General features: G+C 49.6%; 4 protein-coding genes across 5 annotated transcripts; 1 reads left to right on the top strand and 3 right to left on the bottom strand.

Moving 5' to 3' along the window:
- Positions 1-13479: 13479 nt before the first annotated feature.
- Positions 13480-15466, bottom strand: LOC123125586 (cytochrome P450 94A2-like). Its single transcript, XM_044546062.1, has one exon. It carries the CDS (start codon positions 15396-15398, stop codon positions 13716-13718), a length of 1683 nt encoding a protein of 560 aa, XP_044401997.1. The 5' UTR covers positions 15399-15466; the 3' UTR covers positions 13480-13715.
- A 16354-nt stretch (positions 15467-31820) lies between these two features.
- On the top strand, positions 31821-38415 carry LOC123122925 (casein kinase II subunit alpha-2). Its single transcript, XM_044543307.1, has 10 exons — positions 31821-32138; positions 33445-33574; positions 34519-34713; positions 35236-35393; positions 36188-36278; positions 36382-36447; positions 37363-37445; positions 37542-37605; positions 37689-37757; positions 37974-38415. Exons 1-10 carry the CDS (start codon positions 31909-31911, stop codon positions 38031-38033), a joined length of 1146 nt encoding a protein of 381 aa, XP_044399242.1. The 5' UTR covers positions 31821-31908; the 3' UTR covers positions 38034-38415.
- A 344-nt stretch (positions 38416-38759) lies between these two features.
- LOC123122926 (probable prolyl 4-hydroxylase 9) lies at positions 38760-43245 on the bottom strand. The gene is made up of 8 exons (XM_044543308.1): positions 42929-43245; positions 42709-42831; positions 41756-41913; positions 40533-40635; positions 39954-40049; positions 39530-39595; positions 39340-39459; positions 38760-39195 (listed from the first exon to the last, which is right to left on the bottom strand). The coding sequence occupies exons 1-8, from the start codon at positions 43067-43069 to the stop codon at positions 39115-39117; spliced, it is 888 nt and encodes a 295-aa protein (XP_044399243.1). The 5' UTR covers positions 43070-43245; the 3' UTR covers positions 38760-39114.
- Positions 43246-49056: 5811 nt separating this feature from the next.
- Positions 49057-54151, bottom strand: LOC123122924 (uncharacterized). 2 transcript variants are annotated; one of them, XM_044543306.1, is made up of 7 exons: positions 53768-54151; positions 52657-53505; positions 52487-52572; positions 51857-51991; positions 50902-51247; positions 50098-50271; positions 49057-49383 (listed from the first exon to the last, which is right to left on the bottom strand). In XM_044543306.1, the coding sequence occupies exons 1-5, from the start codon at positions 54041-54043 to the stop codon at positions 51070-51072; spliced, it is 1524 nt and encodes a 507-aa protein (XP_044399241.1). In that variant the 5' UTR covers positions 54044-54151; the 3' UTR covers positions 49057-49383; positions 50098-50271; positions 50902-51069. The 2 variants fall into 2 exon arrangements, with proteins under 2 accessions (XP_044399241.1, XP_044399240.1); XM_044543305.1 differs by lacking the exon at positions 49057-49383 and having other exon boundaries at positions 49732-50271.
- Positions 54152-70261: the final 16110 nt, after the last annotated feature.

The raw sequence follows: 70261 nt of genomic DNA, 5'->3' as shown, positions 1-70261 counted from the left end.
GAGTTACTACTCTTTAGCAACTGAACCAGTATCAAATACTGAGGGGTTGCTATAAACACTAGTAAGTACACATCAATAACATGTATATCCAATATACCTTTGTTCACTTTGCCATCCTTCTTATCCACCAAATACTTGGGGCAGTTCCGCCTCCAGTGACCAGTTCCTTTGCAGTAGAAGCACTTAGTCTCAGGCTTAGGACCAGACTTAGGCTTCTTCACTTGAGCAGCAACTTGCTTGCCGTTCTACTTGAAGTTCCCCTTCTATCCCTTTGCCCTTTTCTTGAAACTAGTGGTCTTGTTAACCATCAACACTTGATGTTTTTCTTGATTTCTACCTTCGTCGATTTCAGCATCACGAAGAGCTTGGGAATTACTTTCGTCATCCCTTGCATACTATAGTTCATCACGAAGTTCTACTAACTTGGTGATGGTGACTAGAGAATTCTGTCAATCACTATTTTATCTGGAAGATTAACTCCCACTTGATTCAAGCGATTGTAGTACCCAGACAATCTGAGCACATGCTCACTAGTTGAGCGATTCTCCTCCATCTTTTAGCTATAGAACTTGTTGGAGACTTCATATCTCTCAACTCGGGTATTTGCTTGAAATATTAACTTCAACTCCTGGAACATCTCATATGGTCCATGACGTTCAAAACGTCTTTGAAGTCCCGATTCTAAGCCGTTAAGCATGGTGCACTAAACTATCAAGTAGTCATCATATTGAGCTAGCCAAACGTTCATAACGTCTGCATCTGCTCCTGCAATAGGTCTGTCACCTAGCGGTGCATCAAGGACATAATTTTTCTGTGCAGCAATGAGGATAATCCTCAGATCACGGATCCAATCCGCATCTTTGCTACTAACATCTTTCAACATAATTTTTCTCTAGGAACATATCAGAAATAAACAGGGAAGCAACAACGCGAGCTATTGATCTACAACATAATTTGCAAAATACTATCAGGACTAAGTTCATGATAAATTTAAGTTCAATTAATCATATTACTTAAGAACTCCCACTTAGATAGACATCCCTCTAATCATCTAAGTGATTACGTGATCCAAAGCAACTAAACCATGTCCGATTAACACGTGAGATGGAGTAGTTTCAATGGTGAACATCATTATGTTGATCATATCTACTATATGATTCATGCTCGAACTTTCGGTCTCTGTGTTCCGAGGCCATATCTGTATATGCTAGGCTCGTCAAGTTTAACCCGAGTATTCCGCGTGTGCAACTGTTTTGCACCCGTTGTATTTGAACGTAGAGCCTATCACACCCGATTAACACGTGGTGTCTCAGCACGAAGAACTTTTGCAACGGTGCATACTCAGGGAGAACACTTTTATCTTGAAATTTTAGTGAGAGATCATCTTATAATGCTACCGTCAATCAAAGCAAGATAAGATGCATAAAGGATTAACATCACATGCAATCATTATAAGTGATATGATATGGCCATCATCATCTTGTGCTTGTGATCTCCATCTCCGAAGCACCATGCTTGTGATCTCTATCTCCGAAGCACCGTGCTTGTGATCTCCATCTCCGAAGCACCGTCATGATCACCATCGTCACCGGCGCGACACCTTGATCTCCATCGTAGCATCGTTGTCGTCTCGCCAACTTATTACTTTTACGACTATCGCTACCGCTTAGTGATAAAGTAAAACTATTACATGGTGATTGCATCTCATACAATAAAGCGACAACCATATGGCTCCTGCCAGTTGCCGATAACTCGGTTACAAAACATGATCATCTCATACAACACATTATATCACATCATGTCTTGACCATATCACATCACAACATGCCCTGCAAAAACAAGTTAGACGTCCTCTACTTTGTTGTTGCAAGTTTTACGTGGCTGCTACGGGCTTAGCAAGAACCGTTCTTACCTACGCATCAAAACCACAACGATAGTTTGTCAAGTTGGTGCTGTTTTAACCTTCGCAAGGACCGGGCGTAGCCACACTCGGTTCAACTAAAGTGAGAGAGACAGACACCCGCCAGTCACCTTTAAGCAACGAGTGCTCCGAACGGTGAAACCAGTCTCGCGTAAGCGTACGCGTAATGTCGGTCCGGGCCGCTTCATCTCACAATACCGCTGAACCAAAGTATGACATGCTGGTAAGCAGTATGACTTATATCGCCCACAACTCACTTGTGTTCTACTCGTGCATAGCATCAACGCATAAAACCAGGCTCGGATGCCACTGTTGGGGAACGTAGTAATTTCAAAAAATTTCCTACGCACACGCAAGATCATGGTGATGCATAGCAACGAGAGGGGAGAGTGTTGTCCACGTACCCTCGTAGACCGACAGCGGAAGCGTTATCACAACGCGGTTGATGTAGTCGTACGTCTTCACGATCCGACCGATCAAGTACCGAACGCACGGCACCTCCGAGTTCTACACACGTTCAGCTCGATGACGTCCCTCGAACTCCGATCCAGCCGAGTGTTGAGGGAGAGTTTCGTCAGCACGACGGCGTGGTGACGATGATGATGTTCCACCGACGCAGGGCTTCGCCTAAGCTCCGCAACGGTATTATCGAGGTGTAATATGGTGGAGGGGGGCACCGCACACGGCTAAGAGATCTCAAGGATCAATTGTTGTGTCTATGGGGTGCCCCCCTGCCCCCGTATATAAAGGAGCAAGGAGGAGGCAGCCGGCCAAGGGAGAGGCGCGCCAAAGGGGGGAGTCCTACTCCCACCGGGAGTAGGACTCCTCCTTTCCTTGTGGGAGTAGGAGAAGGGAAGGGGGAAGGAGAAAGAAGGAAGGGGGCACCCCCCTCCCTAGTCCAATTCGGACTAGCCCATGGGGAGGGGTGCGGCCACCCTTTGGGGTCTTTCTCTCCTTTCCCGTATGGCCCATTAAGGCCCAATACGAATTCCCGTAACTCTCCGGTACTCCGAAAAATACCCGAATCACTCGGAACCTTTCCGAAGTCCGAATATAGTCGTCCAATATATCGATCTTTACGTCTCGGCCATTTCGAGACTCCTCGTCATGTCCCCGATCTCATCCGGGACTCCGAACTCCTTCGGTACATCAAAACTCAATAAAACTGTCATCGTAACGTTAAGCGTGCGGACCCTTCGGGTTCGAGAACTATGTAGACATGACCGAGACACCTCTCCGGTCAATAACCAATAGCGGGACCTGGATGCCCATATTGGCTCCCACATATTCTACGAAGATCTTTATCGGTCAGACCGCATAACAACATACGTTGTTCCCTTTGTCATCGGTATGTTACTTGCCCGAGATTCGATCGTCGGTATCTCGATACCTAGTTCAATCTCGTTACCGGCAAGTCTCTTTACTCGTTCCGTAATACATCATCCCGCAACTAACTCATTAGTCACAATGCTTGCAAGGCTTATAGTGATGTGCATTACCGAGTGGGCCCAGAGATACCTCTCCGACAATCGGAGTGACAAATCCTAATCTCGAAATACGCCAACCCAACAAGTACCTTTGGAGACACCTGTAGAGCACCTTTATAATCACCCAGTTACGTTGTGACGTTTGGTAGCACACAAAGTGTTCCTCCGGTAAACGGGAGTTGCATAATCTCATAGTCATAGGAACATGTATAAGTCATGAAGAAAGCAATAGCAACATACTAAACGATCGGGTGCTAAGCTAACGTAATGGGTCATGTCAATCACGTCATTCTCCTAATGAGGTGATCCCGTTAATCAAATGACAACTCATGTCTATGGCTAGGAAACATAACCATCTTTGATTAACGAGCTAGTCAAGTAGAGGCATACTAGTGACACTTTGTTTGTCTATGTATTCACACATGTATTATGTTTCCGGTTAATACAATTCTAGCATGAATAATAAACATTTATCATGATATAAGGAAATATATAATACTTTATTATTGCCTCTAGGGCATATTTCCTTCAGTCGGTGGAGCAACATGGGGCCCACGAGGGTGGAGGGTGCGCCTGGGGGGGGGGGGGGTAGGCGCGCCCCCTACCTTGTGGCTTCCTGGTTGATGTCTTGACGTAGGGTCCAAGTCCTCTAGATCACGTTCGTTCTGAAAATCACGTTCCCAAAGGTTTCATTCCGTTTGGACTCCGTTTAATATTCTTTTTCTGCGAAACTCTGAAATAGGCAAAAAACAGCAATTCTGAGCTGGGCCTCCGGTTAATAGGTTAGTCCCAAAAATAATATAAAAGTGTATAATAAAGCCCAATAATGTCCAAAACAGAATATAATATAGCATGGAGCAATAAAAAATTATAGATATGTTGGAGATGTATCACGCCTGCTGATACCTTGCCGCCCGCAGTGCAGCTTCGCGGCGGCGTTCCTCCCCCAGCACGAGGTCCATCCCCCGCATGGCGTCCTGCTGCGTTTCATCAAACGCCAGGACCTGTGTGGAGCGATGCTTGACCTCATGAGGGAGGACCGCTTCTGCTCCATAGACGAGGAAGAACTGGGTCTCGCCCGTTGGCTTGGTGGCGGTGGTGTGGATGGACCGCAACACGGACTGGAGCTCATCATACCAGCCCCTGCCGCAGGCCTCGAGCTTCTTCTTGAAGGTCCTGGTCTTGAGGCCCCTCAGGACCTCTGCGTTGGCGCATTCGGCCTGTCCATTGCTCCGGGGGTGCGCCACCGAAGCGTAGCAGATCTGCGTTCCAAGGTTAGCACAATATGTCCTGAAGAGATTACTAGTGAACTGGGAGTCGTTATCAGTGATGATGCGGTTGGGGACCCCGAAACGGCTCACGAGACCCTTGGTGAACTTGACCGCAGAGCCAGCTGGGATGGTGCGGACGGCTTCTACCTCCGCCCACTTGGTGAACTTGTCGATGGCGACGTAGAGGTAGCGGTAGCCCCCGGGCGCTCGAGGGAACGGGCCCAAGATATCCAGCCCCCAGACCGCGAACGGCCATGTGAGTGGGATGGTCTGGAGGCCCTGAGCCGGCTGATGAATCTGCTTGGCGTGGAACTGGCAGGCCTCGCATGACTTCACCAGTTCAGTCACGTCGTTGAGTGTCGTGGGCCAGTAGAATCCACTGCGAAACGCCTTGCCGATGAGGGTTTGTGATGACGAGTGGTGCCCGCAGTCCCGGCCGTGTATGCCGGCCAGCAGCTCTCTTCCTTGCTCCCTGGAGATGCAACATAGGGAAACGTCATTTGGCCGCTTCCTGTATAACTCACCGTCATGGATGCAATATGCCGTGGCTTGTCGGTCCACACACTCCATGTCTTCCTCCTCTTCCGGCAGTGTCCCTTGCGTCAGGTATTCCTTGAATTCCTTGATCCAACATCTCTCCTGAGGTTCGAGCGCCAAGAGCAAGCGCGCTCCCGAGGCCGGGCCGCAGGCCGGGGCTCCTGAGGCAGGTGGTTGAGGGAGCTCCTCGCGAGGCAGCGCTGTTCTTGAGAGCGGTGGCGTTGTTGATGGCTTGAAGAGCCGCTCCTCAAAGACGCCAGGCTCTTGGGGTAGCCGCTTGGATGCTCTTCTCGCGATGTCGTCAGCTTCCTTGTTGGTGCCACGGGGCACATGCTGTAACTCCAGACCCGAGAACTGCTTCTCCATCTTGCGCACCTCCGCGAGGTATGCCTCCATGTGCTCGTCCTTTGGATCATAAACCTTGTTGGAGAAGTTGTCGAGGAGCTGCGAATCGCCCTTGATGGTGAGACGCCTCACCCCCAGGGCCACCGCAGCCCTGAGGCCAGCTATGAGGCCTTCGTACTCTGCTATGTTGTTGGAGACCTTCTCGCCCTGCTGGAAGCAGAGCTGCACGACGTAGTAGAGCTTGTCCTGGGTGGACGAGATGAGCACCGCTCTAGCCCCCGCGCCCTGGCGTGAGAATGCGCCGTTGAAGTACATGACCCAGCCATCCGGTGCTTCGCTTCCCGGAGATAGGGATTGGTCCTCACCTGCTTCGAGTTCTGGTGCGTCGGTCCATTCAGCCACAAAGTCTGCGAGCGTGGCCCCCTTGATGACCCTGGTTGTGCTGAACTCCAAGTCGAACGCTTGCAGCTCGATGTTCCATTCAGCGACTCGCCCGGCAGCATTGGGGCTCCTGAGCACTCTTTCCAGTGGGTAAGCCGAGACGACCTTGATGGGGTGACCCTGGAAGTAGTGGCGTAGCTTGCGCGAGGCCACCAGGAGCGCGAGCAGGATCTTCTGAGGCATGGGGTACCGTGCCCTCGCATCCCGCAGCATTGTGCTGATGAAGTACACCGGGTGCTCGACGAGGGCGGGAGAGCTGACGAAGTCTTCGGCTTTCGGGAGCTGAGGTGTCTCTGCGAGGGCTTTGGCTTCAGGGGCATGGTGGTCCACTGAAGCAGCTGCTGCTTCAGGAGCTTCGCCTTGGTGTCGCGCCGCTTCGCCCGGCCTGGTGGTTCCCCCTGGCGGGTCCTTGATCTGGCGCTCTTCTCTGAGGGCCACCAGCGCTGCGCTGGCGGAGTGGGGTGTGGCAGACAGGTAGAGCATCAAGGGCTAGAGGGGTCGAGGCGCCACCATCACTGGCGGGCTGGTCAGGTATCTCTTGAGGTCTTGAAACGCTTGGTCGGCTTCCGGAGTCCACTCGAATGGGCCCTTTTTCTTCATCAGCTTGAAGAACGGTAGGGCACGCTCTCCCAGCTTGGAGATAAAGCGGCCCAACGCAGTCACATGACCAGTAAGCTTCTGCATCTCCTTGAGGGTCTGTGGCGGGCTCATCTCTTCGATTGCCTTGACCTTCTCTGGGTTCGCCTCGATCCCTCTGTGGGATACGAGGAAACCCAGCAGCTTGCCGGAAGGGACACCAAACACGCACTTCTCCGGGTTGAGCCGTAAGTTCACCTGGCGTAGGCTTGCAAAAGTCTCCTCCAGATCTTGGATCAAGGTTCTCGCCTCCCGAGACTTCACCACGATGTCGTCGACGTAGGCCTCCGCGTTTCTCCCGAGTTGCCACCCTAAGGCAATGTGCATCAGCCGCTGAAAGGTCGCGCCCGCGTTGCGCAGTCCGAAAGGCATGCAAGTATAGCAGTACACCCCACATGGGGTCAGGAAGGCGGTCTTCTCCACATCTTCTACCGCCATCTTGATCTGGTGGTAGCCCGAGAACGCATCTAGGAAGCACAGCAAATCACACTATGCGGTAGTGTCGATGATCTGGTCGATGCGTGGAAGCGGGAACGGATCTTGGGGGCAGGCTTTGTTGAGGTTGGTGAAGTCGACACACATGCGCTCCTTCCCGCCTTTCTTCGGCACAACAACGGGGTTTGCCAGCCACTCAGGGTACCGAACTTCGCGAATGGCACCCGCCGCCTCTAGCTTGCGGGTTTCTTGGACGATGAAGGCCTGCTTCTCCGTGGACTGTCGTCTCGCCCGCTGCTTCATAGGGCGTACATTGGGGCACACCCTTAAGTGATGCTGAATCACCTCTCTCGGGACCCCCACCAGCTGCTTGGGTTCCCATGCGAATATCTCCTTGTTTGCACGCAAGAACTTCACCAACGCTTCCTCTTGGTCAGGGTCGAGGTCGGCACCTATGGTAAAGGTGGCTCCTGAGGACCCGTCCTCATCGATGGGCACCTGCTTGGTTTCTGCCTTGTCTTGGGTGAACATCTGCTTCCTTTTGGTTGGTGCGGCTCCCTTGGCCTCGGAGGCGCCTGCGCAGGCGGGCCGCGCCACCGCGGCGGTCTTCAAAGCAAGCTTGAGCGCCAGCTGAGCCTCCTTGGTGTCCCCCTCGACGGTGAGGACGCCCTTGCTCCCAGGCATCTTCTAAGCCGGATGGGTTGCTGCCATAAACTGGGCCAGAGCTGGGTACCCGAGGATGGCGTTGTACGGGAGGCCGATGCGGGCGATGTCGAAGTCGACCAGCTTGGTGCGGTAATTGTCACGTGTGCCGAAGGTGACAGGAAGGCAGATCTGCCCCAGGGAGTGGGCCGTGTCGCCGCCAACTCCTGAGAAGGGCTTGCTGAGGCGGAGCCGCTCGAGTGGTACGTGAAGGAGGCCGAAGGCTTCCACAGAGAGCACGTTGAGGCCGGCGCCGCCATCGATGAGGGTCTTGGTGACGGCCACTTTGCAAATGGTGGGAGTGCAAAGCATTGGGAGCATACCCGAGCTGGCGGTGGAGACGGGATGATCCCTTGAGTCGAAGGTGAGGTCGGCCTCGGGCGCGGCCCAGCCCGGCGGGGTCCCCGGGCGCTTGGAAGCAGCGCCGATCTGGCGAAGGAACGACTTGATGTGACGGTCTGAGGGCGGCGCTTGCGAGCCGCCGAGGAGGGCCGCGACCGCCTGGGGTGCCGGTGCCGCGAAGCGCGCGACGAAGAGATCGCGCAGCTCCTCCCAAGATGCCACTGTGGATCTGGGGCGGTTGAGCAGCCAGGCGCGCGGCACACCGGTCAGGGCCATGGGAAGCCAATTGGCCATGACCTTGTCGTCGCCTCCGGCCTCGAGGACGGCTTCCTCGTACGCTAGCAGGAAGGCCACCGGATCCGCCACGCCGTCGTAGCGCTGCAGCATCTCCGGCTTGAACTTGGATGGCCATTGCACCCGCCGCAAGGCGGGAGCAAGGGCTCGGAGCCCCCTGGCCCCGTCGCCGGCATCGGTCGCCGGAGCGGGAAGCGCTGCGCTCGCCATGGGGGCGGAGCACGGTGGCAGCATGGAGCAGATCAACAGAAGGAAAACTCCGGCGCACCCCTACCTCGCGCGCCAAATGTTGGATCCCAGGTTCCGGCAAAACCCTTAAGGTTCGAACTCTAGGGTGCGCGCGAAGATCTCCCCCTCGCAGATCACGCCCTCTCATGCTTCGCGATTCCTAGGCTAGCTCGACGAACTCGCAACACAAGGGACACAAGATTTATACTGGTTCGGGCCACCGTTGTGATGTAATACCCTACTCCAGTGTGTGGTGGTGGATTGCCTCTTGGGCTGAGGATGAACAGTACAAGGGGAAGAACAGCCTCCTGAGGAGAGGTGTTCTTGTGCTTGGTGAACTTGTGTGGGTGAGGATGATCTGAATCAGTTGCCTCCTATGGTGGTGGCTAGTCCTATTTATAGAGGCCCCGGTCCTCTTCCCAAATATTGAGAGGGAAGGGATCCCACAATGGCCAATTTGAAAGGGGACAACTAGTACAGCTTATCCTGACAAAAGCAGTCTTCGCCTGCCAAAGGCTCTGGTGGTGACGCCGTCTTGGGCTCCACGGTGACCTCCGTCCTGTTGTCCTGCTGGTCTTGGTCTCGTTGCACCGATAGGGAAACCTTTGCTTGATGCCTCGGTACTCCTCGCCTGCGCTTGCCCCCTTAGCACCAAAGAGGAAACAAGGACACTCTGCATGCTGGCGCCCGCCTGGCCTCGCTCGTCATGGCTCACGTCACTGGAACCTCGCGAGGTTTGCCTTGCCTTGATCTCTCCGCCCCTCACGAGCCAGCCTGGTGAGGCCGCTCCCGAGGAGGTCTTGTGTCGTGCCCCTCGCGAGGCTTGGCCCCTCGCGAGGGTCTTGAAAGCTTGTTGGTGAGATGGGCCGTACGGGCCCGCTCGCAGATCCACGCCGTGGGCCGCAGGCAGGCAAGTCTGGGGACCCCCGTTCCCAGAACGCCGACATGGTTGTATGTTCAAAACATCAAGGCTACCATTCTGATACATCAAATGAGGCACACAAGCCATCGGGGTTCTCTGTTGAAAACATAGTAATAACTTCATAGTTAGCAATGATGTACTAGTTTTAGAAGTATGCAAAAGATGCACGGACGTCGTAATAGTAAAACATCTTACCAGGGCATCTCCATGGAAGTTACCGTAGTTCAACACGTGCACTAGTGGCACGTATTGACCATAATGTTGACGAGTTTGATTGTAGATATTGTAATTCTCAAGATCAGTACAAAATGCGATCAGATGATTTTTCTCCTGATAAGTTAATTCGGAGCCTTCGGTGTAGCAGGTTCTGTCTACCATCTTCCGCACATTCTTTGAAGAATGAAAATAAGCTGTCAATGGAAATAAGCTGTCAACTATTTTGAAATAAACAATATAAATTAGCTAATAACTATGTTTGAGAAACTCACATAGCGGTAGAATTGGAGGCGTATCAACAAGGACCCAAATGTCCATATTGTCTTGCTCGATTTCAGGATCGCCAAGATCCATGGTGACAAGAATGCCCGTCCCTGCATATTATTGAGTCCCCTCCAAGCGTGCCTTTTCCAGTCAGTCTCCCCTCATACCGCGATATAGGGAGACCTATCTTCTTAAGGCCAGGAATGAAGTCAACACAAAACCCAATGACATCCTCTGTTTGATGGCCCATGGAGATGCTTCCTTCTGGCCTAGCACGGTTACGGACATATTTCTTTAGGACTCCCATGAACCTCTCAAAGGGGAACATATTGTGTAGAAATACAGGGCCCAGAATGACAATCTCGTCGACTAGATGAACTAGGACATGCGTCATGATATTGAAGAAGGATGGTGGGAACACCAGCTCGAAACTGGCAAGACATTGCGCCACATCACTCCTTAGCCTTGGTATGATTTCTGGATCGATCACCTTCTGAGAGATTGCATTGAGGAATGCACATAGCTTCACAATGGCTAATCAGACGTTTTCCGGTAGAAGCCCCCTCAATGCAACCGGGAGCAGTTGCGTCATAATCACGTGGCAGTCATGAGACTTTAGGTTCTGGAACTTTTTCTCTGGCATATTTATTATTCCCTTTATATTCGACGAGAAGCCAGTCGGGACCTTCATACCGAGCAGGCATTCAAAGAAGATTTCCTCTCTTCTTTGGTAAGAGCGTAGCTGGCAGGACCTTCATACTGCTTTGGAGGCATGTTGTCTTTTTCGTGCAAACATTGCAGGTCCTCCCGTGCCTCAGGTGTATCTTTTGTCTTCCCATACACGCCCAAGAAGCCTAGCAGGTTCACGCAAAGGTTCTTCGTCACGTGCATCACGTCGATTGAAGAGCGGACCTCTAGGTCTTTCCAGTAGGGTAGGTCCCAAAATATAGATTTCTTCTTCCACATGGGTGCGCGTCCCTCAGCGTCATTCGGAACAGCTAGTCCGCCGGGACCCTTTCCAAAGATTACGTGTAAATCATTGACCATAGCAAGTACGTGATCACCGGTACGCATGGCGGGCTTCTTTCGGTGATCTGCCTCGCCTTTGAAATGCTTGCCTTTCTTTCGACATTGATGGTTGGTCGGAAGAAATCAACGATGGCCTAGGTACACATTCTTCCTACATTTGTCCAGGTATATACTTTCAGTGTCATCTAAACAGTGCGTGCATGCGTGGTATCCCTTGTTTGTCTGTCCTGAAAGGTTACTGAGAGCGGATCAATCATTGATGGTTACAAACAGCAACGCGTGCAGGTTAAATTCCTCCTGTTTGTGTTCATCCCACACAGGTACACCGTTTCCATTCCACGGCTGTAAAAGTTCTTCAACTAATGGCCTTAGGTACACATCAATGTCGTTGCCGGGTTTCTTAGGGCCTTGGATGAGAACTGGCATCACAATGAACTTCCGCTTCATGCACATCCAAGAAGGAAGGTTATACATACATAGAGTCACGGGCCAGGTGCTGTGATTGTTGCTCTGCTCCCCGAAAGGATTAATGCCATCCGCGCTTAAACCAAACCATACGTTCCTTGGGTCACCTGCAAACTCAGCCCAGTACTTTCTCTCGATTTTTCTCCACTGTGACCCGTCAGCGGGTGCTCTCAACTTCCCATCTTTCTTACGGCCCTCTCTGTGCCATCGCATCAACTTGGCATGCTCTTCATTTCTGAACAGACATTTCAACCGTGGTATTATAGGAGCATACCACATCACCTTCGCGGGAACCCTCTTCCTGGGGGGCTCGCCGTCAACATCACCAGGGTCATCTCGTCTGATCTTATACCGCAATGCATCGCATACCGGGCATGCGTTCAAATCCTCGTACGCACCACGGTAGAGGATGCAGTCATCAGGGCATGCATGTATCTTCTGCACCTCCAATCCTAGAGGGCATACGACCTTCTTTGCTACGTACGTACTGTCGGGCAATTCGTTATCCTTTGGAAGCTTCTTCTTCAATATTTTCAGTAGCTTCTCAAATCCTTTGTCAGGCACAGCATTCTCTGCCTTCCACTGCAGCAATTCTAGTACGGTACCAAGCTTTGTGTTGCCATCTTCGCAATTGGGGTATAACCCTTTTTGTGATCCTCTAACATGCGATCGAACTTCAGCTTCTCCTTTTGACTTTCGCATTGTGTCATTGCATCGACAATGACCCGGCGGAGATCATCATCATCGGGCACATCGTCTGGTTCCTCTTGATCTTCAGCAGCTTCCCCCGTTGCAGCATCACGTATTCAGGGGCACATAGTTGTCATCGTCCTCTTCTTCTTCGCTGTCTTCCATCATAACCCCTATTTCTCCGTGCCTCGTCCAAACATTATAGTGTGGCATGAAACCCTTATAAAGCAGGTGGGTGTGAAGGATTTTCCGGTCAGCGTAAGACTTCGTATTCCCACAATTAGGGCATGGACAACACATAAAATCATTCTGCTTGTTTGCCTCAGCCACTTCGAGGAAATTATGCACGCCCTTAATGTACTCAGAGGTGTGTCTGTCACCGTACATCCATTGCCGGTTCATCTGCGTGCATTATATATAATTATGTGTGTCAAAAGTAAGAAAATTAGACAAGTATCTATCTAAAGTAAGAATTTTTTCTTTCAGAAAGAAGATAAGAACAAGAGGCTCACCACGGTGCCGGCGACGAGATCGGCGCGTGCGATCGACGACGCTGAAGACGGGGACGGGGCGTGACGGACCGCTAAACCTAGACAAATCTCGGGAAAAATGGAGCTCGGAGGTCGAGCTCCGAGAGGAGAAAACTTAACTAGTGTGGCTCGGGCATTCCATCAAACACCTCATGTGCATAGGAGGTGAGCTAGAGCACCCAAATGCCCTCCCCTCGCCGGCCAGAAAAAACAAAGCACTGTGGAGTGCTCTGCTGCGGTGATGTGGTATATATAGGCAACTTATTTGTCCCGGTTCGTGGCTGGAACCGGGACTAAAGCTCCCCCTTCTGTCCCGGTTTTAGGCACGAACCGGAACAAATGGCTGTGGGCCAAGAGCGGGGACCATTTGTCCCGGTTCGTGCCCAGAACCGGGACAAATGGGTCCAGACGAACCGGGACCAATGCCCACGAGGCCCCGACCGGCCCCCTGGGCTCACGAACCGGGACTAATGCCCCCCATGGGTTCCGGTTCGTGTAGAACCGGGACTAATGGGCTGGGTAGGCCCGAACCAAAGCCCTGTTTTCTACTAGTGGATCATACTCATTTACATCATATTCATGTTAGTGGCACTCACAACCAAAAATCACTTTGTTGTCATCTACCTACTTGAGAGTGAGCAGGGATTAAACTTGGGGATGTTTATACTCCCCAAACATATTTATAACTTTTGCTTGTTCCATGTCATATTTTTGCTCAAATATCTGTCCAAATACAACAAACAAAAAAAACCATTTTAATCTAGTATATTTTTTGTGTACATCACATATGAACATATATATTCATGAAATTTTGTACATGTATATATATACACTACAAATATATGCTTATGTGTGTGTATTTATTTATTTATTTGACTTTTTAGTATGGAAATAGTACTTTTGCTGAAAAATAAATGAAGGGATCCCGGAAGCTCGGCCTCCATACGGACTTTTCGGTGATCATGCTGCACGCGCTCGGTTCTTGAAACGCACGCGGAGCCCGCCCTTCATCTTCAGTGTCACCGCCATCTCGTGCTCCGGTGCCATGTCCATGCTCCCGGCAGGCACCAGTACTTCAACGGTGAACCTCCTAACCACGGCTGCCGCGACGACTTTCATCTGCAGGTACGACATCTCCTTTCCGAGACACGCGCGCGGCCCCGCGTTGAACACCGGGTACCGTGCCGCCTCCGCCGACACGAACCGGCCGCGTCCGTCGAGCCACCGTTCCGGGCGGAACACGCGGCAGTCGTCGCCCCACACCCTCGCCGACCTGCCCATCGCGTACGCTGAGTAGTCGGCGAACCACCCGGCGCGCACGACCGTGCCATCCGGCAGCACGTCATCGTGGACGGCCACGCGGGAGACCATGGGCACCGGGGGGTACAGCCGCATAGTCTCCGTGATCGCCGCGTGCAGGTAGTGCATTCCTTTTAGCTCGTCGTACCCGTCTTCGCTCTCGACGTCGCCATCGGCGAGGCGGCCCACGTCGGCGTCGGCTTCTCTTGACGGCGCCAGCGCCAGCGACGTGACCTCCTCGTAGACGCGGCGCTCGCAACGCGGGTTGGCGGCAAGGAACCAGAAGAACCACGTGAGAGCGGAGGACGTGGTGTCCTTCCCGGCGAGGACGAAGGTCACGACGGTGTCCCGCAGGAACCGGCGCTTCGCTTCCGGCGAGGCAAAGATTCGGCCGAGCTCACTGGCTTCGTCTTCCTCCATCGCTGCCTTGAAGCGCGATAGCAAGTCCGGTTCGTCCTCACTATTTCCACTCTGACGCTGCTGCTTCGACTGCAGTATCGCCGTCACGTACTCGTCCACGACGGCGATTGCCAGGCGGAGCCGCCGCTCGCTGCCGACATCGAGCAGCTTCTTGACCCTCCACCCGAGGGTCGTGGGGTGTAATATACGGCCGAAGGAGATATCGACGGCATCATCGAACGCGGCGAAGAAGGCCCCGTGCCGGTGATCATCCAGCAGCGCCGACGACCTATCGTCGTCCACGCCGAACGCGACGCTGCAGATGTTATCGAACGTGAAGCGTCTGAGCACGTCCTGCAGGTCAACAGCCTCGCCGGAGTCGGCAGCGGCAGCGAGAAACGGGACAAGGCGGCGGTGGATGTGGTCCCTGAGGACGCGACTAGAGAATCGGCGGAGCAGACGGGAGGAGAAGGAGTAGGAGGCGAGCTTGCGCTGGAGGGTCCAGAGGCGGCCGTTGGCGAGGAAGAGGCCGTCGCCGAGGAGGTCCGCGAACGCCGCCCGGATGCGCGCGCCCTTGACGTAGCTGGGGAAGTTGGCGCGCACGATGTGGTCGATGACCTCCGGGTTGGCCGTGTCGACGCCGCAGTAGCCGAGGCCGCCGAGTGGGCCGAGCACCTGCATGGTGGAGGCTGGGGCGGCGGCGAGGAGGTCGGCTGTCCAGTCGAGGAAGCGGTGGCCGTTGCGCAGGAAAGCGACGAGGTTGCCAAGAACGGGGTTCGATTGCGGGCGGTGGTTGCCGGGCCCGGTCGCTCCGTTCGCGGCAACCTGGAGGCTTCGCCTTCGCCGGTGATGTTGGAGGAAAAGGACGACGGAGACGAGGAGGAGGAGGAGAAGGTTGTAGGAGTAGAAGTGGAGAAGCGGTGGGTCAACCGCGTCGATGTCCATGCATGCATGCAAGAGAAGGTAAACTTTCTTTTCCTTTTTTGAGATGAGAAAAAAAGAGGTCAGCTTAGTTTATGGTGCACCCGATGTTTTGCCTTGCTTTTATGGTGCTCGCGAGTTAACTATGCATACACGTTGAAAGAATTGAGTAGACTCTTGACGTACGCAGCCGGAAGGAGCTGACAAGTTTTGCATGTTTTGTTTTCAAAAAGAGTTGTACACGTTGCCTCTGAATTGTAAGGGCATCTCTAGCGCGTGATCCGCAAATTTTTCTCCTGCATTCTGTTCGCACAGGGATCGATCCACGGACACGGATGCGGGAGGTCGCCAGCCTACATACATTTTAAACACTTTGGTAACAAATCGAACAAAATTCGTGCAAACACAACGGATTTCATATATACCAGATTACATTCATGCAAACACGGCGGATTTATGTTAGATTTCAAACATTTAGAACAAAAAAATTGTTTTGACCCGACCCTAAACCTATTTTATGGCGGTGGCCGGCGTCCAAGACCTTGTAGTCCACCGTCCGCCATCTTTATGACCACCGGCGATAATACCGATGAAGTGAAGTTGCGGTCTCCGGCGAGGAAGAGTAGAACACGGGCGACGGACCGGCCCACATGGGACATAAGGCCCTACCGCCCCCCGTGCCCTACTCATCATCAGAGGAGTCCACGCCTTGTCCGTCGCCAGTGGACATGAGGTCCAGGATGAAAATGGCGGCGTCCGCGCTGTCATCATCCCACAGGGCCGCCTAATGGTCGTCGGCGACGCGTAGGAGGCGCAGCTCGCGTTGTTCTCGTACGCGATCACCTGTAGATGCGCCTCCGCGGCGGCTGCTTCCTGGCGTGTCGGGGATTGGGTGCGACATATGCCAAAGGATGGCTTATCATGATGGGAGCGAGTAGAACGTCGTCGGTACCTGGAAGCGGGATGAGGCGTAGACACGTACGTCGGCGAACTTTACCCAGGTTCGGGGCTCTCCGTGGAGATAACACCCCTAGTCCTGCTCTGCGGGGTCTCCGCATGATCACTAAGGCACTAGTAGTACAATGGTGCTCCTTGAGCTGTTTGGTAGAGGTGGAAGAAGGCAAGCACGCTCTCTCCTCCTCTAGGTGTGAGTCTAGTTCTAACAGGTTGGAACCCTTTGCATGGGTGCCCTGGGGGGTTTATATAGGCCTACCCCGCAGGGGTACATTGATAATCTGCCGGGTGCAGGACCCGGCTGTCAGTGTCTCTGGCCGCCGGCTTCTCCGCCGGCTGCTGGGGCCCGCCGCCTGGTCTGGTACGGAGCCGACAGGCCGCTCCCGCCGCTCGCGGGTCTTGCCGGCTGCTGATCACTGTAGCTGTGGTGCTAATGACGCAGGCTTGGTCGGGAAGCGTGGCTACAGTCCCGCCGCCTGGCGGGCGATTACTGTAGCCACACCGCGTCTCATCTGGTTGATGGCGCACGGGGCCCGAGGGAGGGATAAGCCGCCTGCTGGAAGCCGGCTTCCCTCAGGTCCGGCTACCCTGGCTTCCTCCGTCTTCAGGGCTCTCACTGCCTGGTAGGGCCCGCCGCCTGCAAGCCGTACCGACAGGCCGTCGTGGGAACAGGGCTCCGCCTGTGAGGGGTGACGTTTTGGGGGAGAGGCAACAGTGCCGCGTCGTGCGGAGATCTCCGCCTGTACGGGGCACTGTGGCCACGCCCGGCCCTGGATTCGGGGGGATGGGCTACGCTGTAGCCATACCCTGTCTTGTCTCCTTGACGAGGGCGCAGACTTTGAGGGCGCCACGGGCCGACTGCTAGGGGCCGGCCTCTCTGGAGGCCGCCCACTAGGAGTCGGCCTGTTGTGATGCCGTCTTCTGGAACTCGGCCGCCTTCTGACAGTCGGCCGTTCGGCCAACCGGCCGCCGGAAGGCGGGATCTATCTTGACGTCTTGAGGGCGCAGCCGGCCCTGATGTCTTGAAAGGTTCGGGGGCTCGGGTTAGGCTACCCGTGGCCCATTACTCCGACAGTAGTCCCCGAAGCTGGTGAGGGGCCACGGTTGAGGAGCCGGGGAGCCTCAACAGTTTCCTCCTCCGGGTGCTCCGAAGGAAGCTCCATCCGACTTCTGGGGAGCCGGTCGGCAGGAGTCGGGTACGTCTAGCCGGATCCTTCTGGAATTTCGAATGCATCGGCAGGAACCAGGTGGCGTGCTTGCTAAGCTTCTCGGCCCGCCGCCCGTCGTGGGCGTGCCACATGGCACCAGCCAGCCGGGTCGGCCTGCCAGCCCACGCGCGTGACGGGACGCGGCCGCGGGCCGGGCCCGCCACCATCGGATCTCGGCCTGCGAGCGGATCCGCTGCGGCCGAGGCGGGCGGTTGGGTTTCCCCGCGGAGTTACTGCGCGCAGTAACCCGCGCGGTAAAGGCGGGAGCGTGGGGTCGTGGGCACAGTTAATCCCACGATCCCACGCCCACCCCCTCGGCTTCGTAGCCCGTAGGCTATAAGTAGGGAGAGGAGAGGGAGCGGCGAAGCACGCGCGCCCCTCCACCCCACCCTCCCTTCTTCTTCTTCCTCTCGCCACAGCGCCCCGAGCCCCGCCGAAGCGCTGCCGCAGTTCGTCTCCGTCGAGTCCGTCCGTCAACCTCTCGCCCCCATGGCACGCTCCGGAGCCTGGGACGGCTCCACAGTCCACGAAGATCACATCGACTTCCTCCGCCAGACACGGCGGCTGCCCGGCAAGGACTACGTGAGGGTTCGCCTCGCGCCGGAGGGGGAGATCTCGCCGGCGCCGGAGGAGGGCGAGCGGGTCGTCTTCCGCTCGCACTGCCTGCGCGGCCTCGGCCTGCCGGCGAGTGGCTTCTTCCGGGCCTTCCTCGAATTCTACAATATCCAGCCGCACCACCTCACCCCGAACACGGTGGTGCTGCTGTCCGCCTTCGTCACTCTGTGCGAAGGCTTCCTCGGTGTCCTCCCCACTATCGAGCTTTGGGGGGAGTTTTTCTACACCAAGCTCGGCACCGTCGTTGCGGGCGTGCCGGCTCAGTGCGGCGCCTTCATCGCGGTGCGGAGGCCGGGAGGCGACAATCCATTTCCTCCCATCACGCTGATCCAGTCGGTGAAGATGTGGCAGCAGTCGTACTTCTACGTGAAGAGCATCTTCGCGGAGGGTGACTGGGTCAACCTGCCGGCTTACGCTGCCGGCCCGCCAGCCGGGAGGCGGCCCAACTGGTCGTACCGGGCCAAGACACTGTCGCCTTCTGGAGCCGCCGCCATCGCGCGGCTCCGGGTGTTGGTACAGTCGGATGGCCTGACCGGGCCCGACTTGCTGTCCGCCTTCGTGGCGCGCCGGGTGCTCCCGCTCCAGGGCTGCCCTCACATGATCTGTCAGATGAGCGGGCATCGGGACCCAAGCCGGCTGTGCACCAAGGAGATGCCTCACGCAGAGGTAGCTCATATGGTGAACTACCTTGCGAACTGCAAGCTCACGGAAGAGTGGCGGTTCGGCAAGGAGCCGTATCTCGCGCCGACCCCCCGCCTATGGTAATTACCTTTCCTTCTCTCTCTCTTCTTTTTGCCGAGTTCCGTTTGTCCAACCTGACCAACCGGCTCTTCGAGCAGAGCTCCCTCCTCCAGCCGGCAGCCGGCGCCGCGGGGCCGAAGCGTCAATTTCTCCCCGACCGGGTGGAGAGTGATGTGGATGACCCCGACTTGGGGGCGGCGGCCTTGGAGGACGACGCCGAGGGAGGGGGTGGCATAGCAGGCGGCTCAGGGCTCGGAGCCGGCCTCGAGGACTGGCCAGACGACGACACGGGGGAAGTCGTCCCGCACCGCCAGCTGGGGTCCGACCAGCTGGACGCGAGCTCGTGTGACGCGCCGGCAGCCCGAGGTGGCGCGAAAAAGCGCAGGGCCGCGCCGAGCCTGTTCAGCAGCCGGCCGAAGAAGCCCAAGGGCTCGGCCGCGGCGACCAAGCGGGATGAAGCGGCCGCGAAAGCCATCCGCTTCCGCAAGGCGGTGAAGGAGCCGCAGCTGGTTTCCGCGTAAATACTGTCTTCCTCTCGTACTTTCTCCTTCCTTGTTGATCTCGTCTGAGTTTCTTCGCTTCGCTTCCCTTGATCTAGGGCCCCGCTCTCTCTTGAGAAGTTGGCCGCCGCCTCCATCGTGGGGTCGGCGGAGACTTCCACCACCACCCGGCGGATCGATCCGGCCGCCGACCTCCGGGAGGCGACGGAGCAGAACGCGCGGGAGGCACGCGAGGAGCAGGAAGCCGCCCGCTTGGAGAAGGCGGAGGCAGACAGGGCGGAGGCCGCCGCTTTGAAGAGGCTGGCAGAGGCCGAGGCCGCCACCGCGGCGAAGAAGCAGGCCGAGGAAGCCGCACGCCGTCAGTCGGCGATGTTTGTCACCCCCTGAACTCTGCGCCGCCACCACCGGAGTTCGTGGCGCAGACTGGGGAAGCCGGCGGCGAGCACCCTATCATGGAGAGGGACAGCGGCGACGTCGCCATGCCGGACTTAATTGTGCCCTCGCCACCACCTTCTGAGGAGGCGCGAGACAAGCAGCCGGCCGACCCGCCGGTGCCACCAGCCGGAAACGAGATGGTGACGGGCCCTACTCCCAGGGTCCGCACACCCTTACGCCGCCGGCTCGCGAAGGCGGCCTCGGCGCCATGCCCGCTGGACACCGGCGCCGCAAGCTCCTCGATCCCGGACACCGAGGCGACCAGCGCCGCACCCACTGGGTGGGTGCAGGGAGGCAGGACGGGCCCTCTGAACAAGGCGATCCTGGACGTTCAAGCCAAACTCCGCGCCGAGGCCGACACTCTCAAGCACTGCAACAAGGCATTCCTGGAATCGCGAGAGGCCATCCGGGTACGCTTCTTGCTTCTTCGTTTTTAATTCTTGTATTGCTTCATGGGGGCGCGCCGGCGCACCCACTGGGTGTAGTCCCCGAGTTTCGGGTCGGCTGCTGAGCAGGCAGCTCGGAACTTTAATTAGCAAGCTCCGAGTACTAATGTCTTTGCTGTAGGATTATCATAACCTCCGTGCGACCGCCTTCAACTCCAAAGTCCAGGAGTTGGATCAACGTGCCGTTCACTTGTCGGAGAGCCGGAGTAAGTCTTCTTCTTTCTCTGCGGGGGCGCGCTGGTGCACCCGCGGCTGTAGTCCCCGAGATTCGGGCCGACTGCTGAGCAGTCGGGCCGGATCTTCCTGGCAACTTCATCTTTCTTCGCTGATTGTTGACGTCCTTTCTTCTCTTCTTTTGCAGAAGCGAACGCCATCCTGCAGCAGCAGCTGGGAGAAGCCAACACTACGTTGCGCGCCAAGGAGGCGGACTGCAACAAGCTGGCCGAGGAGCGTGACCGGCTGGTCACGCAGCTGGCAGAGCAGGCGGAGCTTCTCAAGAAGGCCCAGAAGGAGGCGGAAGACAAAGAGACCGGCCTCCTTGCTGAGTTCGCGGCCGAACGCTCCGCCTGGACCGACAAGGAGGCGATGCTGACTGCTAGCCTCGGCGAGGTTGAAGACATGGTCGACGGTAGGCTGCCTTCTTTACTCTTTCCTCAAACTGCTGGCCTCTGATCAAGCCGACTTCTTGTTTCTGATCTATTCTTAGCTTTTTTGTCCGAGCAGACTTCTTCCCGAGTCACTCTGGCGCTGCTAACCAGGCTATCGAGGCCGACCGTGAACGACGGAGGGCAGAAGGTGAGCAGATCGCTGCCAACGCCCCCCGTACTTTTGGCGAGCAACTTCTCAGCATCCAGGCTCGTCTTCGGCCGGCTCATCGGATGTTGCGCCGCCTTCAGCGTGTCGGCGCCCAGGCGATCGCCGCCCTGTGGCCAGACATGCCGGCTCCACGCACACCCAGCCGAACTGCCGACTGGCTGGAGGTGGCGGCCGGCCGTCTTGAGGCGTGGAAGGGCTCCTCGGCCCGGGCCGGAGCGCGCCGGGCCTTGGAGTTCGTCAAGGCGTGGTACCCTGGGCTAGATCTAGCCCAGTTGACCACATTTCGACTAGAAGCCCAGGAGGAGCTGGTGGCGGTGGAGGATGACCTTGTCAAGCGAGCGGCGGCAATCGCTGAGTACACCAACACCAGCATCTTCGTCCCGGAGCTGACCGAGAACGGTGCCGAGGCGCCACCGGAGTGGTTTGGGCTGAACCCGGAGGATGGCGAGGACTCGGCCGAGGTGATCGACTCCAGCGACGAGGGAGAAGATGAAGAGGAGGAGGAAGGTGAAGAGGAGGCAACAGAGGTCGGAGCGGACGGCCAGCCTCAATTCGACTGCGCTCCAGCAACGAGCCGCGCCCGAGCGAGCCGACTGCTGCTGAGGGCGACCAAGCGGAGACCGACCAGCTGGCCACCCAACCAGCCGGCACCACCGACTCCACCATTCCGCCGACTCCGTCTGCTGCTTCCTAGGCTGCCATTTACCTTTGCTTCTTCCTGCTTATCGGTCTCAACAACTTTGTTAATTTCGCACAATTCCACCCGCGGGGTGTATTTCAAACTCCTGTTGAATATCGGCCAAGGGCCTTTTGATGTGTAAATATCTTATCCGAGTTCTATCTTTCCTTGCTTTCTGCTCTTTTGGCTTTTTTTTCTTTGCCGCCTTCCCTTGGTTGCCGCCTTGCCAGCCGAACAGCCGCTCTGCGGACTGTGGCTGGGTCAAGTACTTAGCCACTTTCGGGAAGGCAAGTACTTAGCCAGCTAGAGTTTTCTGGCAAGTTAGGTAGAAGCCGGCCGGCCGGCTGCTCGGCAGCTGGTCGGTGAGGCGAGAAGCCGGCTTGGACTATGTGTATGCTTTAGGTCCTTAGCCATTTTTATGCAGACACCCTTTTCGCCTTAGCTCCTGCCGACCGAACAGTCGCTCTGCGAGCTGCGGCCTCTGGCAGGAGAAAGCTAAGGTGCCAACACACTACTTGTCCGGCTGCAGGAAGCATTTCATAGTACAAAGCGTCAAGTCCCCGGGTCGACTGGTCGAACCCGGTGCCAGACGGTCTAATGGGATAACACAAATGACACGCGTAATACTTATCATATAGATAAAAGAGGGCAGTCCCTGAGCTCTTCTCGGGGGTCCCGGAGTCTTCGTACTTAATACAAAAGTTGGCGTGGTACATACTGCTTTTAACTGTAAAACCTTCGAAGGAGATTCGCATTCCATGGTCGCTCCGTCTCCTTGCCGGAGTCATCTCTTTTGCGTGCTCGAGGCTTCTGAGCGTCGATGAGGTAGTAGGAGTCGTTGCCCAACACCTTGCTGATGATGAAGGGGCCTTCCCAAGGTGCCGAGAGCTTGTGCTGGCCGGCTGTTCGCTGGATCAGCCGGAGCACAAGGTCTCCTTCTTGGAAGGATCTTGGCTTGACCTTTCGGTTGTAGTATCGGCGCAGACTCTGCTGGTAGATGGTGGACCGGCTGAGTGCCAACAGCCGGCCCTGTTCCAGCAGATCGATGCCGTCTTGTCGTGCTTCTTCTGCCTCCTCTTCGCTGTACATGGTGACTCGAGGGGAGTCGAATTCAAGTCCGTCGGGATGACGGCTTCGGCACCGTAGATGAGGAAGAAAGGAGTGAAGCCGGTTGACTTGTTCGGGGTTGTGCGCAGACTCCGGAGGACGGCCGGCAGCTCGTCGAGCCAGCAGCTGGCCGAACGCTCCAGAGGCTCGACCAGTCGGGGCTTGATGCCGGACAAAATAAGGCCGTTTGCTCGCTCCACTTGGTCGTTTGACTGCGGATGGGCTACAGACGCTAAGTCCAGTCGGATGCCCTGCGTCGCGCAGAAACGGGCCAAGGAGCCTTTGGCGAAGTTTGTGGCAGTTGTCGGTGATGATGCTGTGTGGTATGCCATACCAGATGATGATGTCGGAGATGAAAGTCACAACAGTCGGACCATTCAATTTCTTGATTGGTTTTGCTTCTATCCACTTGGTGAACTTGTCCACCGCGACAAGCAGATGAGTCATGCCACCTCGTGCTGCTTTGAATGGTCCCACCATGTCCAGGCCCCAGACAGCAAAGGGCCAGCAATGGGGATAGTCTTGAGTGCAGAAGCCGGCTGATGAGGCTTGGAGCGGAACTTCTGGCACCCTTTGCACTTCTGGACCAAGTCTTTGGCGTCTTCTAGAGCAGTCGGCCAGAAAAAACCGTGGCGGAAAGCTTTGGCAACAAGTGCTCTTGAAGCCGCGTGGTGACCACACTCGCCTTGATGGATATCTTTGAGGATTGCTTGGCCTTGCTCCGGCTCCACGCAGCGCTGGTAAACACTAGTGACGCTGCGCCTCACAAGTTCTCTGTTAACGATGGTGTATGCTGCTGCCCGGCGTTGCACTTGTCGGGCCGAGATCTCGTCAGTCGGCAACTCTTTTTTCACCAGAAAATTGAGGATGGGCTGAGCCCAGGAAGGTGCTGCAACTTCTTCGACTGCTAGGACTGCTACTTGCACGAGGGCGGTTGGGCTGGGAGGCGGTGGGTTGGAGTCGGCCGCCGCTTGCTGAATTGATGAAGTCCCCGGGCCGACTGCTGCAGTCCCGGGGTCGGGCTCTGAGGTCCCAGGGCCAGGTGCGACTGTTGGAGTCCCCGGGCCGCCTGCCGAAGTTCCCGTGCCGGCTGCTGGGGCTCTCAAGTCGGATCCGACTGCTTCAGGAGGAGCCGGCACAAAGATGGAATCCGACTCTGGCGATGGTTTAACAGACGGCTTGAGGAGGCGTTGTAGGGCAACGCCGGCTGGTATTGCTTGCCGGGTGGAGCCAATTCGTGCCAAGGCGTCGGCCTGCTCATTGTCATTTCTTGGCATGTGGAGGAACTCGCACCCTTCAAAGTATCCACTGAGTTGCTGTACGAGGAAGCGGTAGCTGGCCATATTTGCATCCTTGGCGTCCCAGTCGCCCGATGACTGCTGGACCACCAAGTCGGAGTCTCCATAGCACAGGATCCGGCGAATGCCGAGTTCCTTGGCAAGCCGGAACCTGTGTATGAGCGCTTCTTATTCGGCTACGTTGTTGGAGGCGGCAAAATGAATTTGCAGCACATATCTGAGCTTGTCGCCTTTGGGAGAGGTGAGTACGATGCCAACTCCCAAACCGGTGCGCATTTTTGAACCATCAAAATGCATTTGCCAATGGGTGGAATCTGGCGCTGGCGGCAGGTACTGGGTCTCGGCCCAGTCGACGAGGAATTCGGCCAGTGCTTGTGACTTGATGGCGGTGCGAGGCTGGTAGTAGATGGTGTAGGGGGCCAAATCTATGGCCCATTTGGCCACACGGCCCGAGGCATCTCGGCTTCCAATGATCTCGGCGAGCGGAGCTGTGCAGGCCACAATGATTGGGTGCTCTTGGAAGTATGGCTTCAGCTTCTTGGCAGCAAAGTGCACGCCATAACGCATCTTCTGGTAGTGGGGATAGTTCTGCTTGGAAGCGGATAGTACTTCGCTCAGGTAATACACCGGCCTTTGGACTGGTAGGGCTTTGCCTTCTTCCTTGCATTCCACCACTATGACTGCGCTGACCACCTGGCTGGTAGCGGCGATGTAGAGGAGCACGGGCTCCTTAGGAGTCGGGGCCGCCAGGACAGGCGGAGTGGTCAACATTTTCTTGAGCTGGAGAAAAGCTTCATCCGCCTTGTCGTTCCACTCGAAAAAAGTGGTCTTCTTCATGAGCTGATACAGGGGAAGAGCCTTCTCGCCCAGCCGACTGATGAAACGGCTGATGGATGCCAAGCAGCCGGTGAATTTTTGCACGTCCAGCAGTCGGGTGGGCACCTCCATCCTCTCGATGGCCTTGATCTTCACAGGGTTGCACTCTATGCCGCGTTCTGAGACCAAGAAGCCAAGAAGCTGGCCGGCTGGTACTCCAAAGACGCATTTCTCCGGGTTGAGCTTGATCTGAAATCGGCGCAAATTCTCAAAGGTCTCCTTGAGATCTTCTAGCAGCGTTCCACGCTTCTCCGTCTTCACCACCACATCGTCCACATAGACATGGGCGTTTCTGCCGAGTTGCTTGAGGAGACACTTCTGCATGCATCGTTGAAACGTGGCGCCCGCGTTTCTCAAGCCGAACGTCATGGTCAGGTAACAGAAGGCTCCGAATGGCGTGATGAAGGCGGTCTTCAGCCTGTCGGCCGGGTTCAGCTTGATCTGGTGATACCTGGAGTATGCATCCAAAAAACTCAACAGCTCGCATCCGGCTGTAGAGTCAATCACTTGGTCGATTCTTGGTAGAGCAAATGGGTCTTTGGGGCATGCCTTGTTGAGGCTGGTATAATCAATACACATGCGCCACTGCTTGTTCTTCTTCGGCATTAGGACCGGGTTGGCTAACCACTCTGGAAAGAACACCTCCATGATGAAGCCGGCTGCCAGAAGCCGGGCTATCTCTTCTCCAACAACTCTTCTTTTCTCTTCTGACAGGCGGCGCAAGGGCTGCCGGACTGGCTTGGCATCAGGTCGGACGTGTAGCTTGTGCTCAGCGAAATCCGCCGGAACACCCGACATGTCCTTGGGGGACCATGCGAAGATGTCCCGATTCTCATGGAGGAAATCGACGAGCTCGCCTTCCTATTTGCTGTCAAGGTTCGCACCTATGACAGCGTACCTCTCTGGGTGCTCCGGGTCCAAGGGTACCTTCTTTGTTTCTTTGGCCGGCTTGAACGAGCCCTCGGCTTCCGACTCCTTGGGGTCGGGTGACATTTCCGGCTGCTTGCCTGCCATTGCCACAACCCGGTCAAGGAGCCGCTTCTCCGCTGCGATCGCGAGGGACTCGGCCAACCGGCTGCTCTCTGCGGTGCAGGCAGACGACTTCTTGTAGTCTCCTGCTATGGTCAGGATCCCTTTGGAGCTCGGCATCTTCATCTTTAGGTAAGCATAGTGGGGAACCGCCATGAACTTGGCCAGGGCAGGCCAGCCAAGTAATGCATGATAAGGGCTCTCAAGGTCCACCACTTCAAACCAGACTGGCTCTCGGCGGAAATGATTTTTGTCCCCGAAGAGGACATCTATCTGAGTCTTGCCGATTGGTGAGCAGGAAAGGCTAGGAACTATGCCATGAAAAACAGTCCGGCTGGGCTGAAGATGTCTCTGCTTGATCCCCAACTTCTCCATGGTATCTTTGTACAGAATGTTGATGCTGCTGCCGCCATCTATCAGGACTCGGGAGAAGCGAGCAGCTCGCCTCTCGGTGGCAAACGTGGCATCCAACACCAAGGCATAAGAGCCGGGATTTGGCATCACCTCCGGGTGGTCAGCTCTGCTCCAGCTGATGGGCTTCTCCGACCAATGCATGAACTCGGGGGTCTCTGATGCTACTGCATTCACTTCTAGTTGCTGCTGCCGTCTGCTGCGCCTGTCGTCGGCCACGCTGGTGAACACGACGTAGGCCCCATGCTCCTCGGGATAATCATCTTGTATGGCACCGACTGGCCGGGCCGCCGGCTGCTGAGGAGGAGGAGGCGGCGGGCTGGCTGGCGGAGGAGGCTGGAGTCCGTCGCCCTTGGCGATCCTGGTGAGCTAGTGGCACTTCCGAGTAGTGTGATTGGACGGCTTCGCACCGCTATGGAACTTGCAAGGTGCATCAAGAGTCTGCTCGTACGAGAAGGCGGGCAGCTAGTTGGGCTTGCCGCCCTTCTGGCGCTTGGGAGGAGGCGGCCCTTCTGGCTGCTGATCTTCAATTGTCGGCACCTGCCAGCTCGTGGAAGCCGGCTGCATGGCCTTGCGCTTGTTGTCGTTCGGTTGCTGTCGCTGACTGGAGTCACCAGCCGGGGTCCGAGGAGCTTGAGGGGCCACCTTGCCCGACACGTTGACTTGAATCTCCGCCTTCATGGAGGAGTCAGCCGTGGCGTACTTGTCTGCTATGATTAGCAGTTCGTCGAGGGTCGCCGGCTCGTCGCAGAGAAGCTTGTGCTTGAGGAGGGTGCCCTCTCGGCACCCGGTAGTGAAGTACTCAATGGCCTGCACCTCGTGCACACCCTCGCACGAGTTGCGCAACTCGGCCCAGCGCGTAAGATAGTCGCGAGTCGACTCATTGGGGCCTTGGACGCATAAGGAGAGTTGGCGGGACTTGGGCGGCCGCTTGTACGTGCTGGTGAAGTTGCGGATGAATGCTTCGGTGAAATCAACCCAGCTGTTGATGCTGCGGGGCTTCAGGCTGTTCAACCACGTCCGGGCTGTGCCCTGGAGCATGAGCGGGACGTACTTCACGGCAACGCGCTTGTTGCCGTTGGCGATGCTGACAGCTGTGGAGTAGTCGACGAGCCAGTCCTCCGGCTTCACGGAGCCGGTGCACTTGAGTGTGTCTCTCGGGAGAGTGAATCCTTTAGGGAAGGGCTCATCTCGGATGCGGGGGCCAAAACAAGGCGGACCGAGCTCATCTTCCTCTTCTAGCGCCAGGGATCGATTGAGGCGATCGATACGGTGGCGGGCATCATTTTCTCCGATTCCTTCTCGGCGGCCAAGGCGGTCGCCGAGTGATGGGTGATCAACAGGCGGCGGGGAAATGCGCCTCTCCCTGCGGGGAGGAGGAGGCGGACAGTCGTCTCGCCGTTGTACTGCTCTTGGGCGACCGTCTTGGTCATGCTCGATGGTGATGTGAGTCCGGCTGCGGCTGGCAGCCGGCTCCTTGTCTCTTCTGTCGCGGACACCACCAGTCGGTGTCCGGGATGTCACGCCTTGGTCTCGTCGAGGAGGCGGATCATCGTTTCGCCGGTTGGGCGCTTCAGTCCGGCACCCGGCATCTTGCTGCTCAGCAGCCGCGTCGAGGAGCTGCTGAACTCGCTCCGTCATGTGGCAACGCTCGTCGCCCTCGAGTTTGTCTAACTCGTCTGCTGCCGCCTGGGCAGCTCGTATGTTCTCCGCAGGCGTGGCGTAGACGGGACGATCTGTCCCGAACATGCTGGCGATGGTCGCGCCACGCTGCCGGATCAAGCCAATACGGCTAGGCCCACCAGGAGCCGGCGTGCCGCCGACGGCACGGTCCATTTCCCGCTGGTAGGCGTCCGAAAGGCGTCTCATGCTGGCCAGCCGGTTGGCGCTCTCAACGAGCTGGACGCGGCGCGCTTCCAGCGTCTCGGCGTCGCCGTCTTCCGGGATAGGCGCAGCCAGGTCTTGCATTGCCGCCTGCAACGGGTCCTGGCCACCTCCGCCAGAGTGCTCGCCGTGGCTGATGACGAGCACCTCCATGACGGTGCTGCCGCCGCTGTCCGCGCGAGGAAGCGGCTCATCGTAGACCACCACGTTGGAGGGGAACGCGTCGAGCGACGCCGTGTCGGAGTTGACCAACATCGGGTCGGTGGAGCCAACCGACTCCAAGTGAGGAGCAGGCTCGCTGGCAACGTGGAGCTGATCGAGGAGGCTCACGAGGCGACTCTCAGGGCCATCGGTGCCCGCATCAGACGCGGGCTCGTCGGAGAGGCGAATCTCGCCAAGAAGATCGGCGAGGCAGCTCGCCGCGCAGGCGACCTCCGCGCCGCGCAGTGCGTTGGTGCAGACGCCGTCTGGCGTGCCGGGCTGGCTGCGCTCGCCAGGAAGGAACAAGGTTCCCGTTCAGAACAGGTCTCCGGGAGACGGTGCACCTCGCCCCATGGTGGGCACCAAATGTCGGGGGTTGGGTGCGACATATGCCAAAGGATGGCTTATCATGGTGGGAGCGAGTAGAACGTCGCCGGTGCCTGGAAGCGGGATGAGGCATAGACACGTACGTCGACAAACTTTACCCATGTTCGGGGCTCTCCGTGGAGATAACACCCCTAGTCCTGCTCTGCGGGGTCTCCGCATGATCACTAAGGCACTAGTGGTACAATGGTGCTCCTTGAGCTGTTTGCTAGAGGTGGAAGAAGGCAGGCACGCTCTCTCCTCCTCTAGGTGTGAGTCTAGTTCTAACAGGTTGGAACCCTTTGCATGGGTGCCCTGGGGGGTTTAGATAGGCCTACCCCCCGGGGTACATTGGTAATCTGTCGGGTGCAGGACCCGGCTGTCAGTGTCTCTGGCTGCCGGCTTCTCCGCTGGCTGCTGGGGCCCGCCGCTTGGTCTGGTACGGAGCCGACAGGCCGCTCTCGCCGCTCGCGGGTCTTGTCGGCTGCTGATCACTGTAGCCGTGATGCTAATGACGCAGGCTTGGTCGGGGGAGCGTGGCTACAGTCTCGCCGCCTGGCGGGCGATTACTGTAGCCACACCGCGTCTCATCTGGTTGATGGCGCACCGGGCCCGAGGGAGGGATAAGCCGCCTGCTGGAAGCCGGCTTCCCTCAGGTCCGACTGCCCTGGCTTCCTCCGTCTTCAGGGCTCTCACTGCCTGGTAGGGCCCGCCGCCTGCAAGCCGTACCGACAGGCCGTCATGGGAATAGGGCTCCGCCTGTCAGGAGTGACGTTTAGGGGGGAGAGGCAACAGTGTCGCGTCTTGCGGAGATCTAAGCCTGTACGGGGCACTGTGGCCACGCCCGCCCCTGGTTCGGGGGGATGGGCTACGCTGTAGCCATACCCTGTCTTGTCTCCTTGATGAGGGCGTAGACTTTGAGGGCGCCACGGGCCGACTGCTAGGGGCCGGCCTCTCTGGAGGCCGCCTACTAGGAGTCGGCCTGTTGTGATGCCGTCTTCTGGAACTCGGCCGCCTTCTGACAGTCGGCCGTTCGGCCAACCGGCCGCCGAAAGGCAGGGATCCATCTTGACATCTTGAGGGCGCAGCCGGCCCTGATGTCTTGAAAGGTTCGGGGGCTCGGGTTAGGCTACCCGTGGCCCATTACTCCGACATGGCGAGCGGCGGTTTGAGCAAGGACGGCCTAGTAGATCGCACGCTGCTCCGTGACAAACTTGGGGTTCGCTCGCGCGTTCACCGTTGGTATGGCCCTCCGCCAGCCGATGTTGCTCTAGGAAGAAGAAGTTGTACCGTTATTTACCCAGCACACGTGTCACATTCCAAGAGTTGTATTTTTTTCAAAAAGCCAGGAAAAAGAATCCCTTGCAGGCATAGTCTTCTGGTTAGAGCATCTCCAATAAAAGATGCAAATTTTGGAGATGTAAAAATTTACATCTCCAAGAAGTGTTTTTTGCATCTCCAAAAAAGTGCCAACTCCAACAGACCATGCAAAACGGAGATGTAAAACAGCTACTCCAATAGAAGATGCAAACTAGAGATGTAAACCGGCCGTTGGTCGCGCAACTGCTATTCAGCCACTGCACAGCCGCATTTGCATATTGGATTTTCATAATTCTAGCAACAAAAGTGCATCATCAACCATAGTTTTAAATCCTACAAGCAAAAGTCAGTTGTCTCAAACAAAGTTGTTGGTCCAACACATAAAAATGCACATAGGCATCACTCAATTTGTGTTATCTCCGTTGTCACTAGTGCCATTGTGGACGGTGGTATGATCATCATCAATGGCATCTTTGTCGACGTTTTCTTGTGTCGAAGTCTTGCTACCGCGAACTCCACCGGAAGCACCTTCATTGCCACCTCCCATGTCGTTCATTTTGCCACCGAAGCCACCTCCCATGCCACTCATCATGTTGCTGCCAAAGCCACCTCCCATGTCACTCATCGTGTTGAGATGTCATCACCACATTGTGGAGTTTCATATTCTTGCGATGCATATTCATGTCAATAATCATCATTTGTCACATTTGTCGCGCGCATGAAAGCTTCATCATCGAGACTACAAAAGAACGTACACGCAATGAACTTCATGTTCTATTGGAATTAACAATTGAAACACCGAAGGAATGCACAAAAAAACCTTTTTACCTTTGCGACATATCATCGAACACGTTGGATGCGGTCGCGGTCGGCATGGACACACCATCCTCCATGGCCGCCGGCGGTGGCGGAGGAGGTGGATAAGGAGCTCCGTAGCCGGAGGAAGACACCATGGTCGGCGGCGACTGCAAATCGCCTGCCGTAGTCGCGTCCGGCTTCGAGATTTTTCGCCGGCCAAGGTTGGATCCCCGCCGGGTTGCGGTCCCGCGTCGTCGGCCGCTTCACGCCTCCACCGTGAGGCTTGGCGGCCCCCTTCTTCTTTGTAGCCTCCGGCGCGACGACGACCGGCCACGGCAGGGCAAATCTAGGGCAGCAGCATGGCGGCGACATGGAGGCGGAGGCGGCTCCACCGGGGAAAGCTGGCGCGGAGGCGGCAACCGCGATAAGGTGGGTCAGGGCACCGGCGGGGTCATCGGCATCGGCCATGGCGGCAGCGGGAGGGAGGCGGACGGGCGGGAATCGGGCGGCGGCTGGTCGCGCGGAAGGTAGTTTTTACATCTCCGCGAGGCGGAGATGTAATTATTTTTTGCATATACACCATCTGTTGGAGAGGTGTTTTTGGGTTTTTAGATGCAAAAGCATATACATCTCCAATACTAGGAGATGCTCTTATGATTCAGCACCAGGCAATAATAAATCCACCTGTCAGTGACCCAACACGAGCAGATTCCAGAGTCTCCGTCCCACTCCACCTCTTTCTCCACGCCAAAACTAAACTAAAGAAGATTCATCCTCACCTAATCTCTCCCTCCCCCCTCCACCCACCCCCAGCCGGAAACCCTAGCCCGCCGTCGCCGCCGGCGATGGCCGCATGAGCGATGCCCCTCCGACGAAGCGCCCACCAGCCAGCTCCGTAGCTCTAGCCGCCGCCGCCGCCGTCGTAGCCGCCCTCGCGTCCTCCTTCGTCGCCCTGTCCCCTCGCTGCGCTCCGGCCGCCGCGGGATCCAGGCCCAGTATGTCGAAGGCGAGGGTCTACACCGACGTCAACGTGGTGCGCCCCAAGGAGTACTGGGACTACGAGGCGCTCACCGTGCAGTGGGGGTAAGGCGCTGACGTCACGTCCTAATCATCAGCCATAGCTAATTTCTGTGTTCACTTTGCTGATGGCTTGTATGCTTGTAAATTTCGGTTAGTGCTGGGTGTGGTTTATTCGTTGTGGCTGCAAAGTTAGGCGTGTTAAGTGAAATTTACCGAGGTTCGGGGATTTTTCTTCATCCCCGTCAATTGCAGCTTGTGATTACGGAATTGCGGAATATGAGCAAAATAGTACTGTTCTGATAAAACGTGTGTTAAATGTTGCCTTGGTAGCTTTGGCATAAAGCTTATGAAATTAAGAAGTTACTTTGAGCAAATAGCTTTGAGTTAAAGATTGGTGTTTGATTTCCCATGTCCATATTCAGAAATATATATAGATTGAAGGATGGGGGTTTTCTTTCCAGTATAGTGCTTTTGACCTTGTCTAGCATTATGTTTCACCCAATATATTGTTAAATATTCTACTTAATGTTCGGTAATTGTGCTACATTTGTTCTTTCTCTCACCATGGAAATATGCAATTTTTTCCACCTAATTCATTTGGACATGCCGCTGTTCTTACTAATCCACTTCTTCCAGTAACCGTTGTGGTTCTTCCAGTATACTTGAAATTTGTGCTGCAAGCCTGCGGTAGCTCCAAGCAACCACCATAACGTACTTATATTGTCCATCCTATTGAGATCATTAAAATACTTTCTTAATGAATAGACAGAGGTCCTGCTGGTTTCTCGGAAAAATAAAATTCATTATACTTGATGTACATCATGTGATACCAATTGTATATTTGAACCTTCGGAGGAATGTGTTTGTTCAGTGGATATACCAGCAAGTGTATTCATTGTATTCTCTTTCTCTGCATCAACTTATTTTGACTATTGTCAGTTATTTTAATTGTATATTTAAGTGTGAAAAAACGTCGTGATTAATTGTAGTTGATTCGTTGGCTCTCCTTGTTCCATCTGAACTTCATAAGATTGTCAGGAAAAAGTGTGAATGCTTTCTACAACATGGTGATATGAACGTCTTTCTAAGAATACCTGTCTTCTCCTTGCGACTTCTAATCAGTAACGATTTACTCCCTCTGTGAACTAATATAAGAGTGTTTAGATTACTAAAGTAGTGATCTAAACGCTCTTATATTAGTTTACGGAGGGAGTACTTTATAAATTAACTCTTAAGATTTATCCTCATTATCCCTTTTTCTGTTAGTTCAATTCTTTTTGGCGAAAGGTAATTGGAACCCTAGCCTCTTATGCTTTTCATGTTTCCACTGAACTAATACCGTGCTAACCATTGCTACATCTCTAACCAGTGAGCAGGATGACTATGAAGTTGTCAGGAAAGTTGGAAGAGGTAAATATAGTGAAGTGTTTGAAGGCTTCAGTGTTAACAATAGCGAGAAATGTGTCATTAAGATACTCAAGCCCGTAAAGAAAAAGAAGGTACTATATGAAGCTTTGTAACTTATATTGAGATGTGAACTACTCATTTGCATGTTGAACTGTAGATTTTTTTTTGGATCCAGTAAGAATCCTTTTATGGATTATACAGAACCAAAAAGATTTCCATCAAGAGTAGAGCGTGCAACCGAGAAAATACAGGATATAGGAACATAAAATAAATTGAGTAAAGAGTAGTAAAAAATTAGAACTTTTCTAAAACTTACAGAATTTGCTTGAGTGCCAGGTCAGTAGTGTCCAGAAACTCTTTTAGTGTGAGGCCAGAAGTGTCTCATTCTTTCTCTTAGCATCCTCAACAAGTATCAGCATTGTCTTTTGACCGCTCTTAGCTGCTTCTTCGTCACTTTGTGATGGAGACTTGCGAGTTGCGAGTGTGTCATCATACCTGCCATGTCTACGTAAGATGCTTGGCTTCTTGGTCGCAAATTTTTTCTGTTCAGGCAATGTACCTTTTGGGGAACCTGGTAGGAGCACTGCCCGTTCATTCAGAAGCATGGAATGTGACTGTAATAACAAAGTGACTTACTTTTAAGGGGAAGAAAATAAGAGAACTCACAAACACCCGCACTGACCCCCTTTACCCACTCTCCTGGCTAAATCTCGTAGGGCAACATCTGCAAAGGAAAGGGACACTACCTCCTGCAAAGTAACATGTTTTGTTGAGAAGAGCCAATAGGAACACGATCAGATCCATGAAATGGAAAAGCTGATTGATGCCAGTCTTGTTTGATCATAAATCTGGATCTATTTTAATGATTAGAATAATCATCTGTTTGTTCATAAATTCACAGAAAAGAGAAGATTAAGTCCATAGTTAATGCCCACACATGCATCATTCTTACCATGTCATGCCTTGCACTTCCATTAAATAAAAATGCCTTTCTTGGTGATTTAGGTCTTAACCTACTTGTCATATGTTTATACAGATTAAAAGGGAGATAAAAATACTTCAGAACCTCTGTGGAGGTCCAAATATCATCAAGCTGCTCGATATTGTCAGGGATCAACATTCGAAAACTCCCAGCTTGATCTTCGAATATGTCAACAACACAGATTTTAAAGTGCTCTATCCCACGTTGACAGATTATGATATTCGCTACTACTTATATGAGCTACTAAAGGTTTTGTTTACCATCCTAACTTATTTTGCTGTGATATTCAACAAAATGCTTTGTCCTCTGGATCGGCAGAAATATTTGTGGAATGCCTTTAGATATCAGGAATATTGTTCTTCTGGAAATGTTGAAATTACATATTAGTTTATTTATTTATGTTCCAGTTACACCTGGTGTTCTAGATCAGTATCATTAATTCTAAGTCTCAACTTCTTGAAAGGTTCTCTGTGTAGCAAGCTCAAATGCATTAGCAACTAAAGTTCAGAATTAACGTCTGATAAAATAGTTGGCCCTGAATTTTATTGTGCTTTATGATCTAGGATTTAGTGAAACACCGTTTTATCAAGTTCTAGTATTCTTAAAAGTGCTGGTTTCAAGATATCAGTGATTGTTGAGCATTTTTGTGTGCAATATAAGTGCTAGGTCTCTGCTGTATATTTTGATGCCAAAGTCATGGTTTCAAACATGCAGGTAGTTGCTTATTTGTGACACATTTCCTTTTTTGTTTATATGGTTATACCATTCCAGGCATTAGATCACTGCCATTCACAAGGCATTATGCATCGAGATGTCAAGCCGCATAATGTTATGATTGATCATGATCTCCGGAAACTTCGCTTGATAGACTGGGGCCTGGCGGAGTTTTACCATCCAGGCAAGGAATACAATGTCCGTGTTGCTTCAAGGTTTGTGTAGATACAGTAAACTACTTGGTTGGTTATGTTATGTCTTACTACCCATAAAAAAATATACTCCCTCCAATCCAAATTAATTGACTGAAGTTGTACTCCCTCCTTCCTGAATTACTTGTCGTAGAAATGGATGTATCTAGAACTAAAATACATCTAGGTACATCTATTTCCACGACAGATAATTCCGCACAGAGGGTAAGTGTGCGTCAATTAATATGGATTGGAGGGAGTACCATTTTTCTTGCTCCACAACTTATTTGGATTGAACCCTTTTGATCGTTTGTATTGCGCGAGGATGGCAATTTAAGAATATGACTTATTGTTGGAAATTGGCTCCAGAAGCAACATATGAGCAGATAAATTTACTCGATTTGAACCCTGTATTCCTGTTTGAGCTGCCTAATGTACTTCTTTCGGTGATGTATCCATGCTCTAAAATTTAAGCGATGAAGTAGTTCAATCATTATAATTATATGTAGAAATCTGAGCAAATTACATAAAAAAACATGTTCTATCACTACAAAACAATTTGTTTTATCACTACAACATACTCCCTCCGTCTGGAAATACTTGTCGGAGAAATGCATAAAAATGGATGTATCTAGAATTAAAATACGTCTAGATACATCCATTCCTCCGACAAGTATTTCCGGACGGAGGGAGTATTATTCATGTTAGCATGTTTTATTGCTTATTAGTCCATGCCGCATGTTCTGATTTTCATTTATATTTCCTTACGCATGCTTTTTAATATCTGAGCATAGCATTTTTTTCCCCATTTAATCCAGGTATTTCAAGGGACCTGAACTTCTAGTTGATTTGCAAGATTACGATTATTCTCTGGACATGTGGAGCCTTGGGTGCATGTTTGCTGGGATGGTATGTATGGATTATGAATACCCATATATGTATCCTGGACTTAATGGTGTATTGACATTAGGTCCGTAACTGACTCATTTGCTACTTGTTTTCATGGCTGCAGATCTTCCGCAAGGAGCCATTCTTCTATGGCCATGATAACCACGACCAACTCGTGAAAATTGCAAAGGTGAGCCCCAGTATGATCCTGGCATCTCCCATATCTCTGGTAATAGAAGGCTTGTACTTCTTGCTAAATGTCTTTTAGTGATGCAACCCATGGTTTGGCCTTTTTGCTAAAAACCTTCCCATTACAAAACCTGTTTTCTGTAGCATGCAGTGGGCACCATGTTCTTGAGTTCAGTTAGGGTTAAGATTGCTCAATCTGATTGTATCAGATTGTATTGTAAGAAAGACCTACTCCTCTATCACAGTTAAGGCAGTTTGCTCAATAATCAAGGAATAAGTAACCCCTCATCTTCCTTTCCACGGTGGCTCCTTTCTGTTGAATTAGGGCTATGACTGACTGCCCACTCCCAAATTTAAAATGCTCTGTACAGGACCCAATTTGAAGGGGAGCCTTGGCGCAGTGGTAAAGCTGCTGCCTTGTGACCATGAGGTCACGGGTTCAAGTCCTGGAAACAGTCTCTTACAGAAATGTAGGGAAAAGCTGCGTACAATAGGCCCTAAGTGGTCAGACCCTTCCCCGGATCCTGCGCAAGCGGGAGCTACATGCACCGGGGTCCGGGCTGCCCTTTACAGGACACAATTTGCTGTTGAGATGGCACTAAACCCAACAACCAGATAACATACGTACAGTGCTATTATTTGTCCTAAGGAGCTTTGCCTATGTTACACGTACCTTGCCCATTGTGTTCATAGAAATTTTTCCATTGAGTCTAGGCTAATGTTTTCTTAACTTTGAAATGTGAAGGATTGATTCCTATCCTACATAGGAATAGGAATTCATTCCTACAAACCAAAGGGCTCCAAAGGAAGAGTTCCTACAAAATTCCTATAAACCAAAGGAGGCCTTACCCTGAATACATGGATACTTTGTCCAGCATAGTAGTGTCTTATTCGTGCCACTTACCATTATTTTCAGGTACTTGGAACAGACAGCCTGAATGCTTACTTAAAGAAGTACCACCTTGAGCTTGACCCTCAGCTTGAACATCTTGTTGGAAGGTAAGCTGCATGCTTGGGGATGTCGATACCTTCCTCCTTTGTGTTTGAAGACTAAGAATTCTGACCTTTCCATCATTCCATGTATGTCATGTGCAGGCACAGTAGAAAACCCTGGTCAAAGTTCATTAATGCTGACAACCAGCATCTAGTATCTCCCGAGGTTAGTTAATGGCACTTGTATAACCAGTATATGTTTGATCATGAGTTCTCCGCTTGACTGCATGATTTCATGTGTATTTGTAGGCCATAGATTTTCTCGATAAGCTTCTTCGCTATGATCACCAAGATAGGCTCACTGCCCGTGAAGCTATGGTAAGTCAAAAACCGGTAAACTTTGTTACAGTTCAAGACGATACTATAGTTTTGTTTCCTGGACCTGTCTTAATGAAGTTGCTCAGCCGCACATGTTGCATGCTTTTGACCATATGTTGAGTGTTGCCTATCTGTTTTGAGTTCCAATAAAATATTTTCACACATCGAAGGTTCAATAACTGACCACTGATCAGTAACAATCATTTACTCTTGTAGGCGCATCCATACTTCCTTCAAGTGAGAGCAGCGGAGAACAGCAGGGCACGGCCACAATGACATTCAGTGTGAACCGTGTAAAGTGGAGCGCAGTTGCTGATTGTTACTGATCATCACATGATGGAACTGTTACAATGGCAACTTGGTTCAACTAGCCGTCCTACGACTGAGATGACGGTCTGAGTCGCTGTGCGCGGACAACCCAGAATGAGCTTGTAACCTTGTATTTGTAAACTTAAGAGTATACTGTTTATACTCGACTGATGGTGGTTGATGAATGTGGCGACATGCATATCACCATTTCTGTAACAGGGTAAGTGAATTGTCTACATTGGGCAGTCCTAAGATCCAACAGTAGTAGAGTTGCATCAGTGAAATGTATGGGTTATTTTTGTTGGGATTAATCTGTATGGTTTTTGAAATACAAATGTGTAACATTAAAGATGAGTGTTTATTTGGAATATCTTACAAAATTTCTCTGAGTTGTGCCTGCACATGACATAACGAGAAACCCGTATGCACTTAGAAAAATTGTTGGACTGTTCACAGAACCCGTCCGGGTGTCTGACCATGCGACCCTTATGTGCAGAGTGATAATGAGGCATCACGGAACAGCACAGTTCATATCTTTGCTGTACTGCCATAGGGATTAAATCTGCGATGGTACCACCTCTGTTCTTACTAAATCAAACATCCTACAAGTTTGAGAGATAATCAAATTTGTAGAAAAACATGCTCCTTCTGATCCAAAATAAGTGTCGTTGGTTTTAGTTCAAATTAGGACCATTATCTGCAACATAATATTGATTTCTTTAGATTCACCATAAAACATATTTTTGTAATATAGTTAGTCAAACAGACATGTTTGACTTAGCACAAAGCTATAAGTTCAGGTATACTTTGGAACCGAAGAAGTAGAAAAGAAGAGATACATGGCCCAGCCACCAAGATTAGACTAACACGTCTGTCAAATTAGCAGATGGAAACTGCAAGTTGTTCCCCCCCTACCTCACTGGTTCATGAAGGCCGATGGAAATTGAATAAATGTAATGTACAGGTACATGATCGTGTAGAAAAAAAAATGATTACTATGTATGTGTGGATCTATTTAGGACGTGGAGCCTCTGTTTGTTAGCCTCATTTACACCGTCTTGTCTCTAATCCATTTCGTGGCGACCCATTTCTCTCCTTTGATCACTGGGCAGCTTCCATGAAGTGAAGTCTGCAGCAGCACATCCACAATAGAGTTAGAAATCCAGACATATTTGGCTGTGGGCCCATATGGCACCGATATCAGAACAGCATGTACTTTGAATGAAAATTTGTGATAGGAAAAGCCAGGCGAACTTGAGTGCCAAGAACGTACCGGATCAATGGTACCATTTACCATAAGGGAGTAAAACAAGAGGCCATCGCCCTTCCTCGGTTTTACCTTTAAGCCGATGCACTGTTCATAGTCGTAGCCTATGTTCATATTGTCCCCATTCTGTAAATCAACAAAGACTTCATTACAGTTCTACTGAAACAACGCGTAGCAAAATTTCCTAAATGCCCACCTCATACGGGAACATGGTTTCTCCACCTTCCTCGACATCCGTGAGATAGAGCAAGAAAGATGCCACCTGTGGAAATGCAGTTCAATGGTTTCTTAAACTACATTCATCAATTGAATCAAGTAACTGAAGTCCCTTTTGTTCACTGTTCAATCAAATAGACCGCGGACCAAAATATTTCTTAAAAGGACTGATGCAGAGTGAGTCGCAGTTTTGGAAAACCAAAACCAAGGAGACAAACAGAAAGGAACGCAGAGGACAGACTACTGAGATAAAACTTGTTATGTCAGATGTAGGGTTGAATGAAAAAAATATACATGTGTAATATACAGCTGTAAGCTTGGTGAATTTTTTTTATCTCAAGTTGTAAAAAGAATTCAACATAGAGCTCCAATTTAGGCAGAGTGCAAGTGAAACTAGAAGATACCCTTTGGCTTTTCTGTGGACCATATTGAGCCGGGTCAAATGCATCATAGTGTGAAGCATACTTCTGTCCAATCTCATACCGAAGGACATTAAAGGGCTGCAACATATGACAAACGTAACCAGATAATCATTGAGATACTGTAACAGTGTTTTCTTAAATCAAATAAACTTATCCCAAGGCTACATGGCACTATACAAACCTGGATGTTCAATGAGGATGAAAGCCGGCAATTTAACACAAGAAATAATCAATAGATCAATGCGAGAAAAAAGTTCAAGAAAAGGGGAACAACCAGGTAAATGTAGAAAACTTTAAAGCCACAACACCGTGCAAGCTTCCCGCTAATCCAACCACGCAGAGAGTAAATTTATCTTTACATTATCATTTCATATGATGAAGACAATGATTTCATTCTTTAAACAGAAACTAGCCATACGCCAGCATCATGTTCAGAAGTCATTAAAAGTGCAAAACTATGTTTAATTTTTTAGACCAAGGTGCAATAATCTGGTCCAATAGGAAAGGCTGACAATAAATGAACTAGAATGTGGTATGCAATCACTACTTACAGAATAGTACCTCTCCATGACTTCTCGGCATCATGGTAGCCTTTGCAATCTTCGTTTCAATTTCTGCAAGGGCTCCAGTTGGATCTTCTTCGGCGCTAAGGAATGTGCCTGAGCTGTTTGGCAATATGATACAACCATTAGCTCATTGCAGAATTAGATAAGGTTGTAAGCATTTAGTTTTTGTAACAACAAGAGGCATAAATTACTATAGATCAGGATAGTAAATCCCAAACAAGAGTAGTACTTCTGTACAAGAGTTTGAGCTTTTGTAAAATGGTAGCTATTTCACGGGTTGAAATAGGACCAAAACCGTGATGGAAGACCCCTAATAAGAATGTCAAAATGAAGTATACGCTCAGCACTCCTATATGTCAACACTCACTCTAGTAAACCGCGTGGGTTTTACACCACACATCGTTTTGTCCCCTTCCCCATTTTTTGACGCCTAGGTGGCCAATATCAAACCGACACATCACCAGCTTTGTCAGATTTTCTATGTGCCCTGCAAAACCTCACATGGACCCAGGTAAACCTAGCTCCCAGATCTTGTAATGCCTGTTTTCCCTCTTTTCTTTGCAACCAGGGTCTCCCAATGTCGAGTTCTGGTGCCTACTCTCCCCATATGTTCAACCTCAAATATCAAAGTTATCTGCTAAGGGTAATCATGAACTTACAGTAACAAATAAGATTGGAGATTTGGTACAAAAATATATAAGAAAAATATCCCATCTTATCAAGCCCATTGAAAACAAAGCACAGATCTGATATCGCTGTGTATTTGGCACCTCACAATCCCTAATAAAACGTTTCGAAATATCTAAATCGTATAGAGACTAGGAGGTGAGTATTTGCACAACAGGTCAAGGGTTGACGTTAGTAGTTGAGAGACAGCCTCAGTATTAAGAGAAGTAAACAATTACTCCCTCCCGTCCCAAAATATAAGAATGTTTTTGACACTATGCTAGTGTCAAAAACGTTCCCAAAATATAAGAATGTTTTTGACACTATGCTAGTGTCAAAAACGTTCTTATATTTTGGGACGGAGGGAGTACTAGATACCAGAACCGGACCAATTTTGTTTGCTTAAAATTTATATCTTACACTTATATTAAACCATGCGATTTAAAATAGTAATAGTTACCTGCTGGTCTCTAACAGTCTAACTCACCGGTCCAATTAGCTAACCTTTATGGTGAATGCTCTGGGACTGTAAGAAGTGTAAGTAAGAGTTACCTTGTCCTTATTCCTTTTGTAGTCTCCTCGCTTTCTCCTTTCCTTAAGGCCAATGTTGATGGCCTAAGCCGTGCCTTCGCAGTTTTTACCACATTCTCACACTGTTCTGCTGTTGCAAATTGTGGAAAATATAATGCACGAGGTTGCCAGCTCAAAATCTGTTCAAGAGGATGAGAGTTACATTACTAAAGCAACATTGAGCAGATTCCCGAAGAAACTAAGAAGGGGTAAAGGCAGCATTGATTTATGTAGGTGAAATTGTGGTACAGGAAAAAGGAAATATACCAATCGCAACAAGAAGGCTCAGTGCAACTTTTCAAAAGAATTTAGTGTTGCCGTTCTTAAGGGCTAGTATAGTAGGTACGTACCGAAGTTAGGAGCTGAACATGAGATTAAAATCCACACAGCACGACATAAGAGTCCTGAAGACTCGCGCAACAGGCGGAAATGCGGGGGGTTACAGATGCTATGTAGTGCTCACAGAATCCACATGTCTTGCATTTGCTGGTAGTGTCATCAGGCGCAAAGATTGTGATATTCCACATGCGCAACGATATTCAGTTAGGCATGTAACGTACACCCAAGACCATGATAATTGCATGGGAGCTAGACTAACAACCGCCAGTTGAGTTGCCCACAAGAATGCTAGTACGTATCAAACTATTCACACTGAATCCGTTGTACAGACAGTAGATTCTAAATCGGAGGTACTTTGCACCGACAAATTACTCAACTGCAGTCTGCAAGTGACCGTCAGAACAGACGACCGTAGCAGATTGTAGATTGTACTACGTCGCCACCAAGTGCAGCGCGCATCCTCACCAAAAATTTCAGGAACGCCATCTTCCATCGTCCCCAATGCTAATCAGTGGTCACCGACACCGCAAAGCCTAAGCTGAATCCCCGAAGAACAAAATGGCAATGCGACGAAGGGAATCGGGACGAGGCGTGACCTGGTAAGGGATCAAGGAGGGCGCGGGCTCGCCGGACTCCCCGTACGCCATCTCCGGCCAGACCGCCTCCATGAGCCGCTCCCTCCGCAGCGGCCGCTCCACGTCCTCCTCCCCCTGCGGATCCTGCCACGGAACAACCGCCAGAGCCACCCCAGATCAGAGGCCCGCGCGTGCGCGCGACGAAACGAATCTGCGGGCCGGGCCGGGCCGCGTTAGTTACCTGGGTGAAGAGGAGGGAGCCGAGGAAGCCGGCGAGGAAGAAGAGGGAGCAGGAGAGGAGCACCACGGGGAGCCGCAGCCGCGTCCGCATCAGCCCGCCGCCTCCCCCGCCGCCGCTCCGGATGGCCCCGCCGCCCTTCATGGCTCGCCGATGCCGCTCCGACGCCTGGCGAAGCGTGTCTGCGTGTCAACGTGTTGGTTGGGTGGGGGGAAGCGGGAGAAGGAGACGACGAGGACGGAGAGGGAGCTCGGGGAGGAGGCGGGTCTTCTCTGGGCGGTCGTGGAATGGCTACTGAAATTGACGAGGAGCGAGCGAGCGAGCGTGCGATTGGTTTGTTACACGGGTCGCCGTGCGCTGATCTCGGACGCGTGCATGCGAGTCAGTCAAGTGTGGCAGTAATTAAATTTACATCATTAATTTAGAGCAGCCGCCATGGGGAATTCCGGACCATCAAACGCCCACGGACGTGTTCGCGGACACTGATCTGTCACACTTCAAATATTTAATTCTAAACCTGACATCTTAAATTAGAACCCTCAAATCCATATTATTAGATGCAACGTAACCTAAACCGGAACTCGCCCGATTCTGCCGTGGCCATGTCCGGCGGACGGCTGCGCTCCCCAGAGGGTTGGTCCGGTCATCGGCAAGGTAGAGTATGGCATGGGACACGAGCCGACTCACGGGACTCAAGGCGCCGCCGTCTCCTATCCCCTACTCTTCCTCGTCGGAGCCCGTAACCCGAACGGTGCCGGTGGACGTCAAATCGATGATGGATCCGTCCTGGGATGAGCCAGCGACGTCCACCACGATGCGGTTGCGGCGGCACCATACAGGGCGCCGGAGAATGCGACCCCGCCTCGCCGACGTCCACCACCGCGAGGGCTTCCGCCGTCTCCCGCGCCCGTTGCCTGGCACGGTGTGTGCTCGTCGTGCCATGTTCTCGTCGGAAGGCCCATGGTGCGCCCCGATGCTCGGCGCGCCGACGGAGGGGTTGCGCGTCCGCCACCACGCTCGGACGCCAGATAGACCGCACCGCCTCCGGCGAGGCAGCCGTCCGCCGGATCCATGCGCCATTTGGGCGAACGCAATGGATTCCCGACAGAAGGTGTCCGACTGCTGCCATGCACGGGCATCCTTCCGGGCGTGGCGGAGCGCAATCCGAACGACCATCTCCTCTTCGGGGCCGCGTGGGATGAGCTCGTGGTCGACAGATCTGGAGATGAAGGACTCAGATCCAGTGTCCACCATGCCGGAGACAGACAAACGGCGACAGGGACGAGCTTGGGTGGCGGAGGGGAGTGGAGTTGAGTGGAGTGAAGTGGCTAGGGTTTGGTCTAGCGAGTAGATGGGGAGGAATATATGTGGGTCGGGTGGGCCAGGCCCGACGTGGAGGGCGTGCCCGGGCGCCCCCATATCTGCTCCATATTTGGACTGGATATGAGGGGTGTCAGTGAGCCCGGGCGTTTGAGGCCCGTTTGAGGGGCTGTCTGGGTCAAAAAATCGTGACCGGGCAGCCTGCCCGGGCATTTGAGGAGGGTTTGGGGGTGCCCGGCTATAGATGCTCTTACATCTTAAAAATACTAGTCAAGTTCAACAAATAATGTATATTTGTGATGTAAAAACTTCAACTCCAATAGATGATGTATATTTATGATGTAAAAACTAGCAAATTCAACTACTACTTCAATTGAAACATAATTCAAACATAGCAAGTTCAACTAGTACTTCATTTGAAACATAATTAAACATGGTTCGAATTAAAACATAATTAAATGACTACCACTACCAATTCAAACTACTACACCCATCAAATTACAACTACTCCAAGGACTACTACTAACCGAAACAACTACTTGAACTACATCGAAGATGAAACTACTCCTCATTGGAGCTCTTGAACTGCTCCTAGAACTCATCCTTGTCCGGGTCGTCGCACCCCTCGCCCTCCTCCGAGTCACCCCAGTCCCCCAACTCAGACTCGACGGGGACCGCCGTCGAGGGGTCGGCCACGTCCTCATTCTTCACCCCCTTCTTCTTCTGCTCGGCCTCGTGCTTCCAGTAGAACTCGCGCTCAGCCTAGAGATGCTCCCACACAAACCTCACCATCACCGCCTCATCGCTATCGCCGGGAGCAACACGAACTTCATCATCATCATCATCATCATCATCATCATCATCTCCTCCACCTAAATCCGTCCGGCATGAGGAACTCCACAGCTGCCCAGGTCTCAATCTCCGGGAAGTTGAGCTCCATCCTTGGCCTCCCGGCACGCCACGCTGCCACTTCGTATGCATGCGCGGCCTCGTCGACGGTGGGGTACGTGACGAGCCAGAAGCGGCGACACTCGTCGTAGAGTTCGACGTTGAAGTTGCCAGACGGCCTCGCCCGCACACTGATGAGACTCGTCTTGCTCTTCGGGTCCTTCTTTAGCGGCATGGTAGCGGTGGTTGTGCGCCCTTCGTATCGGGCGGCGGCGGTGCGACGCGATTCAGCCGGTTTGGTGGCGGGCGGCGGCGATGGTGGCAGGACAGGGGCTTGGTGGTGGCGAATCAGGAGGCGACGGTGGCAAATCGGGCCGGATTCGAGGAGTGCGGCGACGGACGGCGATGGGGTCAGGGCGGGGCGGGGCTTTGGCGGTGGCGAAGCGGGCGACGGCGGCAGTGGCGAATCAGGCCTAATTCGAGGCGGGCGACGGCGGGCGGCGACGGAGGAGTAGTTGAACCAGCGGCGGGGGTGGTTGGTGGCCGGATCTAGCACGGGGCGACAACGGTGTGGTGCGGTGGGCGGGCGGGCGACGGCGGCAGTGCGATGGGCGGAGTGAGGAAGACGACGCGTGGTGGGAGGAAAGAAATGAAAGGCAGTTGGGCGTTGGCGAGTGACCAGCCGTTTTACATCACCAGGGAGGTGGAGATGCAAAGTTGCATCTCCAGGTGTTGTGTTTTACATCACTTGGGCCGGGTGATGTAATTTTTTGCATCTACATCATCTGTTGAAGGTGAGTTTTCAGGCCCCGGAGATGCAAAAGTTAGTTATTTTTGCATTTATATTTTTTATTGGAGATGCTCTTACCCTTTACCAAAAAAATAATATCAGAAAATTGTTAACACAAACAATCAGAACCAACTGCAGGAGCCTTTTTTAAATACTTCTGACCTATTCCTATTCATCTTCAATCATGACAGTACAATGAACACCAGAAATAATAAATACATCCAGATTCGTAGACCACCTAGCGACGACTATAAGCACTGAAGCTAGGCGAAGGCGCGCCGCCGCCATTGCCCCTCCCTTGCCGGAGCTGGGCAAAACTTGTTGTAGTAGACCGTCGAGAAGCCGTCGTGCTATGCCCTCATAGGACCAGCGCACCAGAACAACAACGGTCTCCGATGAAGAGTAGCGTAGATTGAAAGGATCCACCTGAAAACACACGAACGTAGACGAACGAAGAGCAGATCCGAACAAATCCACCAAAGACAGATCCGCTAGAGACACACCTCCATACGCCCACCGACGATGCTATTTCAACCCTAGCCGCCACCGCCAAGTTTCTCCCAAACGCCGCCGCATTAGCCCTCCTCCTTTGTTTCCATCTGGTGGTCTCGTCGGTAACAACAGGAGTGGGGACCCGTCCTTCAGTGTTTTTCTCCTTATATTTTGTTTCCCCAGCGACGTATCTAGGTGGTGGCGGCGATGGCGTGTTGGAATAAGGTCTCTTGGATCAAGGTGCCGATGAAGGGCATGTGAGAGTTCGTGTTCCTAGGTTTGTTGGCTCTCTTCATATCTTAGTAGTTGGTGTGTCATTCAAGAAGAGAAATTGGTTGGCCATTGGTGTGGCGACTTTCACATCTTCTTCAATGTTGTTCTGCACATGATCTGGTTTCTCCAACTCTTTGGACTAGTGGTGATGGATTGCAAACCTGTTTTGCGTGGGGTGATGCTCCAACAGATGCTTCTCAGTGACTTTTAGATCTCGCTCAAGGGTGAGTGGTTATTGCGATCTTTAAAGCTTGGTATGTGAGGCGTTGCAGGTATCTCTTTTTTTATTGGTTTAGTGCGATTTTTAATCTCTAGTGGATGACGTACAATCAGATGAAGAAGGCTGGTATATTTGCAATATAATTTTATTTTGTATTTGTACTGCATCGGTCTGTGTGCCAGTTGTCCTTTTCATTATACTGACTTTTGTTTTTCATGATAAATATCAGATATAAGATGTCCTTTGGGTGTCTCTAAAAAAATACAAACACACACAACCACCTTGGGGTGTATCAGCATCGGGAAAGGAGCTCCGATCCAAAACCAGAAGGAGCCACCGTCGCCCCTCTCCTCGACCCTCTCCCCCTCCCTCTCAATCTAAGAGCTTTGAGCCGTCGGCGCCCCGTCCTCTCCACTGCTAGAGCTCCGCTTAGGCAAAGCCCTGGCGGGGATGATGGTGGCGACGAGGCCTTCCTCCGCGGCTCCGGGATGCGGTTGCGGTGGAGATCTGTGCGGGTGTTCTGGACGTGTGCGTCATCCGTCATCGGCAACACGGTGGTGAGGGCCCCCTCCATCGTCGATGACTCACCCAGGCGGGGCGGCGGTTCCAGGCCGTGGTGCGCTCCGATCGTGCGGTTACCCTGCAGCATACGTCACCCCATGGGCGTGTGGATGACAGAGGAGGTCGATTTGGTGGTCCAGCTGGGGATGAGCGCGAATTTGCTAGCGAAGGCTTGTTTGGCCTCGGACAGAACCGTCACCGGCGACGCCAACAGGTGTTGTACCTTGTTGGGGGCGTTGTGGGGCGATTCGCGTTCCCTGTATGCCCTAGGGGAAACCCAAGATTCGGGCTTTTTCCAGATCAGATGATGGCAAGGTTCCTGCGTTGCCATCCCCATGGGGGTATCATCTTTATGGTGGTAACATCGGCTGGAGGGACAAATGTTTGATTTGGTGGTTGGGCGCAGGTCTCCGTATGCTTCTCGTGCAGTGACCAAGGTGGGACGGCGTGCATCCATAGTATTGATGACAACAAGTCTTGGCGGTAAGGTGCAGCTGGGTCTCGACACTGGATACCGTTTGATGGGCATGCGCACAGGAGGCTGGCACTGTCCGGCGTCGTGTTGGCGTCGATGGCAGGAAGGTCTGGCAAGTATACTGCATTGATTGTTCCTGGAGATGGAAGGCGCCGGCGGATTCTACGTCGTGCGCATGTGCTGCACGCTGAGGTTTTGCTAGACCGATTGATGCTCTCAGCTAGCATGCGAGCGGGTCTGGTGAGGCCACCAGATTTTTTGGTGTGCGTGCCGCAAGGTCAGAGCACATCATCAATCTTGTAGGTAGGGCGACAATTTTCGCTAGTAAGGTGTCTTTGGGTTGATCTATGTATTTATTTTTGTAAAACCTTGTTGAATAATGCAATAAAGATGATTGTGTGCATCGTTCGATGCAGAGACTAGGGGTAATCCTCCTTTCCGAAAAAGAAATCAGCATTGGGAAAGTATTTGATGCACCAGGAGAAATCAACATCTTTAGTGTTTTAGAAAAATCGTAGGAAAAACTAGAACATATACACAGGAACCTACGATCTTACATAAATGCAAGTCTATAATTGAAACATAACAGTTGTCTTTTAGAGGTCACTCTCTCAGTGCATCGTCTCTTACCATTGTCTTCTAGAGCACAATAAATTCTTAAGTATAGTATCTAAATAGGCTTTCATTTAGTTTGTTATGGGATCGGTATTTGTAATACACATTATAGCCCACACTCCACATTATAGCCTATTTGAGTGATCTATTCATGCGGATCGACAATGTGGAGTGCAAAAGAGTTAAGTTGTGAAGTTTTAAAATTGTCGAAGTCGAACCTGGATTTTGATATCCGGTGGCCAAAGTTTCTACGGTAGAAAGCCAAAAACCCACCCATAGGCCATAATCTGTTTACAGACTCCTCCTCCTAAATTGTACTCTCTCCGTCCCAAAATAAATGTTTTAACTTTAGTATACAACTTTGTACTAAAGTTGAGACACTTATTTTGGAACGGAGGGAGTACTAGCTATTCTAAATTAATGGAAGTTCTATCTTTGTCTTCAAGTCATTCCTCTGCAAGTTGGACTAAGTTTACAAAAAAGTACATCAACATTCACAATATCAAGTTAGTTCCATTAAATTGATTATAAAATATACTTTTGTACTATATCTATTTGATGTCGTAGACATTAGCATACTTTTCCTATATGCTTGGTCAAATACAGATAGGTTTGACTTAGGACAAAGTTGGAATTTCAATTCATTTTGAACAGATGGAATACATTTCATATGGAACAAGTCCATATCAGAGCTGGCCAACATATATTAACCATTTACTGTATTAGAAAAAGTGTAAGATCTGCAGACAGTTAAAAGCCCGTGGGAGATTTCAGCCGTTCAAATGCTTGTAAGGGCTTCGCAGTTCCATCTTCGTCCATGATACCTGACAGCTCTCAAGTCAGTATATTTCAGATTGAACGGTTTGTACACTTGTCCCCCAAGAGGCTGAAACCACAACTTGGAGCACTAAAGCCAGAGTCCACTTAGGTGATGTAGGGTGTTGAATACAAAGCACAAACCAAGGACCTAATCACACTTGCTGCCCGTTCATTGCATTTTTCAAACTCCAACTGTGGAGTATAATTGAAGGAAGAGGACGACCATTATGATTTTTTATGTACTTTTATCCATTATGATTTGTGATGTAATTTTATTCATTATTGGTCGTTTCCTGCCATGTTGTCTTTCCATTGTACTTTGAACTAAAACCAGACAAGAATTATGGAGCAGAGGGAGTAATGTCTATTGTTTTACTTGATAATTATCAGATATAAGCTGCCCTTTGGGTGCCTTTTCTACCCCCAAAAAAGCGCCTGATCACACTTCATAAACTTACAACTGTCAGTTCACTCCTGATGGAATTCACAAGACTTTCCCTGGGAACAGCACTTGCCATCAGACATATTACTTTATGTACTCATTATACTTTGAATCCACCCTTTGTCGAAAAAAAAACTCATTATACTTTGGGAAACAGATAAACCTTTTTTTTGCGGGAAGGGAAATAGATAAACCTAACCCTAGGCACTCCAGAAATGCTAAAAACCAAACTTTTATAGCAGCGGAGAATGCAATGACTTTCGAAGTGGCATACTACCTTAGGATGTTAATAATAGCTCAGCCAGCTTTGCCTTGTCTTGCCGAATATAGCACAGCCAGCAAGTGCCACCACCTGTTGTCTACTGCTCTAGTGGTAAAATTAATATGCCATTAAACTGGCACCTCACTTTCTTCGCCAGGCGCCACGCCAGAATATGATGAAAGAGCATGGCTGTAGGATATTCCACATAAGTTCGGATTGACATGCTTATGAACATACATACGCATGTGCAGTAATACAAGTATGTAACATGTGCACAATGTTGACACCAATACTATGAAAAAACTACATGCCACTGCAAAATCAGCATACAAATGGCCAATTCCCGCATGCCACTGTTAACTCTGTTAGACATGCAACTAAAATGCATAGATATGCAACAGCCAAATTCAAAGAAAATTTTATGCCACTGGAATTAACACATAAAATGTGTTTTGAACAATTGTAGTGACATGTCAGCAATTATATGTTTCGTGGAAACATATCCATAAACACAAACATTTCCAGCAACATATAATTGATTTTCCCAGTTTAAGATTAAAGGGCAAAGTGACCAAATTTCACACCAAGGTTCAGGGAAGTGTCCCTGGAGATCAGATTAACTTGCGCACTATGAAAATGGCAGGTGGAGATGCTTACATAAATTTAGACTATAGTTCTTTCACCTTTGAACATATCATTTTCGATTCAGGGTTCTTAGTTGTATAGTGTCGGGTACTCTTCTAAAGAATACATTATTCGCTAGTTCAAGCAAGGAACAAAGAACATGATGCAAGAATGTCAAGGGTATAGCTAGCTTACCATCGTAAGATCATCTATTTCATGGAAATCGGTTTGTAATTCCAGACATCAGACATCAGCATGGTTTACGTCATCCATGCAGAATAGTGAACAGCTTGAGAAAGTTTTAGTGATCACAAAGATATTGTCAAACAAGAACATTGAATTCCTGAAACTGCTGCTCGTTTCTCATGGTACTCCCATATCAACTCCATTTTTACCACTAAAGATTTTTTTGCTTAACTGACGAATATGAGACAACTGCAGCTCTAGGAAACTCCTAAAGCTCCATTTTCTTCTTTGAGCATCCTCAAGATCTAAAGATCTGTATGCCAGAGCCACCAGATACAGTGCTGGATGCAATCTCCTGCCATTTCGGTTTTAAGTGCATAATGACGCAACAAATGAATAGATACAATCAACAAAGTGACACATGCAAATTTTAACATAAAATAATTAATAAGCATCTACTTTACATAAAGTAACATAAGTCATGATCTGCAGCCCTTGCAACTCAAGCTTCCATAAAAGAGAAGTTCTGGAAGCAAGAGTTTCAACATATTTTCATGTGAATGCATCCTATGAGGTTTTGTGCGAACTAAATCTGGAAAGACATGTACCATACTCCCTCCGTTCCTAAATATAAGTCTTTGTAGAGATTTCACTATGACCACATACGGATGTATATAGATGCTTTTAGAGTGTAGATTCCTTCATCTTGCTCCGTATGTAGTCCATAATGGAATCTCTACAAAGACTTATATTTAGGAACGGAGGGAGTATTATACAAGAGGCTGGCTAGACAATAAAATATTGGACAGTAAGCTTGACTATAAAACTGCAGAGCTAGGAAATTACCAACATGGGTGAGATTATTATGTTTCGTCTTTTTACGCAGATGTAAGTATGTAACTAGAAAAAAGGAAGATCAACCAAACAATCAAACCTAGGCAATAAGAGACCTTATGAAGCTTACTTTTCAGAATGTTCATTGACACCATGCCAATGTCTCGGCGATGGAGTTGTCCTCCCTTTCTTGTCTCTCCCAAATGTCTCGATGTACCAACCGCCAGTGTCATGCATATAACACCGTGGCTCAAAAAGCCAAAACCTGTAAACAAAGAACTTCATAGGTGAATATGCACTGAATACATTTTGTTGAACAATTTACTTGTGAAAATTAATTAAAAAAAACAGTACACTTGTTGAGTAGTAGTAGTACAATTCTTTAACACACTACTGATTCTTTATCTTCTTTGCGCAAGAAGACCCTTAACTGACAAGACGTGTTTCACTTGGATGCTGCTGCTATGCTCCTATTCACTTTCAGAGAGCATTCTGAGTTTGCTAATTTTGCGGCAATTCTTTCACTAAGAATATTTTCACCACTAAACAAATGGGATGAGAGAAAGAATTGCCTTAAGGTGGAGTACAGTAGTGAACATGCATATCATTCCAACAATAGTAACTGTGAACTGAACACCTATGTAAGATTATCTATCCAGTCTTTTCACCAAGACAGTTGATGCATGGAACAAATCTCATGGTTCCATAAATATGCAGCATGACTGCCTGAGTACAACCCAACATAGAAAGGAACACATACCTGCTGGGTGGCAACCGAGCCCTGCTACATCGACACTCGCAGGGTGAAACTTCATCTCCAAATTGATACCAGTGCATGTGTTTAACCTACAACATACACATTTGCAGCAATATTCCACACTGAACCATACATATACTTGATCTAATAGAATGTGGGAAAGGTATGCATACCATCAGTGTCCTGTGCTTAACAATTACATGGGTCTTTATTCCATGGCCATCATAGACACAGCAAGATCCTTCCTCTCCACTGGTGTCTAACCCAGTGATTGTTCCAAGGAGGAGATGCTCTTGCATCACATCAGGTGCAACCACCTCATTTGGAACAAGAAATACATGTATGTGATCTTCCATGTCTGAATTGTCAATGCAATTGCACTTGAGCCTCCTATTTGCAGTGGCCACTACTCTCCCACATATCTGCAATTCAATGTCCTTGTAGGCATCTGATGGGATACTGTCACTATCCTCATTCTCTTGCTTGTGAATATCTGCATGCCTAGGTATTGAACATTTCTCCCCGTTTACTGCAACATTTGGACTAACGCCGCAGGTTGCAGAACCAGAATGTGTCAGCTTCTCACGACAAGCATCAGACCGCTCTCGGACGCTATCGACTAGACTGACAATACCAAGCAGATCACGGCCAGATACAAGGTGCAATAGCTCAGATGTCTCATACACAGACCTCTCCTCGGCTTCAAAGCAATCAGGAAGGAGATCCATGGACTCAACCTCGGGGCCATAGTATGCAGCATGGACTGCAGAGTACAGTTCACTCTCAAGTCTATCGAAATAACCTGAACCCGTCGCGATTCTCTTTTTTGTAACAATGTCATCAACAGTAAGCCTGTACCATTTAAGCCACTCGACAACATTACTTTCTCTAGGCATCACAATGCCTGAACTATATGGATATGGATATACATATTGCGATGGCCTGGGATGCTTCTGTATAACTAGCCTCTGCGAGCGCAGGAAGCTATCATAGTGCGCCCTTCGCTGGGAATCGGATAGGATCTGCAGCATCGCAGAAAGGCTCATGAGTAATATGCAAAATACTACATTCTGGGCTTCTAATTGATTGCTTCTCGGCGTTGTAGTGAAGTGACCTATGCTATGCAAATAGTACCAAATTAGCACTGACGCAATTTCCAACTCCCAAATGAACAATTCACTTGGGCGTATCCACAACCGGTGGCAAAATTAGAATCCACACGGTCTGATATTGACTAGTACCACATCATATATTCATACTAGAGCAATCGAACTGAACAGATACCTCGTAGGCCGCGAGGATCTGAAGGAACCGTCGGGAACCGGCGGCGGCAGCGACGTCGGGGTGGGTCTCCTTGGCGAGGCGGTGGAAGGAGGCCTTGATCTCCGCGGAGGAGCTCGTCTCTCCCACCCCGAGCACGTCGTAGGCGTTGCCCCCTGCTCCCTCGTCGTCACGGGCGGCCGTGCTCGCCGGCCGGCAGCGCGACGCGAGCGGGAGCGGGAGGACCGCCCCGCCGCGGAGGAGGAGGAGTCGCCGGAGCTCCGCCGCGCGAAGCGCCATTATTAACCTGCTGCCGGTGATGTCTCTGTCGAATGGGGCCGGAGTGGCGGAGTGACACCGATGGCCGCTGGCCGCCTAGCAGACGTGATGGGATTCACTCAGTTGTAACGTTTTTTTAGAACACACTCCGTTTTTTATTTTTTGAGGGGAGAACACACACTCAGTTGTAAGTAAACCTGTTCATGGACAACCCCGGCCTTGGGCTCCAGTTTCTCGCCCGAAGCCCGGCCTGAAAGCCCGAAATGACTATATATATTATTTTTATTTGAAATATAGGTATAATAAATTAATATAATATCCCAAATATAATTAATTTAATTAAAAACGACACTGTTCATGTGCTTCGGGCCGGCCCGGGCAGGGCTCGGGCTTGGGATTTTTTCATCGGGCTTTGCCAAGCCCAGCCCGAACCTGACCCGGCCCGGAGAATGATCAGGTTTAGTTGTAAGGCCAGCTCCAACGCGTTACCGGTCCGTCCCTAGTCGTTTCGGTCCATTTTCAGCCCAAATTTGGTATGTGTTTGCGCCGACGGACATACACACCATGTCCTTTCCTGGCCCGCCCGTCAGGGACACAACCCTCCCATTTTCCCATTCTCTCACAAAAACCATCCCTCCCGCCCGCCCTTCCACCCGCTCCTCCATGGCCACCGCCCCACAGAACCCCTTTGCCGCCATCCAGGCCGCCACCTCTGCCCATCCCGTAGCCCCGAAGAAGAAGAAACCGAAGACGGAGCTCTCGCCGGCTGACCTCGCCTGAGAAACGACCAAGAGGATAGGTCGGAGGGCCGCTGTTGTGGAGAGGAAAGCCGCCGCCCATGTCGCCCTCGCCACCGCCGCGCAACACAAGGCCGCCGTTGAGGACAACGAGGCCCTCGTCGCCAAGGCCACGCGGGCAGCGACGACCCACGCTTTCCTCGTGCTAGGATTTAGCCGACCCGCGCGGGCCAATCTTTCTGCCGCCGCCATGGCCGCGACAAGCACATGTTTGTCGGCCATTTGCCTCCTACATGGCCAGTCACCGAGCTCATCCACAACACTGCAAATGGGCGGTCTTCATCCGGTGCACGAGCATGCTACGACCCGCTTCTCCACGTCACCGGACGATAGCGTGATCGCTCCGACCACCTCCGCCCCTCGCCCGCCATTGACCTCAACATCACGCTTGGGTCCGGGGGCGTCGGTCAGTCGGCCACTGGGATGCAAAGTAGGCAGCCGCATGCAACTTGGGCAATCGAAGCAGTTTCTACGGGTTGCAGAACAGTTTCAGTGGTAGTGGTCCTTTGCCCAATTAGTCCGCCCGCATCAACGTCCTGTGTAGGCGCAACAGTTCCTTCAGCGACGCATGCACCATCTGTAGCAGATGTGCGAGATTGCTCCTTCTCTCTACTAGGCTCTGCACCATCCACTTCAACACTGGCTGAATGACCAGCCGGTAGCTTGGCAACATCTCTCATTGAAAAAAGAGTCGGGACAACCTCTGCAGTCCTTGCAGATATGGATTCACCACTACCCGTCATATCGTTGCCGCCAGTTGCGGTATGCACATCTGCAATAGGTGGAGACGGCTACTTCTATGCAGTCGTTTGTCGTTCCATGATCCCATATCATCACATAGGCTAAACCATGTCAATGCCTTTCCCTTCAAAGATAAAGGGAAGACCTTCTTCTTGATAACATCCTCGGGCATACCTACAAGCTTAAATAATCCACAAACATCATCCACATAGATTAGGTGCAAATCGGGATGTAATGTTCCATCACCTGTAAAAGGATTAGCTAGCAGTTTCTCTATCATACCCGAAGGAATTTCAAAGTAAACATTTTCAGTAGGTTCAGTAGGTTGAGGAGCAACTCTTTGCTCTACTGGTCGGGGTGAAGATACCCCGAACAAGCCCCTCAAAGGATTATGTTCCATAGTAACAAGTGACAGTAAATTTCAGCACACTATATAAATTTTTTCTTACTAAATTCCACTTACCAAAGGCGCTTCACTCCCCGGCAACGGCGCCAGAAAAGAGTCTCGGTGACCCACAAGTGTAGGGGATCTATCGTAGTCCTTTCGATAAGTAAGAGTGTCGAACCCAACGAGGAGCAGAAGGAAATGATAGGCAATTTTCAGTAAGGTATTCTCTGCAAGCACTGAAATTGTCGGTAACAGATAGTTTTGTGATAAAGTAATTTGTAACGAGCAAAGTAAATAAGGTGCAGCAAGATGGCCCAATCCTTTTTGTAGCAAAGGACAAGCCTGGACAAACTCTTATATAAAGGAAAACGCTCCCGAGGACACATGGGAATTATTGTCAAGCTAGTTTTCATCACGCTCATATGATTCGCGTTCGTTACTTTGATAATTTGATATGTGGGTGGACCGGTGCTTGGGTACTGCCCTTCCTTGGACAAGCATCCCACTTATGATTAACCCCTATTGCAAGAATCCGCAACTACAAAAGAAGTATTAAGGTAAACCTAACCATAGCATGAAACATATGGATCCAAATCAGCCCCTTACGTAGAAACACATAAACTAGGGTTTAAGCTTCTGTCACTCTAGCAACCCATCATCTACTTATTACTTCCCAATGCCTTCCTCTAGGCCCAAACAATGGTGAAGTGTCATGTAGTCGATGTTCACATAACACCACTAGAGGAAAGACAACATACATCTCATCAAAATATCGAACAAATACCAAATTCACATGACTACTTATAGCAAGACTTCTCCCATGTCCTCAGGAACAAACGTAACTACTCACAAATCATATTCATGTTCATAATCAGAGGGGTATTAATATGCATAAAGGATCTGAACATATGATCTTTCCATCGAATAAACCAACTAGCATCAACTACAAGGAGTAATCAACACTACCAGCAACCTACAGGTACCAATCTGAGGCTTTGAGACAAAGATCGGATACAAGAGATGAACTAGGGTTTGAGAGGAGATGGTGCTGGTGAAGATGCTGATGGAGATTGACCCCCTCCCAATGAGAGGATCGTTGGTGATGACGATGGTGATGATTTCCCCCTCCCGGAGGGAAGTTTCCCCGGCAGAACAGCTCCGCTGGAGCCCTAGATTGGTTCCGCCAAGGTTCCGCCTCGTGGCGGCTGTGTTTCTTCCCGAAAGCTTGCTTATGATTTTTTCTCGGACGAAAGACTTCATATAGCAGAAGATGGGCACCGGAGGCCTGCCAGGGGGCCCATGAGGCAGGGGGCGCGCCCAGAGGGGTAGGGCGCGCCCCCGCCCTCGTGGCCAGGGTGTGGGCCCCCTCTGGTTGATTCTTTCGCCAGTATTTTCCATATATTCCAAAACGTGCTCCCGTGAAGTTTCAGGACTTTTGGAGTTGTGCAGAATAGGTCTCTAATATTTGCTCCTTTTCCAGCCCAGAATTCCAGCTGCCGGCATTCTCCCTCTTCATGTAAACCTTGTAAAATAAGAGAGAATAGGCATAAGTATTGTGACATAGTGTGTAATAACAGCCCCTAATGCAATAAATATCGATATAAAAGCATGATGCAAAATGGACGTATCAGGCAACTGGTGGCTCGTTTTCAGCCGCATTGGCTAATGAACCAAGCTTGGAATGGATGCGATCGAGTGGGTATTTCATGTTGGGATTCCCCCTGCAGACAACAGTCTTCTTTCCCCTAAACATGGCACAATAAACATAGAATAAAGTAACAAACATTACAGTCTGCACACAAGTCATACAAAACAAATAGAATTAGCAGAAAATAGTGATGTAAGGAAAATATATTATCACTAGCATGATTAGCATGGCAATTGATCGGTTTCTGGTGCATAAGTAGTTGCCATGTGTTGTTGTTCAAATAAATTGCAAATAAGAGAAATGTTGTACACATCGTCCAACTGATTTTGAAACCCTGATTTACTTGATTTGCCATGTCGGGTCTATTTGATTTGCCATATGTAGAATGCTAGATTATCGTTGATAACAGTAATAGCAAAGGAAGAAGAATTTTCTTGCTCAATGTTAACAATTGCCATGTGATGTGAATAGGTTTTGCCATGACCAACATGCATGAGTTGCCACATAACATATATTAAAGTTGGCATATGAATTGTTAACAAAGATTGCATGTGTTGCGTAACTGATTGAGCTGTCAGTCTAACGAGAAAAGAAGAGATATCTCCTGGTATTTTTCCTCGCGTCCTCCAGAATAATAGGATCTCTAGTGTTGGACGATGCTATACGAGGTGACGAGCATCTGGACGTAATGCCAACAGGAGGAGCAGTGCCTAATCCAGTGGAGGGCCCCTTCTTCAACCGGGCAGAAGCGGGAGACGGCGTATCCACATGTTTCTGCTTAGATGATCTACCCACAACGGTCGCCTTGCTGAGCGCACAGAAAACACATGCAAAAAAGAGTGAGAACAGAGACGTGTGGCCTATAACGAATGGAAAACTTTGGGAAATGATGAAACCATGCCAAGAAGGAACAAAAACAAGACCTCCTCCTAGCCGTGATAGGATCGGTCCGAACCCTCTTGCCGGAAGGAACCATGGCAGCATCCTCTGGCACCCTTCCCCTTACGAAGCAGAAACGCTAATGTCGCTCGCGATGGAAGAAGCATTTTTTCCTCTGTTGCTGCAACAACCGGTGAAGCCTGGTCAATGGCAGCCCCATCCTGAACTTCTCGTTATTCATCGTCGTCACTGTCCTGGTTCACATTCTCCATATCATTGCCTCCATCCTTGTCAACACCAGCACCATCACCACCAAACCAGCTCTGAACAACTCCTCTTGGGTATCGGGGATCTCCTGGGAACTGTTACGGTCGTACCAGACAATGTGTGCGTTCGCCAACGAACGAAGCGAAATGTTTGGCAACTGCATCGCCATCAGAACCAGACAATGCCGTCCAGCCCTCAACCAACTTCCCAAGCAGGTTGCTCATGCGAGATGCAAACTCCCGACTAGAGGCTCGACAGGATCCCTCACCTGATTTGGACAAACAAAAACAAATGCACACATTGTGTAGAGAGGGGGACGAAGAAGGAATCAAAGAGTGACAGTTGGGAATGGGTCATGTAACAAAGAATGCGTGGAAAATGGCGTGTTGAATTACCCCAAGGGAACAAGATGGAGCTAAATGCACATCCAGCCATTTGCTGAAATTGTGTGGGCCACCAAAGAAACTGTAGTCAATGGAATGCTTGGCCATCAGTTGCATACATCGGAGAGAGGTCAGTGGTACGAAAGTAGATAATAGAAACTTATAAAAGGTAAATACAAGTTTCCTAAACTTTGACAACAAAGATGGATCACACGTATGAGGGAACATGGAATGCTATCTGAAAGAGTTCGGTATTTTCCCATGTGTGTGCTTGCATTGTTGGCATGTGGTTTGTTTACAAGCCGGAGTTGTCACATACAATTTTCAATTTGGTGTGAGGGATACACAAATTTTCCATGCCCCAACTAGACACCAAATGTTTGAAAGGAAAAATTCATTGATTTCAAATTGTCATGCATGCTCTGTATGATTTGTTGTGGTTTATTTGTGGAGGAATTAAACTGTCTACGAAAGTGACATATGTAAGAGGAAAACGATAAACTAACCTGCAGTTTGCCAAATTTTTTGTCATATGTCCTATCTGCAAAACGTCATAATTCCAAGCAGATACGACAAAACTTATGTGGAGGAGGTGGGCCTCCCAGCGGAAGGAGATCGACAGTGGAGATGTGAAGACTATCAGCATACATGAGCTGGAAAACACATAAATGTCAGGGTATATGAAAGGAGCTAGAAAAATGTCAGTTGGACTTGTGTCAGTGGAATTAGAAAATATTTGCCATGAGAGAGTGATATTTTTGCCATGTATAAATTATTTTGATTGCTTCTCTGACATGCTACTTTGCCATGTATGTAAAATTGTATTTGCCATGGGCAGTGCTATAATAACCAGGTGGATGTTTAAAAAAATAATTGCCGTGCGGAAGGTCGTTTGTACGACATGTGCACACGACCGAAGATTTCATAATTACGAACTAATGAATTTGCCACAAATGTAGTTGCCACTTGTGATGAATTGTGATTGCCATGTGTAATGTATTCCAGCTGCCTTGTGTGAGCAATAGTTGCCATGTGTTAACAACTTCAGTTGCCATGTATCATCAATTATAGTTGCCATGTGTCATTAATTATAGTTGCCACGTGTGGTCAATCATAGTTGCCATGTGTCATGAACTGTAGTTTCCATGTGTGTACAACTGTAGTTGCCATGTATCATTAACTATACTTGACATGTGTGATCAACTATTGTTAACATGTGTGGAAGACTATATTTGCCATATGTGATGAAGTATAATTGCCACTTATTTACTTCAACACAAGTTTTGGGAAACTAGGTTTGCCAGGTTGAATACGCTATACTAAGCATGTCAGATTCGCTAGATTGCAAAAAGGTAAAAAATCTACCATGAGTAAGCATTTCCGAAAAGATTTACCATTAGGTGAAGGCGAAAGCCCTTCTGGTACATCTTTTTTGCAAAGGAATCATGAAGGAAGTCACCAATAAACTTGCACCATTTCATACTTTTAACATCTTCCAGTTTGTCCTGCGAAAATTGAAAAAATGGACACATGTGAACAGTTAAAAACAAAGATTGGAAAAGCATGCTAGTACAAGACAACAAAAAAGAAGATAGCAAAATGGAAAAAAAATAAAAGAAAGTGCACCAGGATGGGAAAGCATCTATTGCTTGGGAAAAGGGACGTGGTAGGTGCAAACACAAACGAGATTAGGTACATGAGCAGCTTAATCTTGAACACGTCACCATGGGTTTTCATAGCAGCCAACGAACTTGCGAGAGCAGTCGTGTTAGGCATGGATCCCTCCCCATAGAACAGCCGGGGGGGGGGGGGACGTTCGTCAACATTGTTGTCCACCCTGTAAGGCACCTCCATTCCGCCATGGGGGACACTCAGCATGGAGAAAATAGAGTCCTCATCTAGAGGGAGCCTTCCGTCCTGGAATGAAAAATTCCCTTGACGCAGGGTCATAAATCTCCCTGAGCCAACCACACACGATGTTCACTAAGTTTGTGCATCGCACATCCATCAGTGCCTGCATCCCCATCTCCGCAACAGGTGCCTTTTGATCTTCGCGGAATCCCTTGTTCAGTTTACTAAGATATTCTTGCAAAGCCCTATTGCGGGGTTTCTTCTTCTGGAAACAGTTGACCAAAGAGTACAGAAATGAAGGGCATCAGAGAAGGGAAGCATGTATGTGCATTTGAAAAAGGAATTATACTATATGTTCCGACATGAGTACAGAAAATGAAAGCGGAGTGGTTGTTTCAGAAAATAATGTGGTTTCTGCGTTTGACATGTACCGTGAGCTGGAATTGCCGTGTAAAGAGTAAGGTATTAACCAGGTGCAAACTACTAAAAATTGCCATGTGGCAGATACTGTAACAAGAAAGCATGAAGTGTGCACAAGGTAGTTGCCGTGTAAGTTGTGTTGTAGGTGCCATGTGGAATAAAGGAATGTTGCCATGTTAAATCTGATAAAAAGTTCCATAATGCACGAATGAACTATCAGGAAGATGATGAAAAGTAAGAGTAAAGAACCTCTTTCTCGTCTTTCTTGCCACCAGCTGCATCATTCCATGGCGGCGGCTCCACGAAGTCATTGTCCTCATCTTCCTGGTGATTGCGAACCATGATGCTGCAAAAAGATCAAGTGCACAAAAAAGCAAAAAGATGTAAGTCAATAGTGTAGAAATGTAAAAATGTTTGATCGGGAGTTGCCATGTTCTTACAATAGGTTGTGAGGGATCTAAAAATAGAAGAAAAATGCCGGTAGTGTGGCATGCCCAACACAAGTTCATATGATGGTAATTGTGTTGAAAACAAATATGTGTATTGTTGGGGAAAAAAGAGGAATGTAGCAAAACGCAAAAATGTGCCAATTATAGTTGCCATGTTGTCCGAACACAAGGGATCTATGGCAAATTTCTGTTTGGCATAGCAGCTGATGAAAGTTGCCATGCTTCTGTTCCCCTGGCATGACAAATAATTCATTACTGGTACACATAAAAATATGTCATGTACTCGATGCATTAGTACGACAAGTGTTTATGATATGGCACGTGTAGAGTAGCAAAAAGTTGCCATGTTCATTGCAAGGCAGTTGATGTATACTGGTCCAAAGAAAATTGTCATGTTTTATTGCTGCGAGGTAATGAGTAGTAATGAAAATTGACATGAGTACATTTTGTATAGTGGCAACTGATACAATTGTGGGTTGGATAAAACTGCCATGTTTACTAGTCACATGTATGGCAAAATGTCTGTTTGTTTTCAAGTTCTGACACATGATTAGTTGTCATGTTGCATTGCAGTAGAATGACAATTAAGGTGTTGTGAAATAGGAGGAGGTTGCCATGTTTTAATTAAGCAGAATGGCAAAATGTTAAGATTCTCATTCAGAGGGAGTTACCATGTTAGCATGAAAAAAAAACAGGGATCACTATAAAATAAAAGTAAAAAATGCAGGAAATGTGGCATCCATAACAGAAGTGCAAAACATGGTAAGTTAGTTGAAACACACATGGGGACCGTTGCCATTTTTGCATTTAAAAACAAGGCAATTAACATGGCAAATGGGTAAGCTGATGGTACACATGGAGATGCCATGTTTGCATTTAACAAAAAGGCAAATTAAATAGTTGCCATGTAGCCCCGCAGAAGCATGATAAGGAGCGGGTTGTTCATAGGAGGAAGTTGCCCATCTGCTAACTAATTGGTATGGAAATTGGTAAGCTGATGGTACAAATGGAGTTTCCATGTTTGCATTTAACAACAAAGCAACTAAACAGTTTCCATGTAGCCCTGCAGAAGCATGGCAATGAGTGGGTTGTGCATAGAAGGAAGTTGTCATCTATTATCTAATCAGGATGGCAAAATGTCAAGCTGTTGGTACAAATGGAGTTGCCTTGTTTGCATTCAACAACATGCTAATTAAATGGGTTTTGTGACGGGGAACGTTGCATGGAAAACAAAAAAAATTCTACAAACACGCAAGATCTATCCATGGAGATGCATAGCTATGAGAGGGGGAGAGCATCTTCATACCCTTGAAGATCACTAACCGGAAGCGTTTATCGACGCGGTTGATGTAGTCGTACAGCTTCACGATCTGTCCCGATCAAGTACCGAACGTACGGCACCTCTGCGTTGAACACACGTTCAACTCGGTGACGTCCTCGCCTTCTTGATCCAGCAAGAGGGGCGAAGTAGTAGATGAGTTCCGGCAGCACGACGGCGTGGTGACGGTGGTAGTGAAGAACAATCTTCGCAGGGCTTCGCCAAGCACAATGGAAAATATGACGGAGGATAAACTAGAGGGGGCAGTGTTGCCGACACACGGCTTGGTGAATCTTCATGTGTTCCGGGTGCTAGACTTGCCCCTCTATTTATATGTTGAGCCCTGGGGTCGTTTCTTGGAGAAAGAGCCTCCTCAAAGTCGGTTTAGCCCGCAAGGCAAGAGTCCTTCTCGGACTCCAGGACCAGACGCCAGGGTCCCTGGCGTCTGGCCCCTTGGCCTCCACAGAACTGCCTTTTTGCACCTTCCTAAAGCCCCGTGGGCTTTACTCCTTGGCCCAAATAAAGTGTTCTCGTACCCCAACATTTCGGGAAACATCCGAAACCCCTTCCGGAGACCAAACACTATTATCCCATGTATCAATTTTTACCTCAGGACTATTCCGGAGCTCCTCGTCATGTCCGTGATCTCATCCAGGACTCCAAACAACATTCGGTCACCAACATACATAACTCATATAATACTATATCGTCAATGAACCTTAAGCATGATTGATGTAGACATGACCGAGACGCTTCTCTGGTCAATAGCCAATAGCGGGACCTGGATGGCCCTATGGGTTCGAGAATGATGTAGACATGACCGAGACGCTTCTCTGGTCAATAGCCAATAGCGGGACCTAGATGCCCATATTGGTTGGTACATATTCTACGAGGATCTTTATTGGTTGAACCTTTATGACAACATATGTAGTTCCTTTTGTCCGTCGGTATGTTACTTGCCCGAGATTCGATCGTTGGTATCTCCATACCTAGTTCAATCTCGTTACTGGTAAGTCTCTTTACACATTCCGTAATACATCATGCTATAACTAACTCCTTAGTCACTTTGCTTGCAAGCTTCTTTTGATGTTGTATTATCGAGAGGGCCCAGAGATGCCTCTCCATTATACGGAATGACAAATCCGAGTCTCGATCCATGCCAACCCAACAAACACCTTCGGAGATACCTGTAGAGCACCTTTATGATGACCCAGTTACGTTGTGACGTTTGATGGCACACAAGGCATTCCTCCGGAGTCCGGGAGTTGCATGATCTCATGGTCGAAGAAACATGTATTTGACATTTAAGAAAGCAGTAGCAATAAACTGTGCTATGCTAACGGTTGGGTATTGTCCATCACATCATTCTCCTAATGATGTGACCCCGTTATCAAATGACAACTCATGTCTATGGTTAGGAAACCTTAACCATCTCTGATCAATGAGCTAGTCTAGTAGAGGCTCACTAGGGACACGGTTTGTTTATGTATCCACACATGTATTTAAGTTTCCGGTCAATACAATTCTAGCAAGAATAATAAACCGTTTATCATGAATAAGGAAATATAATAATAACAACTTTATTATTGCCTCTATGGCATATTTCCATCAGTCTCCCACTTGCACTAGAGTCAATAATCTAGATTACATTGTAATGAATCTAACACCCATGGAGTCCTGGTGCTGATCATGTTTTGCTCACGTAAGAGGTTTAGTCAATAATCTGCCACATTCAGATCCGTATGTATTTTGCAAATTTCTATGTCTCCATCCTTGAAATTTTCATGAATGGAGTTGAAGCGTCTCTTGATGTGTTTGGTTCTCTTGTGAAACCTGGATTCCTTCGCTAAGGCAATTGCTCTAGTGTTGTCTGATAACCCACAAGTATAGGGGATCACAACAGTTTTCGAGGGTAGAGTATTCAACCCGAATTTATAGATTCGACACAAGGGGAGCCAAAGAATATTTGCAAGTATTAGCAGCTGAGTTGTCAATTCAACCACACCTGGAGATTGATTATCTACATCAATATGATTAGTAGCACAATAGTATGATAATTTTGATAGTAGTAGTAACAGTAACAATAACAGTAACAGTGATAGAAATGATTCTGTAGCGAGTGTAACAGTAGCAATAGCAATAGTAACTTAGCAAGAATAATATGTGAAAAACTCGTTGGCATTGGATCGGTGAACTTGTTGGATGATATTCATCATATAACAGTCATAACCTACGGCGATACGACACTAGCTCCAGTTCATAAATATAATGTAGGCATGTATTCCGTAAATAGTCATACATGCTTATGGAAAGAACTTGCATGACATCTTTTGTCCTACCCTCCCATGGCAGCGGGGTCCATAAGGAAACTAAGGGATATTAAGGCCTCCTTTTAATAGAGAACCAGAACAAAGCATTAGCGCATAATGAATACATGAACTCCTAAAACTACGGTCATCACCGGAAAGTATCCTGACTATTGTCACTCTGGGGTTTGCAGATCATAACACGTAATAGGTGACTATAACTTGCAAGATCGGATCTAGAACATGAATATAACGGTGATAACATAAACGGTTCAGATCTGAAATCATGGCACCCGGGCCCAAAGTGACAAGCATTAAGCATGGCAAAGTCAGAGCAACATCAATCTCAGAACATAATGGATACTATGGATCAGGCCCTAACAAAACTAACTCGATTACATGATGAATCTCATCCAACTCCCTCATCGACCAGCGAGCCTACAAAGGAATTACTCACTCCCGGTGGGGAGCATCATGGAATTGGCGATGGAGAAGGGTTGGTGACGACGAAGATCGAAGATTCCCCTCTCCGGAGCCCCAAACAGACTCCAGATCTGGCCTCCCAATGAAGAACATGAGGCGGTGACGGCTTCGTCTCGTGAAACGCAATAATTCTTCCTCCTTTATTTTTTCTCCGAAAATAGGATTTTATTGTGTCGAAGATAGGGTCAGCGGGGCCACCAAGTGGGCACAACCCACCTGGGCACGCCAGGAGGGGGGTGCGCCCTGGTGGGTTGTGCTCACCCAGGGGGCCCCTCTGGTGGTTCTTGGCTCCCGTATTTTTCTTTTATTCCATAAAAAACTCCAAAAAGTTTTGTTCCATTCCGAGAACTTTTATTTCTGCACAAAAACAACACCATGGTAGTTCTGCTGAAAACAACGTCAGTCCGGGTTAGTTTCATTCAAATCATGCAAATTAGAGTCCAAAACAAGAGTAAAAGCGTTAAGAAAAGTAGATACGACGGAGACGTGTCAACTCCCCCAAGCTTAAACCTTTGCTTGTCCTCAAGCAATTCAGTTGATAAACTGAAAGTGAAAAATAAACTTTGACGAACTCTTTTGCTCTTGTTTACATACAGAAGCTTAAGTAGCACCCAGGTTTTCAACAAAGATTATGACTAACCATGTCGACAATAACTCTTAAAAATTATATTAACTCATATCAATGGCATAATCAACTAGCGAGCAATAATAAGATATCTCAAATGACAACACTTTGTCAAAACAATCATGATATAATATGACAACAGTGGTATCTGACTAGCCCTTTCTGAGACTGCAAAACATAAATGCAGAGCACCTCCAAAGTTCAAGCAGTGACTAAACATTATAATTCATGGTAGAAAAGATCCAGTCATGATGCATCCAACATTAGCTACACATAATGCATGATGATGACAATAGTGCTCTCAGATCTGGCGCTAATTTGAGAAGGTGATGACACAACATAAAATTAAATAGATAGGCCCTTCGCAGAGGGAAGCGGTGATTTGCAGCGGTGCCAGAGCTCATATTTTAAAACAGAGATAATTGAAATTTTGAGAAATGCACCCTTCCAGTTTACTTCGTGACCATTGTTTATCGATATCTTCCATGCTAAACACATTAGTGGCGGTTCACACGCGATAAAGCTAAAGGTTTACTCCCCCTCCACCAACAAACACACTCCATGGCTAGCCGAATCCACGGGTACCGTCCATACCAACATCATTCCTGGGGGAGTTTTGTTTAATTATTTGCAATTTGAATTCGGGACTGGGAATTCCTATTTCTGCCCGTCTCGTGCAAGGACGAGTGAATAAACACTCATCATGAGAATAACCCACTTAGCATGGAAGATATTGACTACCTCCTGTCACTCTATGAACAATCCAGGCACACAAAATGGATGTTTATTTGAAGTTTTAGAGGTGGCACATGAAAATTTACTTAGGACGGCGGGGTAATACCACATATAGGTAGGTATGGTGGACTCATCTGGAATAACTTGGGTTTTAGGATTTTGATGCACAAGCAGTATTCCCGCTTAGCACAGGCGAAGGCTAGCAAATAGGTTGAGAAGCGGCCAGCTAGAGAGCGAAAATGGTCATGAACATGCATTATGCATAACTAACATTGGATACTAGCATGAGTAGGATGTGAACACCATGAACATAAATATCATAGAAGCTATGCTGGTTTTGATTCAACTACATGCATGAACATGTGACAAGTCAAGCCACTCGAACATTCAGAGGAGGATACCATATCATCATACCACATCACAATCATTTTAATGCATGTTGACATCCAAGATAAATCATTATCCACTCCTAGCTACTTAAGCATGGAATGAGAAACTATAATCTCTAATTGTCATTGCAAACATGTTTGATCATAATAGGCTGAATCATGGATACTAGGTTAAACATATTTACAAAAACAAAACATGTTGAGTTCATACCCGTTTCTCTTTGCCACAGCCAGTTCATCAAATATCGTCATTTTTGCCTTTCACTTGCACGACCGAATGATATGAAAATAATAATAGTGCAAGAGTGCCGTGGACTAAGCTGGAATCTACAAACATTTTATTCAAGAGGAGAAGACAAGGCAATTTGAGCTCTTTGTTAGATCAACAATAATGCAAATGAGAGCCACTCAACATTTTCATCGTGGTCTTCTCCTCGGTATGACACGATAAAAGGAAAGGAATTTCAGAGAAACACACTGAAATATTTTTGGAGTTTTTAGTTTTTCTTGAGCAAAGAAAATTAAAAAGAAAAACAAAAACGAGAAAAAACTATTTACACGGGAAAGCTCCCAACGGACAAAAGAAGAACAAGGAAATCTTTTTGGGTTTTCTTTCAAATACTACAACTAATTAAAGTAGAAAGAAAAACTGAAAAGAAATAAGAAATATATTTTTAGATTTCTCAAAGTTTTTCAAAGACACAAGAAGAAAGCGAGAAAATAAATCTAATATGGATAATACAATGAAAAAGTGTGAACACCGACAACTGGAATGAAATGTGTGAACATGAATGTAATGTCGGTGGAAATACATACTCCCCCAAGCTTAGGCTTTTGGCCTAACTTGGTAATCACCACTCGTAGTAACCCTCGGGTCCCACGTTGAAGTGTTGTGGAGCGGGCACTTGGGGGTCCCACTCCTGAGGCTCCTCCTCAGCTGCTGCCTGGTTGTTCCGATAGGCGACGAGGTCCTCCGGCATGATCGTGTATCCTCTCCTGGCAATAAAGTCGAACAAAGCAGGTGCAGGCAACGGGATAATATCATGGGTATTCTCACTGAAAACCAGGTTGTAAGGAATATGAATAGCAGTGTTCTCGCCATCAATAAATTGATGGGCAGCCATAGCCTGGCGATCTAAATAAACCTTGGTTAAACGTTAATCACGCTGGCGAAACTGAACATTGAAATGACTCGCTAAGCGAGTAGCGTAAATACCACCATTAATTTTACCCTTGGTCCTGTTAAGGTGCAAACGGCGTGCAATAATAGCCCCAAGGTTGTAGCTGTTATCGCCGAAAAGTGCACGGCGTAAGACATTGAAATGGGGGGCACTAAGTGCACCAACATCCTCTCTAGCAAGTAAACACCTCGCGATAAATAGAGCAAAATAGTGCACAGAAGGAAAATGCAAGCTAGTGGCTTTGACACTCGAAACCCCTCTCTCATCTCCCACTGACAGTGTATGATAAAACCCTCAAACTCTGTAGGCCTAGGCTCCCTTATTTCCCCATCAGAAGGGATCAAGCAAATGTCACAAAATTCAGTAAGTGGTATCTGATGGGTTTCAGCATATAAATTAAACTGCACCTAAGGAGGGTTATTCCTACTCAGAAAATGAAAACTTTGCACAAAGGAATTTGTAAGGAGATAGTATTGTTCACACTCAGCTGCGATGAAGTCAGTGAGACCAGCATTAGCAGCAAACTGTGCAAACTCTTGACTGGTCCTGGCTCCATCCATGAAGGGGTTATACGACCATTTGCACGACTGCACCTCCGCCATTCTGTGAGTGCGGAGATCATTGTCCGATGACTCCCCAATGACTCCCTTAGAGTTCTTCTTGGAAGAAAACTTCCTAAAGAAACTCATCTTATTCCTATAAATAAAATTCTGAAATTTTTAGTCCACAAAATTTTTGATAACAAAACTTCACAAGATTGATAGCAACTACTCATAGAGATGTATAGAGACCATATTGAGCATTCAAACTACTTAGAACTCTAAGAATTCAACATGCAAGCTCATCTATAGCAACACCAAGGGTAGCTAATTATTCAAAATATAATCCACTAAATAAAAAACTAATTGGACCAATGGAGGAGTCACATACCAAGTAGCAATCCCCCAAAACAATTTCAGAAACGGAGCTTCGAGCAAAGAGATCGAAATCCGCAGGTTTGAGAGCAAGAACACGAGAGAGAGAGAGAGAGCAATGGTGATTTTTTTTCTGGCGGTAGATGATGACATGGGCTAAAGAGGTAAGTGAGGGGGGCCACGTGGGGACCACAACCCACCAGGGCGCGCCTGGGGCTGCTGGCGCACCCAGGTGGGTTGTGCCCACCTGGTGCTCCCCCTCTGATGTTATTTGCATAAAAAATTCTTAAATATTCAGAAAAAATTTGTATTAAATTTTCAGGGCATTATGAGAACTTTTATTTTCAGGTCATTTTTATAGCACGGGAAATTTAGATAACAGACAAAACATGGCACTTATTTTATTTAACTAAGAAGAACATGAAATAAAAGTTAGGGACAGAAGGTGGTGCTTACTAAATTCAT

Source organism: Triticum aestivum, chromosome 5D (genome assembly GCF_018294505.1).
Source record: "Triticum aestivum cultivar Chinese Spring chromosome 5D, IWGSC CS RefSeq v2.1, whole genome shotgun sequence".
Lineage (NCBI taxonomy): Eukaryota > Viridiplantae > Streptophyta > Magnoliopsida > Poales > Poaceae > Triticum > Triticum aestivum.
The sequence above is the reverse complement of the archived record's forward strand: the minus strand, read 5'-3'. Positions and strand labels throughout refer to the sequence as shown.

Excerpts from the sequence above, each read along its gene's own strand:
- LOC123122924 (XM_044543306.1), bottom strand. The coding sequence starts at position 54,043 with ATGGCGCTTCGCGCGGCGGAGCTCCGGCGACTCCTCCTCCTCCGCGGC. Across the intron at positions 51,992-52,486 it reads GCTCGGTTGCCACCCAGCAG|GTTTTGGCTTTTTGAGCCAC; the intron begins GTATGTGTTCCT and ends CTTTGTTTACAG. Across the intron at positions 51,248-51,856 it reads GTCAATGAACATTCTGAAAA|GAGATTGCATCCAGCACTGT; the intron begins GTAAGCTTCATA and ends CCGAAATGGCAG.
- LOC123122925 (XM_044543307.1), top strand. The coding sequence starts at position 31,909 with ATGAGCGATGCCCCTCCGACGAAGCGCCCACCAGCCAGCTCCGTAGCT. Across the intron at positions 37,446-37,541 it reads CTTGAACATCTTGTTGGAAG|GCACAGTAGAAAACCCTGGT; the intron begins GTAAGCTGCATG and ends TGTCATGTGCAG. Across the intron at positions 37,758-37,973 it reads TCACTGCCCGTGAAGCTATG|GCGCATCCATACTTCCTTCA; the intron begins GTAAGTCAAAAA and ends TTACTCTTGTAG.
- LOC123125586 (XM_044546062.1), bottom strand. The coding sequence starts at position 15,398 with ATGGACATCGACGCGGTTGACCCACCGCTTCTCCACTTCTACTCCTAC.
- LOC123122926 (XM_044543308.1), bottom strand. The coding sequence starts at position 43,069 with ATGAAGGGCGGCGGGGCCATCCGGAGCGGCGGCGGGGGAGGCGGCGGG. Across the intron at positions 39,596-39,953 it reads GTCCACAGAAAAGCCAAAGG|GTGGCATCTTTCTTGCTCTA; the intron begins GTATCTTCTAGT and ends GCATTTCCACAG. Across the intron at positions 39,196-39,339 it reads TAAATGGTACCATTGATCCG|ACTTCACTTCATGGAAGCTG; the intron begins GTACGTTCTTGG and ends GTGCTGCTGCAG.